Here is a 72,089-nt window from a genome sequence, read left to right on the forward strand (position 1 = left end):
GGCTGACATTAAATCTATATCTGGGATGATATGGTAACACACACATACACAGATGGATAGAAAGACAGAGGAAGGGTGGACATATAGCATAAACTCAAAGGCTACCAGCAATATAAACGTGTGCTATGACATGTGGGACATGTACACGAGCATGCACATTCACACACACGGGCAAACATACACCCACATGAAATGCACACGCTTCTATCATCACATAGACGTCTCTCATGGATATGACAACAGATCAGGTTGTCTGCATCCTCTTGACATTTACCGACAGAGATGAGGACTGATGTGTCTATCCTTTATTCTGCTGGCCTGCTTTATTGAATAACACCGTCTATTCAGGCAGCATAACTCCAGCTACCCACACTCCCCAACCTCATCTCTATTTCTTATCAACTCTCTGGAGTATATAAGGTCAGTTTTGTGGTTTCACTCAGCTTGTGTTTACCACCCAAAATTACCCCCGATGTGTATTTTTGTTTGTTTTGAAGGACAAAGGCACCTGTGATGGATAAGTCAGGAGATATATGTATATGTATTTTAAAAAGCAATAAACCAGGCTTGTATAATTTTCCTTCAAAAACATTTATTTCTTCTGGCACGGTCAGTTTTTATCATTACCCTAGAGTAAATTGCACATCCGCTCATCAACATTTAAGGTACAGCGATAATGTTTCTTTGTTTCGCCATCCATCCATGAGACTACACTGCTACTGATGCTGCTGTATATAAATAAAATAACTAGAGTTTGGGTAGTTAGACTAGAAACCCTATATGGCCCTTGATGGCTTCAGGCATCAGTCTGAAATTAAGACAGTTTCATCTGAAAAGGACGTGAACGGGGACGTGGAGAAACTAAGCAGCAGTGGTTTGCTCGAACAGTAAAATTTCCAAGTAAAGTAAATAAATATTATTTCCAAAAGACTTTGATTTTCTGACATTTTTTCCCTCAGCATTATAGAACAATGTCGCGTTGTAGAAGAGGAGGCCTGTGGATACTGTTTTGTTTTTCCCTATTGGATTAGTGCAAAGATTCAGACACTGAACGGAGGCTGAGGGCACTACAGCCAAGTAGCCTTACTTAGTCAGAGCACAATATCATTCAAGTTTATCTCTACAGTTACATTTTTAAAAGGATTGTGTCATGTGAATGAATGAAATGTGGATAGCTACAGCATAACACAGGAGAGGTCTTAAGTACAAAGCAGCAGTTTCTTTTTTCCCATTTTCTAAGCCAAATAGGAATTACACAAAGGGCTCCCAAATTTCCCCAAAGAAGTATCTGTTGTTGTTTAACAGCACCATTGTGTACAATATGTGGTGTACAATTTGAAAAACTGTCATTGGACTTAATGGATAACCCTCCATGTTTTGAGAGAAAAGTTGGGTTGTGAGAAGAAATGTGTAAATGGCAATCTGTTAGTGCACAGCAGCTCTGATGTAGCCAAGCACACACACAATGCCAGTGTGTCTATAATCATTAAAACACTCAGAGCTTGCATGAAGCGGGCTATGACTCATACCGATTGAGCCATAAAATGGGACATTGCACTCATACACACATCATTCGGGCAGTTTTCTCCACCATATTCCATCTGGATTTCAACATTTTCCAAAAATCTATTGAATGAGGAAATGGGAGACAAAGTTCAAGAGCGGTCTGGACTTCGGAGCAAACAAGCCTCTTGGTTTTTTTTTTGGCATGATTTACCAAGAAACCAATGCATGTATATGTGAAATGGGTATTTACTAAGAAAATAGTGTGCTTTGGCTTTGCATTATTTATTTTTTACAAGCTAAATTGACGATGGCATATTTGTTTTAAAAGGGATCCTCAAAATTGTTTTTTTTTTTTCCTCTCATTGGTTGGGTACAAATATTGTCTTATTATTCCCAAAATAAGAATCTCAGATTTGGTGAAAAGGTTTTTGGGGCTCCAATCTTCAAACCAGATGTTTAAAAAACTAGTTAAGACCTTACAGACTACGTAGGCAGCTTAAGCTCTTTCTGTGTAGACTAAGATGCTGAGTATCACTGAGGGACTCGTTGAGCGGTCCAGCTTTTATGGAAGTCAGTGGTAAATATTGCACTGTTGTTGATGCAGTTTGATGTCATAAGGTGAAGGGACTCAAGCACTTTATTTTGGACAGCCTTAACGAGGGGCAAAAACTTCAATGTATTACTTTACTGATGCTAATTTGGATCGTCTACAATTCCAGGTAACAATATTTGATCTTGAATGATCCAGCCCAGATTTTCCCCCCATGCTAGATGTTAAGTGTTCAGGGGTAAAGCTGTGTGACGACAAGGCGAACCTTTGATGCAATTGTCCTTGTGCAGGCGTCCAAGCCTCGATCGTGCCTCAGAAAACTCCGGCCTCTGTAAGTAGTGTACCAGCCTCGAGCATCAGACACTTGACATAGACGCGCACGGTGTAGAACATTGTGAGGAAGTCCTGGGTGCTGAACAAGGTGTCAGCCAGAGCAAATCCCAGCGTGGAGGGGATGAAACCTCTGCCGTACTCCACCATCCACGTCCCGGTGCTCCACTGGACGGACGTGGCCTCGCCTACACCGTGTACGATGGTGTCACCTGTGGAGAAAGATTTGGAGGTATGGGAAGAGAAACAAACAAAGACAACACTATTTGCCATTCAGACATAGTATGTTTACACCATACATTTGGGATAGACAGAAAATCAATCATACAAAAACATGAAGTTGTACATTAGAATGTGTTATGGTATTACCAGGGTAGTATATTTCACTCTTTGTTGTCCCCTCCTTCCACTGTCTGAAGGTGCCGGATATGATGGTGTCAGAAATCTCAGCCCAGTAACGACCTGACCGATAAGAGAGCAGACATGGAGTCAAACTTCTGAAATCATTTTATTTTGTATTTCAGAAACCCTTTAATTCAGTACGACCATGACAAAGTTCAACAACTCGATTAGTATCCCTGTTGAAACAGATGTTTCCCCATGGCATGGCAAACAGACAGACTTTCAGTCCCCTTCTTTCCTCACCCGAGTGTCCTCCTGTGTCCACTGCAGTGCCAAACAGCAGCAGGTACTCTGTGAGCGAGGCGTGGACTAGACACATCGAGCCCATCCAACCACCGGCGTTCACAAACACCCACTGCAGGTCCTCATCTGGAAGGATGTGGCCAGGATACCTAGTTTGATTAGACTTTATTATCGGTTTGTTTTTTCATCTAGTGAATTCAATAACATGTATGCACACCAGGAAGGTTACTGGAAAAAACAGCCTAAGGAAGAGTGACGGCTGATTATTAAGCACATCATTCTAACAGATGCAGTCCTCCATGGAGGGCAGACTCAGCTCTGCAACACATCATGTAACACAGTATAGTATTCATTGACTGAATATGGGTCAATTGCGGTTTTGACAACTGCTTCAACACTTGAAATTTGCATTAGACAGCAGCTATTAGTGCTTACATGCCAGAAATGTTTACCTCTTCCTAAGCTCCACCACCACTTTGGAGAAGGCCTGTTCATGGTCCTGTCCTGAATAACGACATGTACAGTATGGAAGGCAGTGAGGACAACTTAGGGTACTTACAGTCCTGTAGTTGTACTTTAAACTGCATTTCAGTGACGTGAAGGTCGGTATTGATTTGATTTAGGTATACAGCTCCTCATTACTTAACTGGCTCACCTGCGTACTGTTTGGCCAATTTGGCGACGTCTTCTTTATTGAAAACGTACTGCTTGGTGGCCATCCAGTGTCGCAGCAGCAGCACGGCCGGGACGGTGACTGCGGTGAACAGGAACAGTTTTAAAAGCGTTCTGACTACAGACATGGTTGAAACGGACCGGACAGAGAGACAGCAGCGGGTTTGCCTACACGTGTACACAGAGGCGGACAGGTTGCTCCAGACACGCCATCAGGGGGAAAAAGGAGCGAAGTGGAGTCCAAACTCCTTCTTCCTGGTCATGTGGGAGCGGGAGGTGCTGCTCAGCCAATCAGAGGACGAGTTAGTCGCGTGGCCGACGGCAAATTCTGGGTTGCCAGCATTGTTGTAAAACCCTCTTAAGGAAGTTTTTATTTATTTTGCATTCTTAGTAAAAAAAAAGGCATCAACAAATGTACATGTTATGACTTTGTATTGAATGCAAACGTTTGATTGCCATTTTGTTATTAGTTGATCATTTTCGCCTTTCATTTTTGGACTTTTAGAGATTTGTCTTATCATATTGATTTGTCCCAAACAGCATGTTTGTTTCGCGTGTCAAAAAAACAGGAAGTAGGCCGAGGAGTTTCGTGGACAGGAGACAGTTTGGTGGCTATAACCTAACTGTTAATTAAAGTTCAGTGATTTAACGCCGGAGAGGTGACAGTTATCAAACAGCACCAACCAATATGAGCGGCACAACAGAAGTCAGTTTCGATCCAAAAGGTACGGAGCTTTGTTAAATTACGAGAGTAAAGATGATTCAATTCATTCAGGACATCCTGCAGATTGTTTACGTCTGTGCAGAGAATTTATTCAAAGCTCTATTAAAAAAATGGTTGTTTCACGTTACTTTTGCTCACTAAACGTCAACTCCACTCTTAACAGACGCTTAAATAAATAGGATATACTATCGAACTTTGCATGTATTTAATACACTAAATATATATATTCTACCCGGAAGCTGTTTTTCCGATACTAGAGGAAGCATCACAATAACACACACTTTTCATTGTTCGATCATATTGAATTTCCGTGTGAAATAGAATATATAGGTTCTCAGAAATCAATATATGTTGATGCCAAACCACTCAATTGGTTAGGCCTGTCTTCCTGCATTGACTGAGTGCTTATTGCGTCACAGTACACACAGCCAGCTGTGTAGTCTCGTGACTTGAGTTCCTGCTGCTTTTACTGCTGCAAACAGTCATCCATATAATCCGCACAGCTATAGGAACACACATTTTTTTCGACAGAATACATTATTTATCATTTCAATAAACGAGCAATTCATTGATAATGAAAATAAATATTCTTGTCAGCATTCAACAAGACACAAACAATTCCCTCTACTACACACAGGTTAAAGAGGATGTAATGAGCTTGGAGTGACTAATTGATCAGGTTGATTTCACATGCACATGATTATATTCCACTGTTGGTCATTGTTGCGGCACTCAAAATAACCTGCTCTCTGTGTTATTTCTTTGCCTTTCCTCGTCTCATGTCTGCCCCAGATCACCAACACCTGCGTTACAACCCTCTGCGTGACACCTGGGTCCTTGTGTCGGCCCACCGCATGAAGAGACCCTGGGCAGGTCAGGTAGAGAAACCTCCCGAGGAACACATACCCAGACATGACCCCCGCAACCCACTCTGTCCCGGGAACACACGTGCAAATGGAGAGGTAAGAACAGGTTAATACGTTTCACGAAAGGCGTCATTTATCAACAATATTAAATTATTGAGACATATCTGGACTCCTTCAGCTACCAAGCATAAATAGCATTTGCTTTGGACAACAAAATAGGTGTTTTTTTTCCTGTCTATTTCTCTACAGGTAAATCCAGACTATGACAGCACTTTTCTTTTTGAAAATGACTTCCCCGCTCTTCAGCCTGACGCACCAGATCCTGGTGAGGAGTATTTCTGATGCTGTAAAAACACTACAACAAATAATTGCATTGCATAAACTATTTAAGCCACCGGTTGAAATATCAGCGCTGTCACATTACATACATCTTTAAGCACAAAACAATTGATTTTTGAGATGCCTAACGGGTGCATGTGAATCAATGTACTTCAAATTGTAAAGCAAATTAATTGTTAAAATGTTAATACAACATTACATGTTGAAACAACTTACATTTGCTGTGTTCTTCAGGTTCAAATCAACATCCATTGTTCCAGTCTAAAGCTGCCAGGGGCGTCTGGTAAGAACAAAGCGTCCTGTCACACGTTGCACGAATGATCACCGTGTCAATGCTGTCTTACCGTGTGAAGGTTTTTGAATTGTGTGCAAAGGACGTGTAAATTATGCAATGTAATGTTAAACTAAAACTGTTTCTGAAAACGGCAACATGTATGTTTCATGTCGTGCCTGGTCCTTCACCAATAAACTACAGTGTTACCATGAGAGGAATATCAAACACATACATAATCTAAATTAGCGTGCGGTTAGAATTTAGTCAAGGATGCATTTTAATCAATGTTCCTTTTGTAAAAATGGTGATACATTCAAATTTATGACTACTTAAATCTGAACTGATGAGTGCAATCAGAGCAGTCATGCTGAGGCAACGTTCATACGTTGTTGTGATTATCATCAGCATAATCAGCTATTAGCAGAAGGCAATTTTGTTAATCAACGCACCGCATGTCACTTGGTTTCGGGACATCTTGAACTATGCAAAAATAAATTACAAATCCTCACTCTCAACACATAAATTAAGATGTGTGCAATCCTCCGTGGCACCACCTGATGGGGATGTTTTCTCACTCCATTTTTGACGACCTGGATGCTTGAATGTTCTGATGACATGGATTCCCGTCCAGTGATATTTACCTCAGACCCTTTTGGAACGCAGGGAAAAAAGAAGTCTTATTGGAGTCTGAAACCATCTCGTTCCTGGGAATATGTTGTATTCCTTCATGAAATAGCTTGAACCAGCTTTCTGATCTATCAGCATTGACTGTTGGATTTATTCCCTGTCAAAGTCGATATGTGGTCTGGGAACCCTAACAGGGGGCTTTGTCAGTGACCCCTTGCATACACAACACACAGTAGTGTATAAATAGATCCACCGATAGATAAGTCGCACAAAACCTTTGCTAATATAGATTTCTCTCTTGGAACTTGACCTCACATAGCTCGTACTGTGCCATAGATCAGGAAGTGAAGCTTCAAACACATACACAACCCTTTCACATTTTGATATCATAGCAAAGACATGTGGTCGTCAGTCTGTAGACTGTAGTTATTGTATCTTCAATTCGCATTTCGGGAATACTTTTGTTGATTCTGCCTGACAGCAGAGTTAGACAACAGCTGAATAATAGATTCAATCAAAACAACGTACTGCCTGCGCTGGTTGAAAACCAAACTTCCCATGTGTTGGCAGGTGTGGAGGCTGTCGGTTATTTCTTGCCACATGCACTCACAGAGTAACAAGCAGAGACACAGCACTGATTGTCGTGTTGCTCTTGTCTTGTTATTGATTGATTGTTACATTTCAGGGGATTTTTTTCAACCTCACAGATTCAGTCCGTGTGGGTTCGTGTGTGTGTGTGTTTTTTTAATCTGTTCCTGATGCAGGGGTTGTATACGTGTTTGTTTGGTACCGTTGTTCTTGTTTGTGGAACGCTCAGTCCACACAGACTTGTAACGATGTCAAAGTAAGAGGGAGCTTGGAAGCTGGACTAGTGCGTTCTGCCCTGCAGCAACATTCGAGCCAATTAGAGGGAAAACAAAATGGGAAATGGGATTTGGGTCATGGGAGACAAAAGCGAGATGGTGCGAGGGAAGAGAACCTTCCAATGACTTACTGCATCACCCCTTCTCAGTCATACATTCTCTCTCAGCAGAATGATCCTAAATCCCGTGGCAAATGATTTGGTAATACTACTTCATTGATATTTAATTTGACAGGCCTAATAGTGTCCTTTTCATTTCCTAGTAAGGAACTGTAATGTAACTTAATTTCTTAGGAAGTTCCCTTTAATTACAATTGTTTATAGCATATAATTGTATTAGCCTTTGAGACATTATTCAACCCACACTGATAAAACAACGGCTCACAAAGAGAGAAAAAGGGCATTCTAACTTCACCGGTAACCATGAAACAATATATATATATATATTAATAAATATATATATATACACACAGAAGTGCAGTACGCAGTATATGGAGTGCTTTCAGTTTCTGTGATACAATTCATAAATACGACCATTCAGTTTTGCTCAGAGCATAAACACCAAAGTCATGTTCAATTATTGATCATGTTCTAGCTGCTCGGGCCCTTAGAGGAGCCTGTCTGTTGATAGAAATTGCATTTTTCTGACTCTGACAGTGGAGCTGGTTTCCACTGGGCAACATAGTTAAGGCTGAAAGCAAATATGAATATGTGGATTAAAATATAAACTGGATGCTTTGGCTTTAATCTGACCCTGGACACGTGTCGCATGTTCTCAAATCAACAAGTCAAACCCAGTCATGCCTGTCTCTTATCATATTTACAATCTATCTAAAAAAAACTCTGTGTTGACACTGAAGTTTGGTCATTATTGGTTGTGATTATATTTCAGAGCAAACAAAAATGAAATTGGTCAGACTTGCCATTTTCCAAGTGCAACCATGTGTCATTTGATCCGAAGAGCACCACTAACAAGAGCTTCAAATAAATATCCAAAGTAAAAAAAATGTCAAAGAATATTTGTAGCTGTTTTTGACAAGTGGTCTCTGGGAAGTACAGAGCAGTAATTTCACAGTACTAGTTAACAAGGCCAGTCTTAAACACAGTAGATCAAGACTCTTTAAGAAAAATATATATTTCATTGAAAATCCAGGCAAGACAGCAGCAGCACATGTATCACTTATTAACAACAACCAGAACAAGAACATCATAATAGATCATAAACACACAGAAGAAATAGCGAGCCAGACAGTTATTGGTGCAGTAAGAGGTAATTAAGATGCTACTGTCAAGGTGCCCATGAGCAAAGCGCTGAACCCCCAACTTCCTTTTTTTGAAGTGGAGGGTTATCACCTTCCCACTATCTAACATCTCTCTCGCCATCCTCTCTGTCTATTCTTTCAGTAAGGTCATGTGTTTCCATCCCTGGTCAGACGTCACCCTCCCTCTCATGAAGAAACAAGAGGTTGTCAAAGTGATTGACAAGTGGGCGGAGCTTGTTGAAGAACTAGGAAACACGTACCCCTGGGTTCAGGTATGAGATGCACACACACACACACACACACACACACACACTCCTATTAACATTCACAAATTATTGATGTAGTTTCTCCCAGGGCTGGACACCTTTAAAATGTAAAAGCAGGTAAACCTTTCGTCACTGATCCTTCTGGATCATTGGATAAAACTTTAATGATGCCTCCGGGCAACTTGCAAATTCAAACAGCAGCAGCAGAGAGAGAAGCATGTCGATAACAGAAAATGACAAAGTTTATACAACTAGCAATTCATTTTTTTCCGATATAAAATGCTGAACATTTTTACAGCGAATAAAGATGCTGTGGAGGTCAGAAGCTGATGCACAACTTTACTGGTTATGACACATTATATAAAGATTGATATTCAGGAACTGAATTCGGAAATATCACAGCTTTTTTAGGTTTCGTGTGTTCATTGTGTTAAATGGCCACAAATACTGCAGTACGCATGACTCCCATAAGCCATCACTGTGGAAAATACATAAGCTAGATCGTAAGTAAAGCACGGTGGTTGCTCAAGTGATCTAAAAACCCAAATTTAATTGATTCATATTACTGTAAATAGCTTCTGGTTAAGCTCCATAGGTCAGCTTTTAACTTCTGTAGCGCAGAAAGAGATTGGTGATTCCCAACCAATGCTCTTTAGGACTTATTTTTTCCAAAGTCTTCATTTTTGATTAAATGTACATTTTTTTTGTTATATAGCTATTATTTCAACACGCTCAAAGGGCCAGTCATGTATCATTAGCTTCCTCAGGAACACTGACCTCCCAAGTTATTCCATGTCTCTAGTCTGCACAGAGATATGACTAGTGTGCGCATTTACATCCATATCGACATACCCAATATTACCAATAATACCCAGAATATAGCGCATTTCTGAACCAGTCCCATTCGGTTTACTTGGATGGCGATATTGTAGATGTTGGTAGCTCATGATATCGTCAAATCAAAATTCCTTCCGGAGATCCCAAAATACATGTGAGTGCAGACATCTTTTGAAGTATTCAAGAGCAAGGCACCGGATTTTGAGATCCCTAAATATTCTCACTAAACAGACAAATGCATACATAGCCGCAGGCCATTTGAAACAGTATTTACTACCAAATATCAGCACCAAGGACAGCACCTTTTTCCCAATCCCTCCAGTTTTAATTCATCTTCATCAGCAAGGATTTGCTCTGATCAAGAGTCCCAGAGAGACTTGTACAGTCTGACTTTTGACTCAGGGAAGAAAGGTAAACTAAACTCTGGATTACGTTTTCCTCTTATTTTCTGTTTTTAGATCTTTGAGAACAAAGGCGCTATGATGGGCTGTTCAAATCCTCATCCTCACTGTCAGGTAGGAAATGCACAGATGCAAAAAACACACAAGGTAATCATTGTACTCGCCTGTATGCGCACATGAGCCTACATGACTACATGAATGACTTACTTGTCCTTGAAGTGAGAATACAAAGTTCAGGAATACATGCACGCATTCACACATACACCAGACTCTTCTTTCAAGTACTTTCAACGTGCAGCTTTTATCACATGAGCACAATACGAGTGTGTGTCACCGGTCCAATTTGCACATCTATGATGCCGTCGTATCAGATTCACGATGACAAATGAAGTTTGCATGTGCTAAAAGGGACTCACTGGTTTTGTGCCAGACAAGTCTCAACATAGAAGCTGCTAATTCACTCTTCACCAACGAATGTGTGCCTGTCAAACTGCACTTCACAGTGAGATGTTGAGAACGAGCACAATCGGGAGGGAGAAAGACAAAAACAGAACAATGGTTGTTGTAGACAGGGTGATATGTTGAATTCTAAACAGCAGTGCTTTTGTCAAAATTATCAATATAATATGTCAGCTTTCCAAATGGTACGATGGGCTCGTCAGAGACAGAAATCCCGGTTATCAGCCTGAGAATAATACACAAGTTGCTGGATGTCCATGTATTTTGCTATAACACTGAGAAAGTCTGCTTCATTCACTCCCAGTGAGGAACTGTGTCTTCACCATGCCCTATATATATATATATATATATATATATATATATATATATATATATATATATATATATATATATATATATATATATATATATATATATATATATATATATATATATATATATGAGATTGCCTTCTCATTCGGTCAGGGAAGCTGCTGTCTGAGTGAACCACTATGTCAAGCAATCAGAAAACACATTTAAATGTAGATAAAACACAACAGATCAAACACATCAGGTTTCAGATGTAGTGAGCCGGTGTCATTTATTCTAAAGGCAGCACACTGACAAATCCTGATAGGTTGACAGTTTAAAAAAAAAAAAAAAAAAAAAAAAAAAAGCTGTTGCGTAAAAGAGACTGAGCTATTGTAAGACACAAAACGGGGAAAAAAAACAGTTCTCTGAGGTGAGGAGCTCTTAAAAGTGTCATTGTAACTTAACATTGTAACTTAACAGTCCTGCAGATGTTGTGGTTGATCAATGACATTTCAAATCATCAGGCGTTTGGAGTAAAATGAATGTTTGACTCCATACAGAAACAAAGGCCCGCTGTACTTGAATCTGTGCTGTAATATACAAGTTAACAGCAGAGGGCAGTATGTGACCTCAGAATAACATGGTTGTAACACACTGTATCATTAGGTACTTCAGAAAGTTGCTGTAAAAAAAGTAGAGGACGATACCGTACCAAAGGGAGGACGTTTGTGATTAAGATGGTTTTGAAACCCTTATAATATATGTATTCAGGTGGCGTCAAAGTCTTGTTTGTACTTTTATTACAATAATATTAAAAACATTTTTTTTATTGTGGTCCACTGTGAAATAGTTTCAGAGACAAAATCAAGCCTAGAACTAGTTTTTGATGAAGCTTTTTAAAAGTTTTATCAGTTTTGTTACTTTTTTTCCTGCAGTCCAGATCCCCCTTTCGTAAGACATCAACGTCTCGGAAAAGAGAGTAAATGTGTGCGTGCACAGCCAGGCAACCCCTCCAGGCCACAACGCATAGACTAGATCTAAAACTTTGAAGAGTAACGAACAGAAAATGTTAATCATGCTCTGCATGCATCGTTGCTTCTGATAACTTTGGTCTCAGAGACACAGAGCTGCCCCTGGAATGTTAATTGTCTTTTTCACGTGAGCAATCCAAACTGTGTTCATTCTGTCAGGTGATCATAGCGTGATTGAAAACGTTTGCCTCTCAGAAGCAGACAGTTATTGAGTAAGTATTTACTCCCGAAGTGTCATCAGTTCCTTCTTGTGGGAATAGAGTATATGCTTTGCTTTTCTCTTGTGTTATTATCTTTACTTTTTTTCTAGCTTTTCTCTGAGAATCAACAGTCTGCTGCTGGATAGATGAGAGACTTGTGTGTACAAACAGAGCCACATGTGCACAGATGTTGGCAGGCGTGCAAATATATCCCCACACACACTATTACACCTGCCTCAAGGCATGCAGATGTACAGTATTTACACGTATAGTTCACACACTAACTATGTCGTCTCTCTCTGGCATTCTAGGACCATGAGCATAAACATGGTGCAGCCTTGAGCCAATATTCAAAACTCATTAATATAAACATCATGCTAGGCTGGTTTTGCTCCCATTGCAGTAATTGTGGTCTTACCAAGGGCAAAAAATGCCAACAAACATGAAGAATTCTCAGGTTTTTTTGCGGATTATTTTTATTGCATTTGCTTTGCCAAGTATTAGTCATGAATCTAAACCCAGGATAATACAGACATGTAGAGGCAAGGCCAGCAGGACGCGCATAAATTACCTCAAAATTAAAAAGAAATGATGAAGCCCCTTGATTATCAAGAGGACCCTTTATTACTGTCCCCCCCCCCCCCCCCCCCCCCGATAAAGTTGATACTTTATTGATACTGATTCCTCTTTTGTATTAGAGGACCATGACTGCATTCTGGTTCAAAACTTTCAAAAGTGTAATCAGAAAACAATTAGCCGTGCAGCCTGAAGCAGTGCTCCTATAAGCAGCACAGAATGCCTCTGATCATTACTCTGTTCATGCGATGGAATATTATAATTGGAAAACCTACTCCTGGTGACACAAATATGTTACTTTCAGTACAAATCTGCTTTAATTGGCCTAAATACCACCTGTAAAACAGTTGACAATAATGCCTATTCCGTACAATATGTACAAATAATGAAAAGAAACCAAACTAGAGGCCAAAAGAAACACCACTGTCCATTAGAAACACACACAAACTGCTTTGCAGTACAGCAATAACTAATCAATATTCTGGTGAAGGTCTCACTCATCAGAGCAGGAATATGTATATTTAGATTTGCATTTCTGCAAATACTTGTGTCCGTTAGTTTGGATGCTGATTACAACAAACCCATACGTAAGATGCCTCCTTTTTTAAAACCCCAGCGACTGTTATCTCAGGTGCTGATTCATCATGCAGCAGTGAGTCAGTTAGATACACGTTAGAGTCATTTGGCACTCCTTACCTGCTTTTACAGCCATTAAAATAACATTAAGTGCAAACATAAATAATCCGAATGTCTGACGTGATGTTCACGGTTATCCATGAAGAGCTTTCTGAAATGCAGTTGAAGTACATTATGGAGCTAATTTCCGCAGCCTAGAAGCGTTTTCTCCGAAGCGTGATTGAAAAGGGAACTACAGTGCTGTAAAGCAAATGAATGTTTTCCTCGAATGAAATGACCTGCAGCATCTCATCTGTTTTACAGCGTCAAACTGTCTGTTTCCTCCAGGGATGTTTACTGTTTCAATCAAAGTGAATACCAGCATCTCATTGAGAGTGGATACCGACTGACACACAGAATGCCAGTTGGTGGCTGATGAGAGGGAAGTCTCAACATTAAAACAGCTGCTTTGAACTTGTAATCCCTTTTTAAAATTTTTTTAGAGGTTTATCAAAATCAGGAGGCTAATTTCATCAGTGAGTGTGTTTCTGTCTCTATGGGCACAGGGAAGAGGGCTCCAACATGTTTAGTTGTGGTTAGCTATAATGTTTGACACAGCTACAATTTAGTGTGGCCGTAACATTATGCATAGCAGTATTTACTGTATATTTGTAGTGTAATGTAGTTGTTTCTCTATTGTAAGTAAAGAAAATACTTTAAATGCACAGTAAATCCCCCATAATCTACCTATACATGTATCTAAAGGGCAATAAAAGATCATGCCAGTGTTTTTGCATATTTTAGCCCATTCACAAAAAAATGACATATTCTTGAAATTTTGACACATTTTGATTCAAATTTTGCCATTACATGATTAACGCAAAGAAATGCCTGACATCACCTTTTTCCAACTGAGCCCTCAGACCAGTGACACAAACACGGACCAAAAAAACAAGATACAGATAATGTGTCCTAAAATAACCACAGCTGCTCCAATGTTTTGGCAGAACATTGTGTGATTGTGTGTTCATGTGCTTTACGACCCTAACGCACTCGGTAAGAAGCTGATTGAGAAAATATGTTTTCAGAGCCTGTGCATGGAACCTCGCTGCTCACTGATAAAGGACCTATCTCAGTTACGTTTTAGTGTCTGCAAGTTTGATTTTCACAAAGTATTGAAATAAATCAAAGCCAGTGACTGCAGGGTAGAAGAGATTTATCAATCTAAAAAGCCTGAATGGACAAAATGAAAGTAATTTGGAATTGGAGCAGGCGGGGGCAGATTGTTTATTACCCCTTTTATTTTCTAATCAGAGGTGCACATACATAGAAAACTCTTTTGATTTCTGATATGTCTCATCATTATCTTCCTCCATCTTCTTTCTGGCTCCTGTTGTATCACAGGTGTGGGCCAGCAACTTCCTTCCTAATGAGCCGGCTCTGTCAGACCGCTGTCAGAGAGCCTACCACCAGAAACATGGAGAACCGCTGCTGCTGCAATACGCCAAGCAAGAGGCTGAGAAAAAGGTACACCCATACACGTACTGTAGAAACACAAATGCAAATAATGTCTAAAAAAGAACATTGAAAGCTGCATTTTGCCCTCAGAGGCTTGTAATGTACTGTCCCTTGGTTTCACCTAGTTTTACTTTAATTTGGGCTGTTGTACATTTTCCAGAATGCCTTTCAACAGTCATACAGGGAAGGGAGTTTTTAGGTTTTTTTTCATTCACGTTGAAATTTTACGAACAGAAAACACACAATGAGAGGCGTGAGCTCTGCAGTTTATTATTAGTTTCAGGGATTTTAGGTGAGTTAAATGAAACTTTAACTGCATTTTTTTAAAATAAACAATGTGTAGCTTACATTATAAGTTAGGGTAAAAATGTATACAAAGCAGCGTTAAACATTTAGTCTTTCCTGGACTATTCAATATTAATTCTAACGTCTGTATAATGGGAAGACGTGCATCAGATCTGGCGTTCCAGCCTACAGAGGTCAGTCACATTGAATCAAACAATAATGGCTTAAAAGGCATGTTTGATTAAATTAAGTGCTTATTTTGAATTGATTACCTCACAAAAATTTGGATTTGATGACCATGACAAATATTGTGAATGGTGATGGGGAAGTCATTTTAGCTGACTGTGTGATAATGGTAAATAATAAACATCAGAGCAATGCTTAAAAAAAATAAAAAGTCTCTAAATACGAGGTTTATGCAAATAGGTGACATCATAATTTGCTCACCATGACTACCCTCATTGCCTCTCCCTTAATCCATCTACTTCCACCTTTTCCTGTCATGCTTCTCTCTCTTTCTCTTTCTCTTTTTTCCCCCCATTCGGCATACCCTGTCTTTCAGTCAGTGAAGCGTGTCATTGGACAGCAGAGATGCTCATTAGCATAATGCAGCGTCATCCATCTTTAACCTGTGCGAAGATTAAGGGGGAAAAAAACGACTGTGTTTGTGTATTTGAGTGATTTTCCAGTCATGTGTTTTGAGCATCAGCAGCAGTAACCGTCGATGATTTGGTGGAATCCGTGAAGGAACTCTCTACAGTAGAACTAAACTTGACAGAGCCGGGACTTCTTCTCTTCGCTACCTGGAGCTGTAGAAAGAGATATCTTGCTTACGCTACTTTGTTATTTACTACACTTAATCTCAGGTTATATTCAAAGCTGAAACCCTTCTTAAAACTGGGTTCCCTTGTGTTTATCCAGTGATAAGCCAATCAAATGTGCTGTCGGTTTACACTTTATCACTTTACCCTTTTATTTTAAGTAGTAATGAACAGATTGCACGTTTTTTAGGTTTAGGAGGATTATTTGATGTCAATTTATCACCTCTCTCCCCATGTTGATTGTGCTGTGTGTTCAGTGTTATCCAAGGGTGTGTGTGTGTGTGTGTGTGTGTGTGTGTGTGTGTGTGTGTGTGTGCGTGTGCGTGTGTGCGTGCGCGTGCGCGTGCGCGTGTGTGTCGTACATCTGTTTTCAGACTGAATGGAAAGCCTTAATGACATTACTTTTTAGCATTTCACTGGAATTGTGTGTAAGAGAACTGGTAAAAATATTTTCTCTGTGTTTATTTCATTCAGATTATTTAGTGTTTGTTCATACTGCCAACTAGGAATTATGAAGTTGTCTCAACAAAATATATTTAGAAATCATATTACTTTTCAAAGCCTTTGAATAAGCACTTTAAAAAAAAAAAGTTTTATGTTTACTTATTTATTCTTAAAACCACCCTTTCCTCTCCAAGCCTGTCGGAGAACTACGATGACCTTCTGGTAACATAAAAAGCTAGAGCCAGTGTTTGGTTTGTCTGTTCTGGGCTACTGTAGAAACATGGCAGACTCCGTGAAGAAGACCCGCTCCCCTTTTCAGATACAAATGGCTCATTCGAAGCTCACGAAAACACAACTAGTTTCAGGTGATTACAGTATATACTAATGAAAACATAGTTAATAATATGATGCTCAGTTTCTGTGAATAAATTCCCCTAAATCCTTCACACTGTGGCTTTAAAACTGCAGAGGCTGCAATCGGGTACAATGATATGAAGTCATTAGGAACACATTGATTGACAAAGTCATGAAAAATTGGAATGATAGAATAAAGCACCTATTAGATGTAAACAGTATATAAAAACAATTGGTAGGATGACAGTTAAAGGAATAGTTCGATGTTTTGGGGAAATGTGGTTATTAGCCTTCTTACTGAGAGTTAGGCTAGAGAATCAATACCACTCTCGTGTCTGTACCATGAACACCGACCTGGAGCCAGCAGCCGCTACTTCAACTTGGCTTGTGTGCTGGACTATTTATTGGCCAGACTCCAGGCAGTTACTGGTCAGATATTGGCTAAGCTAATCAATATATGAAACATCATTTCAACTTGGCTTCACACTGCACATGCAACGACGGAGTTTAGTGTTCATGCTAGACAATACAACCAAGACAGAATGATTATCTTAACGCCAAAGAAAAGCTTGGACAAAGTAAAATCTGCAACTTCTTTCCCGTTTTTCTTTTCCTGAATTGTTCACTTTACTGCAACAAATCACAGCCATTTTTTTTTTTTTTACTGATTAGCCACTCTCTATCTCAAGAGGAGGGTCTTTCTGTTCCTGTTCTTCACTGGAATTAAAGCTGTGTCTTTTGAGTGACTAAAAAGTGTTACATTCCCCTTCAAGAGTAGCTGGAGAGGGAGAATGGGCTTGATGATGAGGAGACAAGTGAGGACAGAAACCGAGACACAAAGTCACACAGAGAGATACGGCGGGAAGAAGTAGAAGAGAAATCAGACAGCCACTGATTCATTCAGTGAATAAGCTGATACCTGCATGTTCTACTGGGATCGCGTGCGTGTGTGTGTGTGTGTGTGAGAGAAAGAGTGAGAGAGAGAGAGGGGGGATAGCATTAAGGTTTCGAGAAGAGCAGAGTAGACACTTGAATCTCCTAGACAGCTGCTCATGGGGATTGACCTTTATAAAATCAGAGTGGAAGCATTTGTGTGTGTGTGTGTGTGTGTGTGTGTGTGTGTGTGTGTGTGTGTGTGTCTGTGTCTCTCTCTCTCTCTCCTTTAGCTCCTGTCTCTCTGACCCGAGGTTAGGACCATAAATTGGCACACTGCAGTGTTTGGAGGAGTTTGAATTGGGGTTCGGCTCCCTGGTGACACTCTTGACTTTGAAACCAAAACTTTGTAAACTAATTGAATGAAACTCTTTGGGATTTGCGGTCTGTGAGGTGCCTGTTTTAGGACATCCTCCACTCCCTCCCTCTCTCTCTCTCTCTCTCTCTCTTCACTCCACCCCTCCTCCTTCTCCTTAATCTTCCCTCTCCATCCTCGTTCTCTCTTATTTTTCTGTCTCCACTCTGCTCCTTTATAATCCTGTCAAAGGCAGCAGAGGACGGACATGTTTGAGATTGAAGTGGAGAAAGCTGTATACAATTGTTAGAAGGAAGTATATGTAAAGTCAATATGTTGAATAACAACATAAAATGCTGTTCATAATGGTGTCGCTAAGCACTTTAGAGATACACACACACACCGCTAATACAATTTCCCGCTTTTTATCCCCTCCTCATTTTCTTACTTTCAAAATATTTGTTGAAAAGGAAGCTATAATCAAAGTGTTATTGCACCAGGCACCAAGTAGAATCCTATACGGCAAGTAAGATCATTAGGATTCAGTTAGATTGCTCTTAGTCTTAAACACCACAGCATTCCCAGTAGATGCCTTCATTATGCACTAATGCCTGGACAAGTTTGTTCAAACCTCCAGGAGATTCATGGCCTAGGATGCCCAAACACTCTCTCTTTGCTTTGGTGTCTGGTTACTGATAACAATGTTTTTTTTACATTTTAATTTGTTTTCATACTATTCACACAGAACAGCATTAATAGTTTTGACTGAAATACTGTATAAAGGCAGTATGAGGGAAAGCTGTGAGAAAATCAACAAAAGTATATATAAAATATTTCTGAAACAATGAGATTGTGAAAAGAGAAAGCCCATTATTTAATATAATAATATACATATAAACTCTGTGCAGGTTTCCATCTAACGATACGACTCTTCTTAGCTGCAGTGAAGCCAGAGAAAAGGACCGTTTTTTGTTATCTTGACGTATTGAGAAATGACACATCATTCTAAAACACAATGCTTGGTAGACATGGTACGTGAACCCAAATAACATCTAATATTGTATTGGTCACTTGACACCAAAACTACAACACATAGACTCAAAAAGCATGTGGAAATATGTGCCAGAGGATTTTTAGAACAACTCCATTTCTGAGACTAGAGACATGGTGAAGGGCAGAAGGAGTCCCAATAGATACTTCTATTATTTTTGCACAGATTTGAGGATGAGGATTTTTTTTTTTACATTAACCTTATTCCTGGAAGACTGGAATGCCCGAGGGGAAACCCAAAGTACACATGCAATATTCACACAGAGCCCTCTGTGTGCCACAAGGTTGAGTTGCGATTCCCAGGACTCAACTACTGTGAGACGAAAATGGTAAATACTGAGTCACCATTCTGTCCAAAACATATTCAGCCTATAAACCTCTGGCCCTACGCTTATTCCGGCTGATTATGCCTCTGCTCAGGTTGAGTCGGGCAGAGTTATGCAGCAATTATGTGAGGCTACTGGACTCCATGTACCAGGCAGTAGCACCATACAGGTGTGACTTGTCTTGATATAAACTGTTAAAATGATACAGTGTGGAACATTTTTACCTAAATCTATGGACATGTCGGTCATACAGTTGGCTCAGACCCAGCACACTATAAAAGACCCACAAGTTATTTAGCACTACGGCTAACTAGCTAGCTAACTTGATTGATTGATGAGTGCTCTACAACCTTGGCAATTAATAAGACTCATTTAGCTCGTTGCTTTGGTTTCATGGCACATTTACTGTACAGTTCAGTCTCACCACTCTTGTTATCAGTAGCAGCAGGCAGCTCTTTTCAGCAAATGAGTAAAGCAAACGCACAAAGTTGTCAACTAGCCGGTGAACATAGCTGAGCATGTAGCAGCTAAAGAACCACTTTATTCTCTCAGGAGTTGGTGAAACCCAAAAGGAAAGTGAAAATTTCACTCGCAATTATCAGGCGGTCAAAAGCACATGAATGCCGAGGTTGCTTTCCGTCGGCTGTCTGTGTAGACAGGCTGTTGTTTGCATAAACAACTTTATAAGGTGATTATCTGTCAGGACGTGGTGTTTTTCAGTTTGTTGTGGGGTTCTTCTGCCCCCAAGTGGCCAAAAAGTAACTAAAATCAATACAGATTTAGGAACTCTCGACGGTCGATCAACCCTGCTGTAGATTGTTATGCTCCGAGGCCTCTACACAGCAGCCTTTCCATCTCAGTTCGTAATCAGACCGAGGCATACAGGGAGTTGTGTTAGGAAATACATGCAAAGTAAAGCAACAGAGAGAGAGAGAGAGAAAGATTTGCGTGGTGATTTTGGGATTAGTATGAAGCTGACTTTCACAAGATTCTTACTGCTGCTGTTTAGCCCTCACACACACACACACACACACACAGAGACACAGACTCTGAGCTAATCTATTTCTGATGAATTGTAATACCAAGGTCGGGTCGTGTTTGTGCCCACTCATCAGCTTGTTAAATCTCAGCTTCTGACACATTCTGCATTTAAACAGTTTATGGTAATAAGGCGTCATGCTGCGAACAGCCACTGACCTGTTTTATAACCATTTTGAACTCAGTTTGTCGTAAAGTAAGAGCGTGCTCAGTCAACCTTTACACAGTTGTTTTTAATACTTAGTATTCCTTGTTTTTATTCATGTCATTCTGGTCTGAATACATGTTGTGAGGTGACTTAATAAGCCAAAGCGGTCTGAACAAGTTTGTGTGTTTACTGCCTCTGTATATGTACGTGTGTGTTCATTATAGCTAATGGGAGTAAATGTTAGTGCAGTATGGTCGTTTCATCGACATTCAGCTTTGAAATCGTTTACAGTAATTACCTGAAAGACTGTCAGAAAAAGAGCAGACATGAAAAGAGAGGGATTCAAAAAAAACAAACAGGAGAAGTAATATCATGAAAGGAGAAAAGCTGAGACAGCAAGTCAAGTAGTAGCAGATGGTTCTGAGACCGGCAGTCCTCTCTAATGTGGAGTACTAGGTTTGATAAATTGACTGCTAAAATGGCTCTAACTGTTTCTTAAGAACTTCAATTCACTGAAGAGGAGGGTTCAAGGTGCTTAACCAGCTGAATGATGTTCATTAAAGATGCTCAGATTGTACACACTGATTTTCCAGGTCAGGTTCACCGGCTCCAATAGCTTTTCAAAATTGAGTTTAGAAACAGCAGTTAACTCAACAATACTTACTCGCTCGTTGAAATATACTCAAAAACACCTTTGATTGTGTCTCTTCTCCAGGAGCGTGTGGTGGTGGAGACTTCTGATTGGCTGGCGGTGGTTCCATATTGGGCAACGTGGCCCTACCAAACGCTGTTGTTACCACGACGACATGTCCTCAGGATCAACGATCTGACCGCAGAGGAGAGGGAGGGTGAGTGTGAGGACGCTGACAGTGAGTGACTGAGAGAGCGCTGAGGTAATCAAGATTAGTTTAACGGGGAACCTGCAGGTTTGGTTCCTGACCAAGGGGCCTCCTGTGTGTGTGTGTGTGTGTGTGTGTGTGTGTGTGTGTGTGTGTGTGTGTGTGTGTGTGTGTGTGTGTGTGTGTGTGTGTGTGTGTGTGTGTGTGTGTGTGTGTGTGTGTGTGTCATGATCTTCCATGTTCATTCACAGCACATTCAAACAACTTTCAGATCATGGAGTTCAAATCAGCTCAATAAAATATGAAACTTACAATCAATTGCACCCAAACCTTCTTACAGTATGGGCCAATGTTTGAATTATTGGACGCTAGTTATGAATGGATGATGTCTAAATTTCAAGCATGCCTCCATAGCTAACATTATAGTAGTAGATTACGGTGGTTGCATGTATTTGTTGCCTGTCAACCCTCCCTCTATATAGTTTATAAAGCAACGCAATGCTTTGCTAATCATTAAGTAAATTAGTTGTTTATCGTCGTTCACTTCCCTCTCTCCCTGTCATGATGGTGTTTAGATGATTCAAGCAGATGTTGTTGTTGTTGTTGTTGTTGTTGTTGTTGTTGTTGTTGCATGATAACTAATTCTCTTAAGGTTGTTGAGATCTTGTGAGATTACGTACCGTTCCCTCTCAAGGACAAACACCACTGCATCTGTGAATCAGCAGCTGGCTCATTTGGAAGACTTCTGTTGACGGCTGAGAGTCTGTTTAGCTGATTGAGCTTCTATGTAGTGGAGGTGTGAAGCCGGAGCTAGATGAGATGGATCGGTGGGATAGGTGTCTTCTGAGACACGGTGCATTACCAATGTTTCACACTGAACACGGGGAGGAATCAGCACAGACTAACAGTCAGTAGTGCCTGCAGCCATTTTAAACAACAAGTGACTGATGTAGGGATGTTAATGATTATTTAATCAATCAATCACCAATAACAATTCAATGAAGAGTGTATCGACCGAATATGTTCAAAGTGGTCTGAACAGTGTGGGACATAAGTTCGCGGAGTATTTTCACCTGTTTTTTATGTGACACTGTATAGCACTGTGAAAGGTGTCTTGTTGGACGTTTAAATACAGCTTTACATCAAACCCCATTACTGCTTTCGACAATTTGTACATAAATGTTCTTATTGTCTTAAATATAGTCTATATATAAGTATATATAAGTATAAGTGTTCTGCTTGTTATGTGCTGCAATAAACCCTGGAAATTGCGCAGAATCATTATGTTTAATCTTGTGTATTCAGAATTTAGTTTGGCCATTTGTTGAAAAATGAGAATGTTGATAGATTGTTTTGAACAGTGTGTTTATTTAACTGATAATTCAAATACTCAATGTATTGTGAATGTGCCTGATTCAGAAATACCAAATTGATTTGGGTTGAGCCGTAAACGGCACGTGTCCGTTGTTCATTTCGTGGAGTACAAATTTGTTGTTAAGATGTATAAACTTAGATGAATCAATTCATCAATTATGAGTTGATGCAGGTGATCAATTAAGGAACTTGCTTCAGATTGAAATCCCTAATTTGATCACTCCCTTGCTCACTAACACATATCCTCTTTCCCTTCCCACTGTCCTCCTGTTTTCTGTCTGTCTATCAGGTCTGGCTGACATTATGAAGCGACTGCTGACCAAGTATGACAATCTGTTTGAAATCTCGTTCCCCTACTCCATGGGCTGGCACGGTAAGGCAACAGAGTTTAAAAAGAGAAAGTTTCAATAACAATAAGAATCATTTTTTAAAGTTTCTTTTGTAGAGTGACAGAAGGAGAGAGGGACAGATGGCGGGGGAAGATTAAAGAGAATTTTAATTTAAATCTTAAAAATCTGTGGATGGATTGATGGATTGGCACACAAATACTGCTACAAACTGGAGGCTGTTTACATATCAGGCCAGCCGTTAACAACTTCACTTAGTCAGTTTGATATATGAACGAGCTCCATTCACATTATCTGCACAAGTCGTGAAATATGTGAGGTAGAGTCACAGTCAGTTTTCTTTCCTCTCACGTACAACTTTACATTAGATCACATCATCCACCAACGTGGCATTAATATCACATGAATATTGATTAGCTTGTCCAATGTCACTGGAAAGATGTATGTAAATTAGGATGCAGCGTGTGTTCCCTACAGATTAGATAACTCTTGTTGCGTTTCAATCATCTCTGCTGACAAAGGAGAAATCCTCAGCTTTGATGCTTTTAACACTTCAATGCACACTCAGACACATCACCTTATTTAATGTTTTCTACATACATAACCACGAAGAAAATGGCTTATTTAACATTAGCATTAATTTGGTGTGTCTTTCCAGCTGATGAATATTAAATCAATAGTCACTCTCCTTTTAGCTCCTTTTTGGTCTCCTCATGAGGGAAATATCGGGCTCTCCAGCAGATGAATGCTGTTCAATAGCTAGTTGCTAACTTTTTTTTCGATGTACCATCTGATGCTGGGAAAGAATTGTACACTGGGTTTTTAGAGCTTTGCTTTTTTGCTCCCTGTTGCTGCGGGAATACATGCGGAGAGTGTTGAGATCCCCAAAAAGTGAAGTGGTGGGCCATAAAACCAAAAACCATGAGCTGAAAGAGGCTAAAACGCTACATTGGGCTTAGATGAACTACAGAATATGGGGATAATTTGTCACCATGAGTGAGTCATTTGATCCGTTGCTGATATACAAATATTGATTAGAGCATCGATAATGTTTATTTACCCAAGCCAGTGTTATTTAATCTCTATATTCGCTGGATATTTTGGACTCAAAGGAAAAGTTTCCCACTTGTATGTGAGGTAATGTGAGTTAGATTAATTTGTTGTTCCCTGCTGGCCTTCCAGGGGTTGTTTGTATTTTCCCTTCAGGAGATATCATCATTTTTCCCAAGAGGAAAATTGAATAATAATTTTAAACCAAATACGAGAATGTTTTGCTTTTGTCTGCTGAACTTTGCTCCGCCTGTGGTGCAGAAAGTAGTTGTTACCCTGTTATAACTAATAATAATAATGTAATAACCGATGCGTCAGATATGTGTATTTTCTATATCTCTGGCTTTCTATTAATCTCACATTTAAATTGGGATTTGTTACAATGTTTATTTTTTACAACTTTAGATTATAGTGCACACAGTCAGAGGAAATGAAAGAACCAGTAACAAGACAGAGAGCAAGTGAATAAGCAAGCAAATTACCTTTTCATTTTGACAGAACATGCAGAGTGGCAAAAACACATTTGCAAAATACCTCACACCACAACAGTCAAGATGCGAGTATTAATCTTCTTTAACTATGGCCGGGCAAGTGTTTAATTGGCCTGCTGTGAAGAAGCAGCTTGCACAAACACACAAAGTCTGTACGCTTTATACCGTAGAAAGGTGTTTGCCATCGAGACAGCTGTTCCTCTCGTGAATCTCAAGCTCAGCGTAGGCATTGGCTGATATTTACCTGGACTGAGACAGTGAGGGAAATGAGAGAGACCTATTGTGAGCATTGTCAAGACAAACTCCTTGCAGCGGGTTCAAACTGGAGCAAAGGTTAGCAGAGTGCAGCGATGCGATGAGTGATGTGTGACAGAAAGGAGAGCCGTGTCATCACGGCCGAGCGGTCAGAGCGATCCTCGTAGAAGCAAAAGGTTGCAGGTTCAACCTCCACAGCAGGAAACCTCACTGCTCCCTGACGAAGGCATTCTCATTCAGAATGATGTCCAATCTGGGAAGACAAACACTGCAGCATGGATCTAGGTGCACTACCAAGACAACTTGTACACATACTGTATAGGGAGGGTGTGTACATGTTTCTCACCTAGCGCTGATCAATTTAAGATCTTTGTGGTGAAAATGTTTTCTTTCCGTTCCGTCTCTATTTTACTGTTCCAATCCCAAATGATGGGCTTTTCATCTTTCATGAACAGCCTCAAGCCAGTGAGGTGTGCACACATAATGACTAATTAGGACTAACAACAAGGTTGAAATTAATCTTGTTTAATTTAGACTACAACTCCGTAGTCGGTGAGAGACTAATCCACATTTAAGTTGGTTCAAGAGTGACAATTTGTATTAATTGTCTTGTCTCAGATCCAGAATGTAGCGCTGGGTCACCTGGGTCAATGACCAGGCAGCCCACATTAAATATTTGAAAAAGAGAGATGATGCACTCAAAGTGTAGTGTGGAGAAAATAAACAGAGGGCATGAGAGGACACAGTCTTTCACTGACTTTCTTCTTTTTATTTTATCAGACATCAAATCTCTGAAGTAAAATCTCGGTCTGAAGTTGCCTGTGCTGAAGGCTCCTACGGATCTTGTCTTAAGTTGTGGCTTTAATCTCGTGTGTGTTTATATTTCTTAGATACAAAGTCAAAAGGCCGTGTTACAGCAATGTGTTGGAGGTTATACACGCAGGTAGTTGGTAGGTTCACCTTATTTTCTGTGGCAAAGATTTTGATCTTTTACAAGGCTGGGGGAGAAATGGGGGAAAACATCTGCCAAAGATGTACTTACAAGTGGTAAACACACTTTTTTTTCTTCAAATTAGCCAATGTATACAATTATTATTAAAGCAGAGTGTGGCAAAGATGTTCCACAGCCCTTGGTAAAATGTAAATTGTGTTGCTTGTTGATGCCGTGTCCCTGCTGTTTGTCCTCATTGTTATCCTGTCTGTGCTGTAGCCAAAGACAGCTTCCCACAGCGGGGCCAAAAAAGTTAACGAACTAACATACTGCAGATGTGTCTTTGCTGAAATTCAGGATGGCACCCAGCAGCCTGGGGCAAAGCCAGGAACATTGTTGATATCAAATCACTTCAACACATATGAGTTTAACTTAGCTCCAGTAGCGTTACCTTGTCAGAAGATACATTTAGCTCTGTCTGACCTACTGAATCCCCTCTATGTCAAATACCCACGGCTACTAATCTGTCCCTCTAAAATCTCTCTCATCAGCGGCATGTAGAGGCACGTTAACTCTAGTTGCACACATTTCACATATAGTATCCTGTCGTGTATGGATCTTTTAGTTTAATATGCCAACTGTAATGTAAGAGCTTAAAGATTTACTTAATTAATTTATTACCTACACCTGTTGCAACAAATATCCCTAAATATTCACTGCCGAAAGCGGTTTCATAATCCTCTGACAGTGTGAAATGTAACATATTATCTTTCCTAATGAACTGCTACTACTTCCTGGTGTTTTCTATTCTATTACATTCTTGCAGTTGATGGAATATGGTCAGTTTTTTTTTTTTTTTTAAATTGGCAAAAGAACCTTAAACTCCCCAAACAATAGTGTTATTTTAACCTTATCAAGGGGGATTAAGGGAAAAGAGACTGCTGGGATGATAATTGATGTGCTTTGGCTCGCTTACACTCTGTGAGTCTGTCACACATGCACACATAGAAATGCCGCAAACACTGACCATCTAATTTGGAAACGCATACCTGGCTTACATAATGAGTTGCCTTATCTCCCCATCTGTGTGTGTGCTTTATTCGAGCTCATCTCGGAGCAGCCAGCTTTTCTTTTGGGCTGGGTTTATTGTGCGGCAGGTTGGGGATAGAAGTGGTTGGATGGTGTTTGAGTCACCTGGGAAATCATGGATTAGACAAAGCTACCTGCTTACTCCATCAGGAGGAAAACCATACTACAGTACTGGCTAGATGAAAGGACTGGGACACAGAGACAGACAGACATATAGGGACACAGATGTGCATACATTGCAACAATCTGGATATAAGTAGAAGAAAATGTACAGTGTTGTGATTTGTCGCTCAATGTGACGCTAGCAACTGTTGAAGGTTGTGGTCCTTTATCCAGCAATATTTGTAAGTTTGAATTCATTCTAAAATATGCACTCTTATGTGCTTGCACGCATGCAGCAGAACAAACACATCCAAACATATTTAAAAGTGGGTAATTGTCTAGTAATAGAAGCATCTGTCTCTCTTTATTCCTTATCTCGCCTCGTCTCTATCAGTGTCTGATTAGCCCCCATTGTAAGGAAACGGTCTCTCTTATTGGGAATACAATGCCTCTGTGATTCTATTTTTGAATGGCTTTTTTGTCTTTTTTAAAAGAGAGATAATTCTACTTCCACTTCTAATCCCCTCCCACTCAGATCAGAAAGCATCACAGGGAACAAAGAAGGTATTTAAATGTTAAATTCAGTCGCAAATCACTGAAAATGTGTCTTTGGTAATGCCCCTCTTAAAGAGTATTTATCGAGTTGTGTGATTATTGCAATTTGTCATCCACTAATCTGCAAGTTTTGTCAAGTTAGACAGAGAAACGGTAACAAAATTCGAGGAAAAATGCTTCCACAGCAGAAAGGCCTTTTACGTGGGAAAAAGAGGGAACATTTCTCACTCGGCTATTTATCTAATTTCGTATTGGTCACACAAACTAAACACCACGAACTCGAAGCCCTTTTAACCAAACCAATGAAGCCTAAACTGGTGCTGCCATTACCTAGAGTTTAATACTGATGCATTCATTTAGAATACAAACACCTGTGTCAGTGGTGCCTGGTAATACTGTCCAATTACCAGAATTTAGTAGACCCATGCCAGCTAATCAGAGCGGAGAATTCTCAGCGGTCGTTATAGAAAACAATCTCTGATAGAATGGATCACCGGTTCCTCCTCACAGAAAGTACTTTAAAATCTTTATTTATTTTTTTATTGCACTTGTAAGATTATTGCTCTCTTGCCCACAGAGTCAACACTGGCTGCTTCTTTCATTTATCCTGTTGGCTACCTGATAGGGGGGGGCTGTCTGGTCTGCAGCTTAAAGGCGTTAATGAGCAGAGGGGCTTGTTCATGTGGTGTGTGTGTGTGTGTGTGTGGCAGCGAGATAAACGAGCTTGTCGTTTCCTGGCTATGCATATCCTTAATTAGCCTTTAGTGTTCGATTGTGCCGTCATTCTGTTTGTGTCTGTGTGTTTACCTGTCCTCCAGTTTTTTTGCAGAAACATTGAGAACATTTAAATATGTTGTCGCTACTCACACTTTCATGAAAAGTTTCAACGATTGACGGGAAAAATATGCACGGTGTCCTTTCCTGTCTCCCCAATTTCACTAGACAATCACAAATATGGAACATTTAAGACTGTTAAACCCTCAACCCATCTGCTGGATAATGTTTGCAGACCAGCCCTCAGTGTGTACACACGATACCACAGCTCGGAAAGCTAAACCTGAATCATGATAGAGTTTAAATCATGCTGGGAAAAGCTTATTTTATCTCTGCTGGTGCTGTGGAGTGGAAACTGCCTCTTGCAATTAAGGAGGTGCAGAACCCACACGCCTTTTAAGAAAAGGGTAAATTAGAAGGCTGCTAGATAACATCTCCAAATAAGTACATGGGCATGTTTATAAATTGAAACCAAAGGTATGTGGTTATGTGTCTCCCGCTTTGGATGATTATACGGCTGTCTCCATCTTGGATAAACCGATAGAATAACACAGACCACGATGGAAATAAGTCCTGGACTTTGTCTAAGACACTGAACTAGAAACAGCCTCTGATTGAGTGATTAAAGCTGTCTCTGTGTCTCAAGTCTAATGTCTCCCTCTCTTCATTCAGGAGCCCCGACTGGCCCCCATTTAACGGAAGACAACTCTCATTGGCAGCTTCATGCTCACTACTACCCGCCTCTGCTGCGTTCAGCTGCAGTTAAGAAGTTCATGGTGGGGTATGAGATGCTCGCCCAGGAGCAAAGGGACCTCACGCCTGAACAGGTGGATATTATTCAATGCACATGTGCAAACCCAGCTTGTTGATTCTCCTGATATAAAAGATGTAAAGATTAAAGTAGTACGATTTGAGGTGTGATGCTAGGGGCTTTGTTTTCACCCCAGGCCATCAAAGGCTGACCCCTCACAGCATACCAATTATATCGCAAAACCAGGATTGCACTAGATTCGCTCTCTGTCCCTATATTTATCTTTAAAACTGTATAAAAACACTGCTGTGTTCTTGTATCTGTAGGCTGCTGAGAAGCTAAGGAACCTTCCAGAAGAGCATTACAAAACCAGAGAGAACCTGGAAAAAGGAGGAGAAGAGAAATAAGATGGAGGAATGTATATATTTCTATTACATGTCTGTGTTGGGCCGAGACTGTGGCTAAGTGGATAGCAGGGCCGTCTTTCAATCAGAGGGTCGGCGGTTCGATCCCCGGCTCCGGCTCTGCTAGTCGCATGTCGATGTGTCCTTGAGCAAGACACTTAACCCCAGAAATTGCTCCCGTAGCTGTGCCTACGGTGTAGAAATGTGATAGAATCTGATCTGAATTGGATAAAAGCGTCTGCTAAATGACTGTAATGTTGTTGTCGAACTCCTTATCCATGTTTTAGATAATGGGAGAACATTATTTTCCCCCCTGCTGTCCCTTCTGTCGAAATTAAACAAACTTTGTTTGTTGTTTTATTACAATTGGAGCCTTTCGACCACACAGCTTGTCCTTTCCAACAACACAATGAGTTATTGTGAATCAAATGAATGCCTTTGCTTCTTGTTTTCACATGGAAAATAAATAATTCTTAAAGTAGTTAACTGTTGACAGTGGAATGCTTTATTTTATATAGAAAAATGATTTAACTGATACAATGTCTTTTGTTTGCGGTAACAGAATGATCCTGACTTGTTATTAAACAGCTCCAACCGTGGTATTGAATATGAAAACACCATAATTAGAGTTTGAAATTCTTAAAACATATTGATATTGCAGATGGAACATATGTAGAATTAAATGCATAATGTGCGGTATACTTTGTTGGTATGCACACTATACTACTGCACTGACAAATGTGATGAATACACTTATTTGACACTACACCTGCCAATGAGTGACGCAAAATAACCCTGAATCATCACTATTCCAAATAAGGGGGGGGCAACAGAATGGTAAGGCATAGCTAATCAATGAAGTAGGGAGTGATTTGAGGCAGATTATGAGTTTTATTTCAGCACCATGGAGAGACGCTGCCTTTGTTACTGTGTTTCAGAACCATGGACAGAGACAGTGACTGTATGGCGACTTTGACAAAGGATCTCTTCACATTTATTTCAAGGGTCAGGGTTAAAAAAACGTGTCATATTGTTTAAAGACGGCCTTTAAAAAAATGTGAGCTTATCCTTCAACTTTGACGACTGCATATCACACTAGCGACGAGTATTGTTCAAACAAAAGGAAGTGTGGACAGGCAACAGCCCAAGGTTGTAAAGCAGCTGCAAGAGTAATGAGAGAATCTGGTCGAGACATACCGTCTCAGAATGGATCCGTCTAACACCCCGTCAATTACTTCAGTGTGACACAGCAGACCATGCTGTGGAGCATAAAACAAAGCAATAGAGCCTTCACATGTCGTACATGGACTGTTCATTCTAATTACTTTATTATAATTAACTGCTTCTAAAATTAGATTCTGAATATCAGCTCTTTCTAGAAAGATGTATGCAGGGAAATCAAATACTCCTTCACTAATAACAGACCTAAAAGGGATTACTGAGAGCCCTGGAGAGGGAGAGCGGGCAAAGACCCAGTGAGCTATAGGATTTGTGTGGATTAAGATACTTGCATCATTCAATCATTTTGCATTAAGCTCTAAAAGTAGATGGGTAAAAACAAGTTGACTTGTGTCTGGCAGGTAATTGTAAACCATGCAAATACAAATGTTAATTCTTGACGTGTTAAATGAGGGGTGCTATCTCCATGAAAACAGCAGATGGCGGTGGCGCTTAAAAAGTGAGGCCGATGAGCCGGCTGCGGTCGAAAAAGTCAAACAAATGACCTAACGTCTATACCTAACCACTTTTCCTTGAACTGTTGCTTTTCTACAGTTTAGTAATCTATCATAGTCCGAGCTTGTTTTGTTTTTTATGTATGGTTCTTGTTATTGAGAACGGTAATTTGCTCATTGACAGTTTGCTATATTGACAATATATGGCAATAGTCAACATCAATAGTCAACATCAAGCAATTGAGTAATCACCATCATCTGTCGCAGGACATTAAGTATGTCATTAAGGCGAATGTGGCAGGTGATGGGACTTTTGCTCAGTAGCAAATACTAAGTAGCAAACAATCAAACAGTCAATCAAATAGTAAAGGAAGCAGCGATGGACCCTCGGAATGTAATGTCAACTTTTGACTTAAAGCTGAAACTGCCACTTAAGGTTTTGAATGTATTCGTTCATGCTATCATTGTGAAGTCACCAGAAGATACTGAGATGTTTTATCTTATTGATTCCTTTCAAATTATGATTTAATGTCATCATTTATCCTCTATACATGACTTCAAATGTATTGTGTAGGTCCTTCATCCAATGCAGAAGCAGGTGCTTTCCATTGAATCCCTTGGATGAAACCTCAGACCACATAAACAAAATGCAAGGACATGACAATGCAATACATCAATCATAAATGTTCTTGGTTACAACTAGAAACAATATTTGGCTAGCTTTCATGAGACACAAAAACATCCACATCTCACAGTGGACTTACAATAAGCCATCCGTGTGTGTCAGCAAGTCTCAATGTCCAGTTGGACATTTTTCTACAAGGTATCAGTGAATCTGCCCCTTTGTCAATAACAGCTATTGAATGTTCCTGATTGTACTGGGGCTTCTGCAGTTTGCAGAGCTTCTCCTGACTGGTCGGGTGCTAAATGTCAGTGCTGGTGAGGCTGATATTACTCAGTTGAGGAGGGAAATAGCTTTCACACTGATAACTGATTCAGTTTTTTCTTCCTGTCGGTGTATCATCATATGCATTAAGGTGTCATTGAGAAATTAGAAAACCAGGAAGAAATAGATACTGTCATAATGAATGGGTGAGAATAAACCGACAGTTATACGCGTACACATGTAATGTATTACTGATCCAATGCCATGGTTCTATTAGATCAAGTATACAACATGCAGTCTATGGTTCCACTGGATTTGGATTTGGGAGACCCCCGTTGGAGCAAGACTTCCATTGTCCAGCATGCACACTGTAACAGAACCTGAAGCTGTCTGACAACAGAGGAGGATGGTAAGGGTGTATATACCTGAAGCTCTCCACCCCTAGCTGCTACCTCCATCTCTGTGTGCTGGAGATATTGCTAGTGCGCCTATTGCACACCATCCATCCACAAAGGCTGGATCCTCTATTTTGTGGAGCCTTTTCTAAGATTTCTACCACTTTCTACTTAGTTTTTAGGTTTTAGGGAGTTTTTCCTTGCCCTTGCAGAGGTTAAAGGTGTAATATGTTACATTTGCCTGCTGCCATTCAAAATTGGCCGCTCCTCCTCGGCTCAACGAGAGAGAGCAGCGATGTCGGCTCTGTGTGCAGCTCAGCGCTGCGCTTGGTCATACAGACACACCGATGGCAGCCCTCTGCACACAGCAGAGGAGAGAGAGAGAGGAGCAGGGGAAACACTGGAGCACATAAAGACACATTGGACAGCCTGCACACCCAGCACGGTGTTAATGTGTGGGGGGTCCAAATGCTATTTGCTGACACCCAGAAATGTCCCGAAAACAGCAAATTAAGAGAAAAAGAGACCTGCACCTTTAAGACTAGGGGTTGCTGCTCTGTGGCTGCCCTGACAAGTAATCATGTGTAAGGCAATAAAGACCTACAAATTAACTTTGTTTTATAAAATAATGCAACTCCTCTGGTTGCAAAAAGAAGTCTGATTGTGTGGATGAATATGAGAGAAAGGCCCTTCTTCTCACTTGATTTGTTATCTCAGTAAACATTGTAAACACAAGTTTATGGTCTCAATCGCTAGTTTCAAGCCTTCTTCAAAACAGCATGATGTTCATTTAGTAAATGATGTTCACATTTAGAGTAGTATAGACCAAAAAACAGTATGCTTTTGGGTGTGATTGTGACTACCTTGTGATTTGATAGGTCCCTACCAGAGCTGTATTTGGCTTCTCTACCACGGCGTCACTCCTCTGCAATCCAAATTTGGTCACTTACATTGATAGGGAAAGCCGATATCCAAGAAGGCAATGGCCAAAATATGGAACTCGAGGTTTCAAAACCGCAGTCCAAAAACCAATGGGTGACGTCAGGATGAATACGTCCACTTCTACATCCACCAGCGTACGGGAACCAGTTAGTCTTTTTTTAACCACTTTTCCTTGACCTCGATGGAAAACATCATGTTGTTTATGATATTTATGGCCGAAAGGTGTATCTCTTTAAATGTTGCTGCCACATGAATTGTGGAACGTCACGGCAATATGTAATTTCCTGGTATAAAGGATGGTCTAGTGTAAAGGAGATGCGAAAGGAGGCCTGGGATCACCTTTCCTTAGCATTTTTAAGATTTTGAACAGCTTTTTTTAATGCGACCATTAAGATACTTCTGGGTCATCAGTTAAAATCCATCCGAAGCAAAAAAGACTATGGCAGCCCTATCCTGCCCTCCCTGCCTCCATTTCAATTCAATTTAGGGTTTGTACAGGAAAAACTCCCCCCAAAAAACTTTAACAGGGAAAAATAAGGAAGAAACCTTAGAGGGAGCAACAGAGGAGGGCTCCCTCTCCCAGGATGCCCAGAAGGGCAATATATATCATATGTACAGAATGAACATAATAGAATTAAAACACATCAATGCATATGATATAAATCGTTCATATAGAGCCGTAAGCAGAATAATGATGGAAAAATTACGACTACTAATAACAGCATGCAGTGGATATAATAGAATATTAGTGATAATTAAAGCATTAATGGTAGCAGTAATAGTAATACAAATGTGACTAATAATAATAATATTGTATATTATATATATTTAACTTTTTTTCCAGGCACATGGGTCCATATTAGTAGCAGTGGGTGTCAGGCAGGGCTACGGCAGGAGGCACGACCACGGTCCAGGTATAACCCCCGGATCCATAGAAACCTGCGAGGCGAGAAAGCACAAAGACTCCGGGAAAGAAGCTGAGTTTGTAACGTGCATTAATGGGACATTAATACAGACGGAGAGAGGAACTCATTGTATCCTAGGAAGTCCCCCGGCAGTCTAGGCCTATAGCAGCATGTCTAGGGGCTGGACCGAGGCAAACCTGAGTCAGCCCTAACTATAAGCGTTATCAAAAAGGAAAGTCTTAAGCCTACTCTTATGTGGTGAGTGTGTGTGGAAACTGGAAGCTGCAGGTTCCGCAGGAGAACAGCTTGATAGCTGAAGGCTCTGGCTCCCATCCGGATTTGTGAGAACCCTGCATTCTGGGAGCACAGCTCTCTAGCGGGCTAATAGGGTACTATAAGCTCCTTAAGATATGATGGTACCTGGCTAATTAGGGCTTTGTAGGTGAGGAGACGGATTTTACTGGGAGCCAGTGCAGAGAAGCTAATATGGGAGTAATGTCATTTTTTAACTTAGTTTTTGTCTGTACATGTGCTGCAGCATTCTGGATCAACTGGAAAGTCTTTGGCAACGTATTAGAGCAGCCTGCAAAAATAAGGAATTGCAGTAATCTAGTCTGGAAGTAACAAATGCATGAACACGTTTTGTCTGCATCGTTTTCAGACAGGATGTGCCTGATTTTTGCAATGTTACGAAAGTTTAAAAAAAAGGCAGCCTACAAGCTTGTTTTATGTGGGAGTTAAAGGACATATCCTGATAACTCCGAGATTCATTAGGGTGGTGCTGGATGCCAGGGCAATGCCATTTAGAGTAACTATATCATTAGTCAGCACATATTTAATAAAGGTCAGGTCTGACTTTTCGGCTGACTTTAAATCCTCGTTGAAGGCCCCCATCCCACAAACACATAGGACTAAACAGTGCTTGACCTAACGCAGACTTTGATTCACAGTTGTAGCCTGCGTGCTATATTTGCCAGTAATTACGCTACTATTTATTGCCGTCAATCAAATGTGAGCAAATGTTATGTAGTATCTAGAAACATCTACTCTTACTCAAATATTCTGAAAAGGGTATAACATAATTACATAATGACAAGAGCACCATTACCATCTTTTTTTTTGTTTTAAATGTCAATTATTTTCATGAGACACACCATGTGTTTTTGTCAGCCGCCCTTTCGCTACTTGGCTTTCCAGTGGATTTCAGACTTACTGTAGGAGGCAGTTCTGCCAAAATCATTGTTTATTTGAAATAATGGAATTCCATTAGCCTTTATCGCATCGTTTTATTGATACACCAGCTATTCCCCTTCAGCCAAGCAAAAATTAATAATAATTAAGTATTACAGCTTTATTTTCAAAATTTTAATTTCTTTGCACAAAAAAAAAAGATGGATCGAGGTTGGCACACGGGCAAGGACACATATCACGCACTCACCACTTTCATTATTCATACTTCCAGTGAAGCAATCTCTTCAGTTTCTCCATAAATATTAATATTGATTCCAGGTTTCGTTAAAATATGCGGTTGAACAGCGAAGATGTGCAGGTATAGTTTACAGGCCGAGAGGTTCTTCGAGGGGATGGATGTTGGTGAGTCAGTGTGTGCGTGAGCGTATATCCCTTTTCATGTACTGTGACAGACCTCATTCATTCAGGTCAATATTTATCCAGTCCTCCAGGCTCCCTGTGGATCCTCTTCTCATCTATTTCATCACTCCTTTGAGACTCTCTGTGTAAGCGTGTGTGTTGTGTGTGTTTGTGTCTGTGCATGTGTGTAGCCCCTGTGTATCTCCTTGCTGGCAGAGAAAGGAGGGTAGTTTGGCACCTTTGCCAAATTCTTGTTGCTCATCTTTTCCAGCACCGTTCTGGTAGAGAATTGTTCTCCCAACGCTGCTAATGATGCCAAATGTGCTTTGTAACATCTGATGAGTAAAATTTGTTGCAGCAATATGTTGTGTTGTGAATTTAAAAAAAGTTACTGAAGGCAAGTTATTTCAACATTCAACCAATTATCAGAATAGGAATATATTTCAAAAAACAAAACACCATGGAGCTTATTGGGTTCCATTCTTTGTTGAGTGTATCAGCAGTGCCATCTTTTCAATGGTCACTTTTGAAACAGTAGTTTGTGGTAATGCTGCATTGGATTGTGCATATTATTTGGTGTTCATGGTGCTATGATCTGATAAACGACGCAATAAACTTGTGAAATATGAAGCTTAGTGGAAGTTCAGTCAGGAAGGCTCTCTTTACACTCCTTTTCATTCATAATCTCTCAGTCTCTCTCCCCCTGTGTATACTTTATGAGCTGATCGTGTTAAGTTAAGTTAACCAACCAGATTCTTCACGGCTTCTTAAGCCAATCACATCGTTGCTGTCAAACTTTAAAAATGTTCTCCTCTCTGTTGCTGTCAGTTGTCATTTCAGCCCAATCAGATACGACCCTCCTCCACTCCAGTCACCTCCATTCAGCCTCACAGTCATGCTCCTCATTCATCATCGTATTGCAGCAAGTCCCTTCATCCCCACCGTGTTGGTGTCTGGACACCAGGAGGATTAGGCCTCATCTGACTTCAGGATCACTACCCCTCTATTATTTTACTTCACAAAGGAGTCCAATCGCCATAGACCTTTCACTATTCATTTCTTATGCATAAGTAATACACTATTGTTCATTCTAATGAAGTCCCTCCGGATTTAAATTTTATTGTGGTAATTATGTTTTGAATGAAAGACAAAGACATGAGATAAATATGGGTTGGGTTTTGTTATAATTTAAATAAGTTTTATGGAAATTAAGTTAGTGATTGTTTTCTTTTTTTAGATCTTTGAAAAAAGAGCTGTGTTGCGTTGTTGAAAGTGTTCAAAAGATACAAATTATCCCCCGCACACACTAAATCTAACAAATTTCATGTTAATCTAAAACATTCACTAAAACCACAAACGTCAACTTGCTGGTGACGCTAGAGAAGTAAGGGCTGCATGAAGAGAGAAACACACACAACAGGCAACATCACTTAACCTCTGTTATCCATGCACCTTTCAAGCTGCTGAAATACCAGTTTATCACACAGGTAATACTGTCAAATGTGGTGACATTTGCACCTCTGATATGCTGACCTTTTGGGTTCACTGAGGTTGTGACCGTCAAGCTGATATTATTTAGAAAGGATTTCTTAAAGAATTTGAAGCAAAACTTGAACTCTCTCCTCTCCTGAGAGTGAGATAGATGCAGACAAGGCTAACAGCTCAGTAGACTCCAATTAGAGGGAGGCGTGAGCGAGCCTCTCACCTACTAATCTGTCAGCTCACTGGGTGCTATAGATTCTTGGACGATAAAGGGCGTGAGAGGCAAGACAGCCAGCAGGAGATACGGGGAGAAATGGAAGACGGCGGATGGCTGTTAGGACAACAAAGAGCCCCTTCATTTAAGAGAAAATTATTTGAGACATCAACCGCCCAGAAGCTACAGCCTAAAAAATGACCATAGTCGTTTTATAGCCTCTATCGTATGATCTGAGCAACAATTTAGGCTTCACCCACACTACTACGTTTCAGTTTTGAAACAAATATCTTTTGATACGTTTAGGCCTAGCTTCCACACTACTTAGAACACCTAAAATGAAGGAGTTTAAAAAAGCTGCTGTTGCCATTTAAGTTTGAAATCTCCCAGGTTGACTCGCCGTGTGGACAGAAGGAACCAGACTCATTTGAAAACGATGACGTAGGCGCCCCCGTTCGCTACTTGATTGAGTCTTTGTAGTCATGACGCGTCTTTCCCTGATTCGTCACGCAGCCGGGAACACAACAAACAACAGCCTTGGTTATCGACTACCAGTGGTTAATTCAACATGGATAACAGTTACAGGCGTTGCTGACATTCTTGTCTACTAGCAGTTGAACAGTGGTGAAGTGATCACGGGAGCGGGAATGTGTAATCAGAAGAGCAGCAGAGTTTTGGATGTGGAGTTTAATTAAGATGAAGAATGCTGATGCAGTAGTCAATTCTGGATGTGATGTAGGCATGGATCAGAGTTGCGGCGGCAGAGAAGGAGAATGATTGGCAGGGACAAGCTATGTTCTTTAGGTGGAAAATGACAGTCCTCTTGATTCAATTGACTGGTGTTCGAAGGAGAGGTTGCTGTCGAAAATGACTCAGAGGCTACAGGTGTGTGAGGAGGAAAAAAGAGTGGAATTGTCAATGGTGAGGCAACATTTGTGAGTGGCTTTGGTTAGGGATTTGGGACGAATGATGATCATGCCGGATTTATCACAGTTTAGTTTGAGGAAGTTGGTTTGCATCCATGTTATCATTTCAGTGAGGCAGATAGTCATAGCGGGGTGAGTTGCATTAGTGATGGATTTTGTGGAAATGGAGAGCTGGATGTCATCGGCGTGGCAGTGGAAGTGGAGGCCAATGCGACATATGACGATACCAAGGGGGAGCAGGTAGAGGAATGTTGGCTGAGAATCCTTCCCATAGTGAAAACATGGGGATTCAGAGATTTTGTTTGGACCGATGTTTGGAATATGTCCAATAGTGGGTTTAACTGGACATATGTAAAGGGACCTGAAATAATGTAGCAATGGTGTAGCTATACTCTGCTTCCACTAATAGGCCTGCGACATGTGTAAGACTTTGCAGTCAAGTCTTTAAGAAGAATAAGACCAAGTACGGTTTAGCTCGGCAGCTAGCGGGCATTTGCACCATATATCCATCTGGATCAACTCAGTGCACTCCCGAGAAAAAAGCTTGGATTCATCTGAGGAGTCAACTTAACAGCTGTGAACTTGAAATCAAACTTTCCCTTGTGTACACCACTTGTGCATCTCAGTTAATTCTCAGACCAACCACGAGTTATTTCTGCCTTGGAGCACCATTTCGAATCAGATCAGCAGCAGAGTTCAAATGAACTGAAAACTTTCCCAGTTGGCCCCTGCAACCATGCAGTGCTAGTATAATGAAGGTAAACAGAGAATTGTTTTCTCTTACCATGGAGGAGGCTCTCTACTGAGCAACAAATGATCAAAATGCAACCAAAATATGATTAAAACACCACCACAGCACTGCTGCCATCACGTTAACTTTCTAAAAAAGTCATGGAAAACCCAGCCAGTGCACTATCTATTAATCTAAATTAACTTTGTAAAATCAAACTTTCTCGCATATTTTAATCTATTCTTTCAAAGTTTTTCAAGCCAACCATGACTTCATTCTGCCTCACAGCTCCATTTTAAACACAGTTGGGTTCCAGAGTTGTGCACGGCTCGTGTTAAGACAAAGAAAAAGAACAAAGAACAATGGTTTTAATGGCATCGGGGGGGACGTACCCTTAAGGCAGTGTTGTTGCTTAAACTGTGAAGAAGCCATGCATGGCGTGGGCCTACTTCATGCTATACTGATGTCTAAATGAACAACAGAGGGCAGTAAGAGACTTTTAAATAGCAACCCTGTTGCACAAGTCAGATTACAGGTAACTCTAATAACAAAGAATTCCTTTTTTAACTGAATTCCTCCATTAAAAAATGTGATTGTGTAATTGTGAACGCAGGACTGTATGAACCTTCTCTGGCTAAATAGAACTGGGTCTCACGTCTTCAATGGCTGCTGCCAAGTAGCCCTCACAGACTGCCAGATGTCTGGGAGAGGGTGCGAGACGAAAGACACCTGAGCTGGGCAAGCTGGTCTTTAAAAACCATGGCGGAGACTGCTCACCGGCTTAGGTGGACGTGGGTGATGCAGCTGTAGCCCATCACGTCGTGCCGCGGTGGTCATCGCTAGCGGGAAGTCCCTGATGTTGACGGTGGACTCCTGCGTGATGCTGATTAACTGGTTGTTTCACCAATTAGATATTGTCATGGTCATCATCTGCAGACGGAGCCAGTGTCTCAACAGGATACCGAAGTCAGCGGTAGAGCGTTGGCGGCTTGGGCGCGGACCTCGACAGCTTCGATCTCAAGCCCCAGCTTGCTCTTATCTTCTTTGCACCTCTTCTCCCTCCATCTTCATTCGGCGCTTCTGTCTCCATCTTCATCCCTCTATTTATCATCCTTTTTAACACTTTCTCTTATCGCCATTCCTTTATCGTCATCTTTCGTCAACACCCCCCCCCCCCCCCCCCCCAGTTTATTTCCATCCATCTCCCACTTTTATCTCCTCTCTCCTATCCTCTCCTCATCCTCCACCCCAGGATAATTTATCAGTATAAGAGCTTACTAAGCAGCTGTTGGTGTTATCGTGTTTTTTTAATACATTGACAAGAGGAACAGATACAATCAATAGTCCCACAGGGCCACGTAGGAGTTTCATAGCTACCAAGAGAATCTGCAAGCAGATGGATTTCAGAGGCTGAGTATTAGCTGCTGTAGCTCAGCACAGACCTAGCGTCCCTTTACTCCAATTCATAAAACCGTAGAGTGTCTGCAAGATAAACAGGATAAACATGCAACTATATCCCAAAAATCTCCACATGCTCACCGGAGAGGGAGAGAAATGTTTAGATCTGAAAAAAGGAGGCAATATATAATAGTCTTCCACCATCAGATATTTGAAGAAAAAAAAAATGACACAAATGCTACTTTGATAGATGATTGAAACACACACACACTGAGAGGCTGTTAGTGATAACCTCAGTGCTGGTCAAATCAAGATAAGGAAGATTGAGCGCCTTAGGACTTCTGGAATCAGCCTTCAGGTCTCAAAGCTAGAAGAAAAAAGCGACAATAAACAGTCTTTTATCCTGTTTCCCATAGTGTCGTTAAACAAACACTTGTTAACCTGCTGTCCACTGTTGTTATGCGGATGTTATCTCTCTGGTCCACTCAATGTTGTTTATCGTGCCATTTATGGTCTCGTATTTGTTTTATCATAGCTGCTCTCTATGATACGAGCAGATGAAACCCAATTTTACCCCATGGGGATAATCTGATTACATTTTAATTCCCAAAATTGAAATCTCCCTCACTATCTGGTTTGGAAAGTTTGAGAAAGGCTTTCAGCTTTTTGTTTCATATAAATGATTTATTATCCACTCGCTGTGAGCTACTCCCGCATTTATTTATCACCGCTGACGCATGTGTTTCAACCCACCATGTGGTTTTCATCGTGTGTGATAAATAAAATTACACCCAGGATACATTTAGCAAACATTCTCCTCATCTGATAACTGTTTTTGTCTGTTTTGTGTTTAACCCTATCTTTTGTTTTCTTACACCATGCAGGGACGCGAAAAACAAACAAAAAACAACGGGTAAACATTTGGGATTATTCCCTTCATCTAAATGGCAAATCGTTTTCATTTGACTTATTATGCAGTCAGAGAAACTGCAACTGATCATGCTAATGCAGCTAAGCTGTAACGTGAATTAAAAGGTTGCAATGAGAGTCATAAATCTGTTAAAACAAAAATGCATGTAAAATGATCCTGATGGTTCTACTGTCATTAACAAAGTGATAAACGTGCAGAGGTCAAACAGGATTCAAACTGATAGTCAATGTTAAAGCTTGGACAGACAGAAAATGTGTGGCATCATTGGGCAAACATTCCATGATAACTTATCAGCATTTGAAAGTCAAGTGGTCTGAGAGAAACTTCCTCTTTGCTCTGTTTACAGGCTTTAGGGAATCTAGCCCTTGACATGAGACTTCAATCACATGTAATTTCACAGAGAGGGTGTTCCTATTGATGCCCATGCACGTGCCTTCAGTTTAGGCCTGATTCAACGGCAGAGTATCCTGCAGGAAAAGGTGCTATTTCAGGACTGGCGACAACTATCTGTACCGCAAAGCAACCCCCAAAAGGAAGACAGACTTATCGAAAAGGGAGTCTGACAATATCGGCGAGGCGTTTCAGAGATTGAGAGAAAATGTTGCAAATAGTCGAGCTTTCTGCTCACAGCTGCAGCTAGCGCCATGAGCTCATGGCTACGAAGCTACGGCAGTAGCTCGGGTTAAGCATCATTTTCTCTCCATCCCTCTAATAGTTTAGCCCTCTGCGTGAGAACACCGCTGCAGTGCAGTAGTGACGGCTATGGTTAGTAGAAGGCTAAACTATTTGAAACATGTTCAACAGTATATCATTTAAAAGGGCTTTATAAGCCCACAAGTTTGCAAAGAAAACAGGACGGTAATTAGAACTGCCGCTATATAATAAGGGCATCCCGATCACAATCACGATCGGGTGACTAGTACTCTTACAGGTTATGTTATGAAGTGCATATGTCCCTGATTGTCTGGTTGGGGCTGAGGACAGACGGGTGAGAAGAGGCCTGAACACCTGAAAACATTTTAACACAGTTGTTTATTGGTGGTATTTTTGTATCCTTGCAGATGAAAAGCAAATGCAGACTGTATGACATTATGCTGCGATTGATTTTGATAGCTGTATATATTCCTGCTCCCCACTACAGCGGCTGTAAATGTCAGGTTCAGGTGTCAGTCCGTCACAATTAAATTATAGCTGCCTCTTTCTAGACGGTCCATTTTGCACCAACATTCAACAACAATACAGGGATAAACTTCTCATAGACGAGACATAGATACTCTAATCTCAAAGATTATTTCATGACATTTTACTTGTTTTTATATACATGACAGTAGCAACAGGAAATACGGAGTGATGAGAGGCGATAAAGCTCGAGCCCAGAACAAAAACTTTCTGCATTGTTTTACAAAGACCTGAGACACTCCTCATTCCATCTGACATCTTAATTATAGTGTGAGTGAGTAATTAGACTCTATGGTAGATCAACTTTAAATAGATACTTTTGTCATTGCATCTTTTCAACAAGTGTGCAGACATGGCAACCAGCAACACACAAAGTCAAAACAAAAGCAAACACGGAAGCACAAAACACACACACAAAAAGAGCTTTATCTATTATATATGCTTCAGAGAGTGGAGAGGAAAACAGACAGAGGAATAAAGGGATGAAAACAACAACAACAAAACTAAAGACAGGGCGAGAACAGAAGGGAAGTCTGCCAAGAAGAGACTGGCTGGATGAATCCAGAAAACACAATAGAGACAGACAAGAGTGTCAAACTGAGAGGCAGAAGAGGGAGAGAAAGGGAACTGTAGTGTAACACAGTGAACAAAAACAGGGACTGGACATGAGTGATTAGTACAGGGCAGAGAGCTGCAGGCTCAGGAGACTCAGTGTGTGTACGCTGGTGTGTAAGTTTGCGCACAGCTGCTGAATGAGATCCTTCATTCATTCCAGTGTTACCTTCTGAACACAACTGCAGTATTAGGAACATACATTCAACTAGCCCCAAATAGTTGCAGCAACTTTAACTGCAATTTGTTCACATTGGCCCCATTCTGTCTACCTTCATCCAGCTTCCAATTCAAAATAGCTCAAACTTCAAAAGTACCTCTCCTAACATAGTGCTCCCTGCAATCTAATAGACAACCTCACACCATCATATTTTTATTTTTTTTTGAACTCGTCTTCTGTTGTGAGCCCCATCATGGACAACGCTTGTTGTGTCACCATCCCCAGAATTACTTTTTGTTTTCTTAAACAACTCCTTATAATTGTGAGTGCCTCATGAAGACATATTCAAACTAGGCCTTAAAGACAGCATTGATGCAGGAGCACAGCTGCCTATGCCGCCAAACCCATACAAATCAACATTGTTTCATCAACAATAAAATCACTCCAAATCGAAACATCAATTAAAAATGAATATATATATATAAATGACATGCAAATGAACTCAAATAATGAGTTTACATTTTCCCATAAGCATCAAATTAATCTAAATTTTAAATTATAATTGGTTTTATTGTATTTTGTTTTTTTTGTAAATATGCATTGGTAACTTATACCAATTTCTTGCAGCACAGAATCTAAAAGAACAAATACCCACGTTGGTATTGAACCTCAGCAAACAGGACTCAGCAACACTAGGCCTGCAAAAAGGGCTCCTTAAAATATTCAGACACTCTGATAGCTATAATGAACCACACCGAGTTGTAATCATGTGGTTCTATCCTTCAAAGGCAGCCCTCTGAGCTGTTAGAATGACTGTTTGCCAACGTGTGTTCTTAGGTTCAACCCCAGCACAACCCTGCTAGCTTATTCTCAGTGTGTTCAGACCTTCAGACCACAAACAGATGAGTCGATCAGATGAGTTATCATAATAGCTCAAAAGTCTCATTCCATTAATTAGCTTCAGTCTTTATTGTCACACTACTGTCTAACAAACGTCTTAGGTAACTGACAGAGGGCTGGTATGGAAAATCTGACCATCTAGGACTGGTAACTGGTCACACGGAGCTTGGCCTAGATTATGGTGCAAATTAAATAAATTCAGCTTTATTCTGTGACAATTTATAATCTACTAGCCATTTTTTGATTTACTTTACTTATTCTTGAATCCGGATTTACCTTAACATGTTCTCATCTCACCGTTTTGATGACTACGAAATTTTGGCAAATAAATCACAATTGCAAATGTACTACATAAAATACTGCTGATACTGTATAAGATGAATACCAGTGTTCACTGGTTCTTTTGTCGGTGATAGAAAAGACAGTCAGCTTTGGGTTTTCAAACAGGCACAATGAGAACTCTGAATCTAAATAATTCACTGGATAAACTGCTGTTGGGAACCCAGATGTTGCTTGCCTTGCATGCTTCATATTACTGCTAGCTGTCTCGACGAGTGATGAGTGAGTTGAGCGTGCTGTTTATCCGTCGTCACACAGTGATTTCACCTGGCAGAAAGCGAGGTTAGTAGCCTGGCAGACTGCGGCTCTTCCAGTGATTCAGCCGAGCGCAGCTCTAGCGGCTGTGGATGCTGGCACCGGTTTAGCTGGCTCAAGTCCCATCTCTCTGCCTTATCACATTTCTCTATCTTGTTTTGTTTTCCTCATTGTCAATGCCCATGTCCTTGTTGTGCATTGAACTGCAAAGCTGTACCAGTGATCCCTCTCAACGCGACACATTCTCTCACCAGTGAGTCAAATAACACAGTTTGGTCAGTGGCACTAAACTATGATGCTCTCTACATCCTCCTCTGGTGTCGGTTTTTTTGCAGGTGTCAGTGACGGCATGCCAATACATGCTTGTTACATGTCTTTTCAAAATAAACTTCCGTCTCTACAGGGAGTTTAGGTTTAGGCATCAGAATCCCTTAGTTAGGAGAAAAAGCTCGGAGAAGAACGTGGTTGGCGTTAACTTTACTGACAAACGACTCTCGTGACTACCGAATGACTATTGACTGACTAGCGAGTGACAAACGACTCATGAGACTACCAACTGACGTGCCAAAATGTCAAAATAGTTTTGCACGGGACACAAACAGAGGTCTCCTGGACCAAAGTCCAGTGTCCGCATACACACACTAAATGAGCTTCAGAGTCAGACGCCGAGGGTGCCGACCATGCTACGGTAATTGACGCATTGGGATTGAGAACGGGTTGCTATTAACAGCCTATTTGCCGTTATTTTCCGTCTTGAGGCATACTCGTCTGCATGACTTTGTTTTGTGATTGACTTTTGGATTAGCTACGAAAGTATAGGCTCGTCTAACCTGCCAATACTGGTTGCATGCATCTGTTTTAACACGGAATACTTCCTCACAAGTCTAATAATGTTTACACACAAACACATAGTTAGTACTTAATCAGTGATAGTCTTTGCATCATGTTATTATAATAAAGCAAAGATTTAAAAGGCTGTCCTACACCAGTGCATAAACTGCATAAACTGCTTTCTGTGATTCCCTTGTGCGAGGGTACTCAAGTTAAATCTTACAAGGAAGGGAGACACATATAGTAACAATGAAAACCACCACACATTGAGGCAATTACAGAGTGTAAATACATTGAATGAAAACTACAGAACTACATCGCTATGCAGCTACAATTGCTAATAAAAGGGGCTGTTTTCTGTTTTTACTGTCACGCAGACTTGGAAAATGTCTGGTTGCCTCTCAGTATCACAACCTCTAATTTCATTTCACCCAGCCATTCCGTCCCTCAAGGTGAGAACAAGCCAATTAGTGAACCAGCAGCCAGTCTTCATCCCACAGCCTGGCAGCCGCAGGTAACCGGCCACACAGCCAGCAGCTGTTGACTATTGAGACCGCTCGCCAACCGCCAGTTAGCAGCCAGGCACCATCAGGCATCTACCAATATGTCAGCCAGGAAGCCAACAGGGAGCCAGCAATAGCACAGAGGGTTCACAAGGACAACCTCACGAAGACTGGGCGAGGAAAAGTGAGTCACGACAGCAAGTTAAAAGTGCTTAGAGTCACAGCAGGTTTGTCCAGGATTCATCTTTCTTTAAGTACATGTATGGTCCCTCTTATAGAATGAGTAGGTTAACGGGCACAAATAAAGAAATATGTTGCTGGTTAAAGAGATACAGTCTTAATTAGTTTTAATTAATGTTTAGAAACAGAACAAATAATCACTATGATATTCTGGGTATTTGTTTTCAGCCATGCCAACACTAGGCTCTGAGAATGGCAATGTCTGTCATTCATTTGGTCCACGCTGTTGCAACCTGTCAAATACAAGGTAGCCATGCCCTAAAGCATACCCCTGCTTTAACAATAGACTATTTCTTATATCTTTCTGGCTCATTTTTCACATCTTTGCTCACCCGACAATAGACATCGATATCAAAATGTTATGAGGGACTTTACATGAGCTCATGTTTACTATGTGATAAACCCAGGTATAGGCTGCCAACCTTTCTGCTACCACTCTCCAACTCATTATTACAATTTAACTACACAATAACCATGACAGTCTCACAGAGCTTCTAGCATGGCAGAAGACTCTTGTTTTGTCTGGAAAGACTCTGGCACATAATATGAATTTTCACCTCATTTTTCTCTTTACTTTAGACAATGTTTCATTTCGGTTGTAGTGATCGGTCTCCTCTAGCACCAGAACACACATTCCATTTGGCTGTGTGGGGGAGAAAAGCCATTTGAAATTTGTTTTAGTTGATCTGCTTAATTTTCAGAAAATTCAGGTATTTTTCACTAAAAACCGAAAAATAAATAAAACGGCATTACTTACAGGTTGTTGAGAATTGTGCGAGACAAATCTAGATTCACACTGCATCATTGTAAACAGTATAAAACACAGCCAGCCAGCATTCTTTGATTGTGTCGAACAGATGAGTAACAATGTTGGCCACTAAGTCTTTTCCCCACGGTAGCAGACAGTGCTGTACCCTCCAATTCCCATATGCTGAAGTTTTATTGGGCAGGTACGATAACAAGACGGCTCCACAGTGGAAGATGTCCACAGATCAGAGACAACCACTCCAATCTTGTTGGAAATAATCTCTCACAGTGTACTGGTACATGACAAGCGAGAGCAGAGTCAGATGGGAAAATAAAGCCTGTCCACAGCACTGAAGTAGCTCTAAATCTTTCTTCATGTACTGCATCCAAGGGTCTGACTATTCTCTTTGACAATAACATCCAATCACCCACCAGCCATCTGTCGACATCTCTGAGAAAGTGGGCACTTAACGAAGTTTAAATTTCATTTCACCTCAGCAGTAAGACTGAACATCTCAGCAATAATAACAGTAGAGGTTAACTTGGCTGTCTGGTTAAAAGGAAACAGGCGCCATCAAGGGGAACTAGAAGAAATCCCCTCTGTGAGGTATTTGAGAAGTAACTCTACTATATATAGTTTTATTATTTCTGCGTGTTTAAGGTGGAAGTTTCATATCAATTTGCCTTCATCTGGTGTAAAACGTGTTACAAGTGTGGAACCTTTGATTTGCATTTTACTGTGGCACCAGCGTTTTAGACTTATAGCATCCCAGCAAGTGTCAAGTGATGACTGTTAAGCATGACTGCAAACCAATTTCTCGAATTACAAGGACACCACAAGAGAAATGCAGTTTTTCAGCAGTTTTTTTGGGGGTTTTCATCTGTTAATTAATTTGCAAGCCTCCTAAATCTCCACAGCAGCTGTTTGTGCTGCTCAGAGATGAAATGCTGCCGCCCTGCTGTCCAGGTTAATCAACCAATAACTGCTGTTAACCACAACCTCTGCCAGAATGCTGAAAGGGGGATGATTGAGTACAGCTAATCAAAGACACACAGAGAGAAAGCTACAAATGTAGACAGTCAATTTACTGTTGCCCATGTATGTCCTCTCAGAGTGCGAGTATTGTCATTAACAACTGTCTGAAATTGCGAATTCACTAAATCATTCAGGCAACAGGCAGGTGTTCAGCGGAAGTTCAGTCAGGAAGACTCTTATTGCTCTCATTCATTCACTCTCTTTCTCTCTCTCACATTATTACTTTCTACTCCATCAGCTTACGATAAGCATCCGCTCAGTTTAACCAATCATATTTTGCCACAATCTCCCTGAGCCAATCTTATCATTGCTGTCAAACTTTAAAACTGTTCCTTTCTCTGCTTGCTGTCAGTTGTCATTTCAGTGCAAAATCAATGTGAGTCTCCTCCACCCCATTCACGTCCAGTTCTCATCACATTCAGTGCCCAGGGTTCCTTCCACTGAGCTCATCTTTCTCCGGCTGTCAGTTTATTTTTCTTAAGTGTAAAGCTCTGAAACACAAAGATTTAAAAATCTTAGGGACTGTATGAAAATGACCCTAGCTTAGAGAAGAACTGCAACACCCTCTTGCTAATACTCAAAATGCTTGATTGGAACAACTCGTTCGGCCTTAAGCAAGGGAAAAAAGCATTAACAATTCAAGACAGTGTAGTCTAATATTTTTTCAATATTTTTGTTTGAATAATATGTTGCCTCAATTAGAAGTGATGGGAGGCAAACTATATATGACACATTTCAGTTGTTAAAAAACTTTTTGATAATGATGCAAAAAAAAAGGAAGGAAAGAAAGGAAATTAGTTTTGGTCAGTGGAAAACTGACAGAGAGCAGAAGAGTGCTGAGAAAAGAATTATAACTGCTGTATGTAATTACTGCAAGAACAAGCTATCCACTCTGTGTGACCAATTGTTATTGGCCGATTTGACAAGGGGAAGGGCGGTAATTGCTGTCCTAAGAACAATGGAGATTAAAAAATTGATGAGCCCATCAACTTAGATGACTGCAAAAGTGCATGTGTTTAGTGTGTGTATGCGAGACAAAAACGAGTGTCGCTGAGCGTCAGCAGAAAGGGTGCGTTAGTGTGTTCATACCACGTTGTATGGGTTGTGTATCGGAAAGTTAAATGTTAAACACACACACACACACAGTACAAACAGTCAGTGTGTCAGTTTCTGTTACAAAGTTGTAATGACTTCTACTCCAGTCTTTGTCAGGCATCCTTCCAAAGTTGTTTTATTGTGACTGATCTGCAGAGGTTGAAACCTTGTTTTGGTGTGTGTGCGAGAGTGAATGTCTGCCTTCTTATTGTATTTCTATCTTTGTGAGGACCAGTGTTATTTGGAAGTGAGGACATGTTGGTCGGTTCTCCAAAGGCTGTTTTACGTTGAATACTTTATTTAGAAGGGAATAATTTAGGTTATGATTGGGGTTAGCCATATAGGTGCAATGATAAGGGGCTAGGGAACTCATTATGTCCAAAATAAAGGTCCACATTTGGAGGTGCAAATGTGTGGGTGTGTTTGTATGTGTGTATCCAAAATGCAGTTTCAAAGGACCCTAAATTTAAACATTTTTAACACAAATATAGTTTGATATACAAGCTGTAATATCAAAAGACATTGTAGCATACTCCTTATAGTTAATATAAATATGTATAGAGATGTACATATTGTATGTGTGGGCATGTTAGGTGTGTGTGTGCAAAAGATGTTGGGTAAATTCAATTTTTGAATAAACAGACCATGAAATCGTTTTTCAAAATCGGATGACTCTCCAGCTGTCTCGAATGTTACGTATGGATGGATTTCAAGCTTTTAGGAACGTGTAAGTGTATTTGTATGTGTATGTGTGAACTACTTTGTGTGTGTTGGGCTGCATTCGATTGCTACTTTGGAACTCGTTCCTGTCACATTGAACTGAGTGATTTCACATTTCTGTCTGCAACTGCAACAGCAGTTAGTCTTTGCTTTTAAATATTTGCATTGACAACATGTATTTGAGAGTGTTTGTGCATGTGGGCGTTGAACAGTATTTTATTTGCTGGCTCATTTACCACAGGTGTGGTCAGGTGGCCTGTAAATGTAGCAGCATGTGTGTATGTGTGTGTGTGTGTGTGTGTGTGTGCGTGTGTGTGCGTGTTGGCTTATTGTGTGCAGTTCCTCCCCCCCCCATGTGCATTAACGGAAGGTTGTTAGATTCAAAGACAAATTAAAGTTTAACTTTCCAAGACAAGACAATAGCTGAAACAGCTGAACACTGTGCTGGACAGTGTAGAATAGGTGTTTTCGATCCTTTAATTCTGGGACACAGAGTTAATAAATTTAGGTTTACCAAGAAAACCCATGTTAGTTTACCTGTGTCATGTCGAGACCAAACAGCAGCTGCTCAACATCAACCAAAAGTCAAGAAATGTGGCTGTACAAGAAAGTTTATTCGAACCTCAGCTTGAATTCAAATATAAACGGTCCAAACATATTTATTGACATCAAAGTGTTATATATTCAGTTCCACTGCTCTTCTCCTTCTTGTTATTATTAGTATTATAATTTGGCACTTTCAAATAATTTATGCATTTATTTGCATTGTGTCAATCTGTGAATCTGTGTAAAAGGTGCTTCATGAATATATAACTGATGGATTGTTTGATAGCAGGTTTCAGAGGTTACTAGAGGATGTTGGCAACCATACGCCAGTGGGCCTCCATCATGACACAAACAGTTTACAATAGTTTTATCAGTTTGAGCTTTATGAATATAGGCTACAATATATTGTTTTATATTCCAGCTGTCCCAAACCATCTATGAAGACCATTAGCTTTCCAAAATGGGTTTTCGGGTTGTTGGGATCTGGCCCTAGTCTAGAAGCACCCATGCTCCGTCCTGTCATACAACGTCTGATGGAAACTCCAAGATGAATGACTACACCTCCCAGCACAGCCAAAACTTGATCCTGGCCCCTCATTGGCCAAGAAATGGCCCCCCACTGTTCGAGACCTGGTTTATAAGCGCGCAGGAAACGCCATTCGCTCTCTTCCGTCCAGACACCGCTGGTGTAAGGAGATCCACAAGGCTCTCTTCACCCCGGACACACGCTGGTGTCAGGAGGTCCACAAGGCCTCTTCACTCCGGACTCGTCCAGGGGACAAGAAGATCCACGAGGAACCGCGGCCTCATCAAATCCTATCAGGTCACATGTAACATTCGCTGGTCGAACAGACTGTGTTTTATTTTGAGTTTTGGATCCTGTAGTGCGAGAACGGATAACTCCTATGCCCCGTTCTCCCACCCTTTTTGTGTACACACCGCCGGCAGAAGGTAACAATCTTTCCTCGCCGAAGATTTCCGGGAAGGACGACCCAAACCTCGTCCCTCAGCCGAAGTTAAAAAGCCCCTCTCTGCAGCGAGGAGGCCGAGTCTGCGCCAGCCAGCCCCGAGGCCGCGCCACCGAGAGCCAGCGGCTACTTGAGGACCGAGTGATCCCCACCACGGGAAACGTACCCTACCGAACGAAGCTTCTACAAGTAAGAGTTACTGGTATCTGGGCCTAGCTTAGCTTAGCATTAGCTTAATTTAGCCTATTCGTTATGTCGTTGTTATTCCTGTGTCTTGTTACGTTAAGTTACTGTCGTGTTATAACGTGTTATTGCGCAAGCATCGCGGACCACGGAGTCCCGTTATATTGTGTATTTCCTGCTGTAACTGTTTGCATTAGATCCGTCGCTGCTAGTGGATGTGGAGGTTGTGATTTTATCACTTCAAAGACCAAAACCACGGTGGCGGAACCTCGTCTCGCCGACCGAGTTTCGGGGTGATAAGAGAGCAATACTCGCATCTCACCGCAGTGATAAAGATGTGTTTTGTTTTGGGGATTATTTTATTTTGTTTGGTTTTATTCTCTCTTTAAATCGGCTCTGTGAGTGAGATCTGGAACCGCAACTATCACCGTACAAGCGTGACCGGTCGGTTCAGAATCCGACCGCAGAGTTTACGAGTGATCAGCTGTTCCTCACATTCTCACTGCAGCGCTGAGCACCGCACTCAGAGCTCCTCTCTCTCTCTCTCTCTCTCCCTCTCTCCCTCTCTTCCTACTAACCCACACACACATAGTTAGATTCACTGATTTTGGGTGAACCTCTCAGACACGTGGTCGCGTAATCTATTGTCCCAACCCACATTGTGCGCCGTCCCACGTGGTTACACGTAGCCACCTCTCAGCTATCTTGTCGCGGGTCAATAGACTCCGCCATCTTTGCTTGTAGGCTCACACGCCCCTTTTTAGGTTACGTACCATCACGGTTTGAGTAGCTTCCCCCCCCTTTCGTTTCCACACACTCACACACACACACACACACACATGTACATATATCTATATACATATCCTTACCCCACTTTATTCATTTGACTTTAGGTATTAGATATATAATTGTATGATAGTGTTTGTTGATTTTGATAGTACTTGATTTGATCATTTATTATTTTGATTTAATAAACTCTGTTATATTTTAAAGAGCAGTCGTCTGTGATTACTTGTGCATATGTGTGTAATAATAACTGGATGTGGTGGCCTGTGCTCGAACTTAAACCTTCACTTTCACTCTGAATGTGTAATAGTACTCAGACTATTGACATTATGAGTGAACGCTAATTATGAGACTTAGTTTTATTGTTTGGTTATTGGTCCCTGTTCGCAGGGTGGTGCCCCGTTATTATTAATAATCATTAATAATTGTTACTGACATTAATAATTCTATTGATGTCAAGAATTTAGTTTCTTAGATGCTGATAACCCAAACACGCTCCTCTAGGTTCCCAACAGGGTGATATTAAAGACCTTCAACACTAAAAAAAGACAAACTAGCTTGCAGGGGAGATATTAAACATACATCAGAAGAGTTTCTACAAACACTCAGAACTTTCTGAAGAACTGTACAGAACAGAATCACAGGATCACCTGAATAATACATTATAATACGATAAGTTCTGAACCACAATCAATTTCAAAGCTAAAGTTATAGAGACTTAAAAAAGACACAGCTTAGAATGAATTGTATCTCCAGGCTTAGTTTTTCACAGACCCAACGTTATGCTTAAATCAATAAACCCCATGAGGAAAAAGCACAAGACATCTAGTTCAAAATGCTGAATTGCTTCTTAGATGTTTAAAAAAGTGTGGCACACTTTAATGTTATTATGTATGTGATTTGAAATATTAGGGACGTCCAAAATAACCAAAGGGTAGTTTAGTCAATACACCCTTTGAGTTGGTAAATTACATAGTTACCCATCATATAGTGTTTATTGCAAAGGAAGTTTTTTTCCCTTTTCCAGAGTCACAAGAGATGAAACATGAGCTGTTACCGGCTGGTACAAACGAGCGCTATGCTCTTATGCTGAAAAACAAAGAGTCTGTATAGACTAAAAAACAATGTATAACTAAAATAAATAATTCTTCTTAATCATCACTTTTGACCCACTGATGTGGAGGTATCCGTATCTGCATGTATTTTCACTTTTCTTCTTACTGTTATTTCATGTTAGGGACCTAACCGCGGGGTGTGTGTAGCCCCCCAGCCAACAAGAGTGTGCAGGTGAGGTTGGAAAAAGGTAGTGACCGGGTTCCATCGCTGTCTCCATCTCTCTCCTCTCCTCTCAGTCTGTGTCATACAGAGCTGCAGGTCTGTGTGTGCGTTTGACTGAGGGCAGGGGTGAGCCACACACACATACAGAGCAGACGAGACACAACGGACAACAGTAAGCGAGAATTACTGCATAGTACCCATTAATTCAAACACAAATTGAATAACTTGATTTACTTGACCTAGTGAGATTGAAGTTTTTCGCCGCAATGGCGTACTGTAAAAGTGGACTCATGTCAGTGCTAAATGACATCACTGTTGATTGTGGTCTGAATTTCGACAGAATAAATGCCTTTTTCTTCATCTCTAATGTGACCTCTCACTTTATCATAATACCTGCACCCCAAAAACTTCACCTTGACTTGATCTTTTTCTCTGGCTTGACTCTCTGCCTGTCTGCCCTCTAACTCTCTTCCTCTTGGCAGCGTGCCTCTCTGGCTCTCCTCCGACAACTTTCTGTCCTGGATTTGACAGATTGTCCCGTGGCAGATGATATCGCTCAACTAGACCCTGTCATAGAGGGATATGAGCGTGTGTGTGAGTGAGCGTGTGTGTGTGTGTGCAAAAGTGAAACAAGAATCAACAACATTTCACTTTACAAGAGGGAAAGACAGGGACAGAAGAAAACAAAGCTGTTAAACATTTTTTTTTTTGTGAGGCAGCACACATAAATAAATTGTGAAACATGACTGTCAACTCTTAATTACTTCAAGGTCATTTTCCTGCAGAAAATACATCCCAGAGATAATCCAGCTCCACTTCTCCCTGGCTAATAGCTCATGCGTGCATACTTTTGTGGTGGTGCTATCCATGGGACTGAACTCCAGGCTGCTCTGGAAGCGGGTATCCAGATAGTGTTACGGTTTTGTCCCAGTGTAGCATTCAAATCACCATTGTCAACAAAAATGAAATAGCATTATTGCAAGATTGTATTGGATTACATAAAATAGTTTAACTAGTAAATAAGTAGATATTAAATAACTAGAGAGACAAAAACAAGATGGGAATTGAGATAATGTGCGTATACTTAAACCTTTTCTTATGGTTAGACCTCCGAACCATACATGGGGAAAGAGCTCGATCCATTCAGCTGAATTATTCTAAGTGTTCAATAAATACTTAAAGACAGAAAAAGAGTTTTCTCATCACGTTTATTTGTCACAAGGAGGTTAAAAAGATTAATTTCCACCACATCCAGCACACACAAACACACATTTATCCACTTTTATTCTTCTCCGCTGCCAATTTTTCTTCAAGCATTGGTTCAGCACTGATATTAAGTGAGGATAGATGTAAGACCACCTCCTCCACAGCACAGCAAGGGATTAATGGCTCACAACCAAATGACATCATTGGTCATCAAGTAGTTTTTTTTTTTTCATAGTTCTGAAATATAGAAGCAATTTTGTCACAAGATCTAAGCATTTTTCAACCCCAGTAGATAAAGTTTGTATTACAGATCAGCTATTTAGCAAGTAAGTATATGATGAATGAATATGCTACAGCTTGTGTATAAACAATCTGAGAAAATTAACTGTACTATGCTGCAACCAAAGAGTCAGGCTATCCAAGCAACACACTGTCTTGTCAGGATCCTACGAATACACCAAAATAAAATAAAAAACTTGTATATGTATTTGATTAAAACAATATCATACCAGGCACAGTTCTGATAAAGTGATATCCAGTTAATTGATTTGTTCTTGGCAACAACAACAAGGGTATCAGAGGTGAATGCTAACAGCTTAACTCACATAAGACCTTCACTGGACGAGGGCCAAGAGCCAAAATACTCCATGCATGCAAATGCAAAACTATTTTTTCTTTCCCAAATGGTGTAAACAAGTTCATCCCATGAATGTTGATATACAGGGGGTGGACAAAATAACAGAAAAACATTGCCATACAATGCAAGGTAATGTAGTGTCCACCCCCTTTTTATCCCATATGCATGAGAAAGAATATCAGTAACAACTCCCAAAGGTAATGTTTGGTTCTATGCCGCCATACAACGACCTACACATAGGACATGTCCAAATATCCACCAAAAAACAAAACAAACAACGATTCAACCAAACATTAAACATGCACAAATAAAAAATGAAAAAAATAAAAAAGATAAAGAGCATATTAAACAGAGTGTTATGCATAAAATTAAAGCATGACACAAGATAAACCGCTTAAGGTTGGAATAACTTATTTATTTGGTCTATAACCACATCAATGACTGCTCTTCCTATACTTTGTACTGTAATTCCGATGATCTCACTTCATTTGGTAATGTATTACAAATCTGACCCTTGACACTGAAAGGATTAAGGGGCAGAAAGCGTCGCTATTTGACAACCTGGGAATGAAACCGGCCTGGTTATACCTGTGTTGGTCTCTAGAATGCTAAAACACCTGTAAATAGTCTGCTGCCTGGACATTTATAGGTCTGCCTGACCTACTGTTACCTACTGACACCTGTTAGCCTGTTAAAACATTTTAGTGATTTACTGATTACTATGTGCTTTGTTTGTTATAATGAAAAATATAAAGCATCATCTAATTTAGTTGTTTTGCTGTTGTTGCTTAGAAAGACAACACTTATAGAAAATACATGCATCAACAAATCTGTATACGCAGAGTTATTTGGGACAGACGAGGCATTATGTGTTTGTTTAAACAGTGACATTCTGTTATGGCTTAACCAGCCTCCTATTGCCTTGGACAGCAGCTGGATTCTTGCTATTTCCTGTGAGAATCGCTGGATCACAAGTTCACGTACTGGCAGCTATCCGGGCATAGTTCAGGGGTGTCTGACGAGACACGGGGAGGCGACCAAAGCAATGGTGGCTTAGTTTGTATGCTGCAATAGCGTCAGTCATATCAGAAGGGTAGAGTATTTCTTCTTTGAAAGAGGAGCAAAGAATGGCACTGAAGGCTTTCTTGACGGAAAAGATGTTTTCGATCCTCTTCCGACTGGCGTGTCCGATTAAATCTATTATACATATCAGACATGATATAGTTAAACCAACTAATTCTCCACCACATAGCTACGGTACACAAGTACAAACTATTTCACACTAAACACGCAAATGTAAAGACGTTGCATAAATGCATTCGTAAAAACTGCTTCTCTTCTTTTATTCCATTCATATACCAACCACTGTTACATTTTCATCGGCACACAATAACCTCCAATCCCATCAGCCTTTTCAAAGGTTTACACAGGGACACACAAGTTATTGTTCCTGTTACTCCAACGACAATTCCAATGCAAAATAACAAAACAGTAATCTAAGAAACAATTTTTGGGAGCCACCTGTCAAGCAGCAGCTGCGGGAATGCTTCGTCACCGTCTGCTTCATTTCAGCCACCCAACGTGTCGCATATATTGAAAATCAATTACTAAGCAGCAACCCTGAGGAATCAGCACACAGAGACAAACACAGACAAGCACGCATGCCGTGCATTGTCCCGCTGACAGAGACAGAGAGGAGGCCGCTGGGAGAAGACAAGTCTCCATCGACCAGCAGTCAAACTTTTAATAAACACATTAAATCCTTATGGATCCTCCCGCTGAGCTGCCACTAAATGGCACTCATGAGGAATTAGCACAAGGCAAGATTAATTGGCTGCCTAGAGAGAAGAACAGAGGATGTGCTGGATGAGAGGAGGAATAAGGGAAATGACAAAGAAAAGGAAACTGGAGGCCAAGAGGAAAATGACAAAACAAAAGTGAAGAAAGAGTGCGAGGATAAAAGAGAGAAGAAAAACAGTCATTGATTGAGACGTGATTAAGGAAGGATGGAAGATGAGAGCAGAGGAAGGTGGGGAGTAAGAATAAGAGCAGAAGAGTAGAACGAGTGGATAAAAGTTGTGGGAGCAAACGCATGACGAGAATTTAGATTCAGGGTCACCCCAAGGAAAATGAATAACAAAATATCCAAATCATCATTAAAGATGGATTAGAACATCTTTATTCATAGCTTACTATTGTTTCTTTCTGCTACAAGTAGCAGGACCTAAAATTAGGAATTATAAGTAATTAAAAAGTTTCTTTAGAGACCTGTCTTGTCAGACGAGACTATATAAATTGGTCCAAAAAGAAAGAGGTTAAAGGTCTTTTATTTATTGCAACTACATTCCATCAAATTATATGGTAGTCCCACGTGTATCAACTTGAATTTCCATCAAGGTAGAGCACTTTTTCTTCAACAAGAGTGCTCGCAATTTCTTGGTACTTGTGTTAATGGGTGCTGTGGTGGCTGGGTTCTGATGAAAGTGGCATGTGGATGGCAATTTCCATTAAAATAACTTTAGTATTGCAGAGCATCTGTGCCTCATTGAGTGGCTAGTTTGTTGCTAAGTGGGGTGCAATTGTAACTTCTGAAGTGCTGCTGAATTTTTCGGAAAGAAAAATGAACTGAGCCTCACATATCCACTTGTCTTCACAGGTTTTGGCCGCACAGATTCAAAGTGCTTAAAGCATAGTGAAAGTGGATTATTGTGCGGTTCCAACACTCACGTCTAAAATTGAAATGGACATTTGGAAATCAGAGCTTAACACAACGTACAGCCGCGGGTGGGAATGTCATCATTTATGCAGGTACTTGGTCCAAAGTGCATTGCGTCTATTTCATTACAATATCTACATCAAATCTACATTTGACCTGGATTATTGCATTGTTGATTTTCAAATTAGATTTATATTTTGTAATTGCTTTTAATTGTTTTTAAACCTTTTTTTTGGAATGGTAAATACGTTATATATTTAATACTTTTAAAAGTGTGGATAGTATTTTAATTGCATTGCATGGATTACTGATAGTTCCTGCTCAGATGAAAAGTGAGTCATTGGTCTGCAGCAGCAGCCTGGAAGTTTTAGAGGCACCCTTGTGGATTTTCTGGTTACACCTCTTCATCAATAGACTAAGTGGTTGAAAATGACCTCTAACTTCCCTAGTTAAAGCTGCTTAGTGTGCTTGTCCTGGGCAGCTCACAAGCCTCACTTTGAATACTGACTATAAAAGTGAAACATTTTTATAAGAGAGTATGCATGCTGTATTGACCTCCGGTTACAAAATGATCACTTGATGGACACACTTAAGAAATCACGACTCAAATTTTGAACTTAGTGTGGGTTCAAATGTGACTCTTAATGCTTATTTGCACCATGAGATCAGTATGAAATCACACTTAAACTCTTTATATGTAATAATGTATCAGAGAATTTTTTTTTACATTTACTATTGAAAGCGTTAAATGCAGCTCACAATGCTAATTGTTCCTCTTACGCTCCCCACCAGACCCCATATTTGTTTATAATGACCTTTACTAAAGTCCTATTAAGAAACATAGCAACACGAGATGGCGCAGACGGGAGCAATTCAATGACGTTTTCTGTTGTCAGTGTTGAATACTGTAGTCAGATGGCTTGGTCACAGGTGAGTGAACTGCTCTGTTGATTCAAGATCATCTTTGTTAAAACACGTGGTGCCCTAAAAGTGGTAGAACAGATGGCACTACTTGACACACACACACACACACACACACACACACACACACACACACACACACACACACACACACACACACACACACACACTAACACATGCTCATGACTTGCTGGGTCAACAATGAAACACATGGTGAAGCCTCATTTTGAGGTGTAAATGTACACACACACACACGCACACACACACACTTTCAGTATGAAATAATCCTTGTGTTCCAGTGACAGCTGCAAGTGTGTATCCTCTGATCTTTGTCAGTGTGTGTGTACGGATTACACCAGTCAGCATGTCTGAGGAGCTCCACTTCATCAACATATGGCTAATTGCGTTATCAATTAACCGCGGAAAAGTTAATGGAGTCTCATTAGCAATAATTATTAATAATTTGATATATAACTTAATAATCAAACTGAGAGTGAATTACCACTGAGAAGAGGTCAAGTCTAGTTTGATATCTTAAGTGTATAAGCAGTGTTAACTGATAATCTTAATGTGTAGTTTTATAAACTGCAATCTCACCTTGTGTAAATTACTATTGTTTGATTTGCTGGTGTTTATTTAGACATCTATTCTCTATAAATTGCATTCATTGTTACATCCACCTTTAGTTCAGTCACACATTGTTTTTATTCTTTACTTCAAACTCCTTGAATGAGATTAAAAAGACCCTAAAATGCTTTGCTGCTGTATTTTAAATATCTATTTACAAATGGCATTGTTTGTTTTTTACTCTAATTGTGTCTAATTGTCAAGTCAAACACTGTTTCATAACCTTTTAACAACGTTTTGACGACTTAATTGCTATAAATGAATGTGTATACTGTCATGGCCACACTACTGTAGTATTATTTTGTATTCATTTATTATTTCTTAAGATAAGGCATAACACAATGGGTGTGGTTGTCTCTTCAAACTTAGGCAGCACTGCAGAAGACCGAGTTGAGCTGCTGGGGACTTTGCCTCTTGCTCAAGGACACTCAAGCAGAGCAGAGGCTTTCAAAAAGAGGCTTCAGTTATTAGCAGTCTTGTTTGCTTTTGAAGCTAGAAGCTGTGAAATGGAGCAAACTAATTTGAGTCATCCTCCATGTAAGACATTCAAAAGAAGAGAAGAGACTGATTTGAATCTCAAATAAGACATTGTGTTGCTGGGGAAAATCTTGGCGTTTGTTCAGCAAAGGAAAAATAAACAGTCTATTTGCTCACATTTGAGATGGCGGTGAGGGAACAAATTGTTTTCAAGCATGATCCCTCCAAAATATGAGGGATTTATAAGATCGACTGCTTCAAAGGTCCACTCCATAATTACCATAGGGAGCCCATTACTGGCTTTGCTTACACTGTGATTCATCACCATCTCCCCGAAATGATGGCGAACATGTAAATGAGGGCGATGTCCCACACTATCACAAGGCCTAGCATTTACATACCTTTATCTGTGTGTCCTTGGGATAACAGTAAAATAATGAATTGAAAGGGCGCAGCAGGTATTTAGCAACTGGTTTTAATCCTCATCAAAACCAAAGCATAGGGCGGAAAAATAAACAAGTCAAAAACAAATTAGCGGTCTACTGAAGATAAAATGTCAACAGTCAGGCATGTGTATTTAGTTGGAATGGTTCTTCATTATTGCATTATTAGGTTTTGATTAGTTAACACAGAGCGCTGGAGGCATTCACTGAGAATAATCAAAAACGTGAGCCTTTTTAATATTGTCTTGTTCACAACATTAAGTCCGACTGGTAGACCAACAAAGCATGATGACTCGGGAGTTTGATTCACTATCGGTTGCAGAGCGCTGAGCAATTGATGATTTTCCAAAGATCAGACAATTTTCCCTAACTGCTAACTCCTTAAAGGATAAATGTGCCACCTTATATGTGGTTGTCCAATCAGTGCTGAGAGTGAATGTTGTAAAGACTTATATGAAATAAATCTTCTTACATCCAAACCGAAAAATACATCCCGACACCTTCTGACTTCAAGTGCTATGGCTTAATTGACATGTTAACTCATCATTAAACACACGTCATTCAAACTGAACAGAAACAAAATAAAACTGACAATACCCGTCTTGGTTCGCCTACTGGCCTTTTATTTTCCAGTTTATCTTCGGAATCCGGAAAAAGGTCACCAGCACACCTCTGTCCTATAGTGAGGAGGAAAACTTTCATGCATAGTAACACACACATGGCCTCGCTTTCTCTGGGTAGTCGTCGGCGACATTTATCCAACCAAAACTGCCCAAGCTGACATTTATTACATCACAATGATTGAAGATCGACGTTTGCTCTCGGCAGCTCAAATTCTGGAGGGTCCCCGTCGGCCATATCCTCCCCGCAGCAGCTGCTGCCTCGAGTGGCCTCTCTCGGGCTGAATACGGCTGAATATCCAGGTCAGCCAAAACACTGTGAAATCTACGCTGTAAAGAATCCTCATCCATAAAATCCTTTGCACTCATATTTTTTATGCCATTTTTGCTGTTGAAAACCTAACAAAGGCGACAAGAACAAGAATGTTTTTGAGCCGCATTGTGCCCCACAGCTACGAAAGCTGAGAGCAACACCCTGTGGTTCTTCCAGTGGTGGGCCGTCAGGGCCAGCAAAGCCTTCTCTGCTGGCCTAGACAGAATCACAAAGTTATAGCTATTTTATAATTTAATTATCTTTCATAAATACACTACATGTATTGTAAATATTTTTTCCCATTAGCTTATTATCTCATTGCACAGCTACTGTCTTCCTCAGTTGCTCTGCTTCCAGTGCAGCTTGTTTTAAGTAGAGCTTTTATCCAATCAGATTTGGCCCCTATGCTGTCTCTAGGTAAAAAAAAAAATCTACCCGGAGGCCTGCAGAATTACAAATAAAGCCCTTGGCAGTTTAGGTAAATGGGGACAATATTGTTGATGTCATAGTCTTCAACAAATCAGATCTTTAGTTTGACATGTTGGGCGTATTCTTTGACATGTCAGAGCCTGCTAGCTGGCCTACAAGTACGTGATTGGTCAGTGGGCTAGCGTGATATGTTGGGCGGTGACAATCCCAACATCTGCTGCCTCTGTCGAGCGGATATTTTAAGCCCTCAAACGCATTAAAACTTATTCAAGAAATACAACTGGGGAGACTCGACTGTCATCACTGGCATCCATGAATCGAGAAGGACTTCTTACTGGAACTAAAACGCACGGATGTACTGAACAACCGTGAGATTAAACTCTTTATTAACAAAGAAAGAAGGATGGACTTTGTCTTTAAATAGTGAACAGCAGCTTTCCTATGTTGTGCTGGGACACATTTAGCAACAAGAAGACACGGGAAGCGGCAGAAGTCTATACACTACTACTGTGTTAATTTGTCTATCGTGACGTGTTCATGATATGGTTAATATTGTTCCCTCTGATGTGAATAATATTTGAATGGCCCGTGCTCTTAAAATGTGTGGTGGAATACGCGTTTTCGCGCCGCAGTTTTGCCGATTTGATTTTGATCTGTATTGTCCGTTAATGACAAAACATGCGCGTATTCATGTATCTGCACTCTGCAGTTAATGTATTTGTAGGTGTTGAGCTTCATTTTACACAAAACGAATAACCCCTAGCTGTGGCGTCATAATGAGGTTATTAGGAGGTAATATAACTCTCGTAGGACAGCACTGAAGGCCCAGATATAAAATACACGGCCCGCCACTGAGTTCTTCCTTGTCCCAAGTACGTCACTGGGATGAGGAAGAACAACAGATTTCGCAGCTGCGCCCCAGAGGCACAGATAGCACAAGTATCCACGGAAGCCATTTTTCACACTATATACCTAAATCAGATAGGTAAAGATAAGGTTGAAAATCTGCGAGTTTTCCTTTTAAGGAAATAAATGGACTTCTGGTGACTTATTGATCATGTTGCTTGTAGTGGATCATGTCCTAAGGGAGAAAGGAGGGAGAGCGAAGAGAATAGCTGGAGGGGAACAAGCCTAAATGATTATGTACGCAAGTGTGTATATAATCATTTCGAGATAATAGATTGCATATACCTGTTTGCATATTGTGTGTACAAAATACACTGTATTTGTTGCCTAACAGTGATGAAAGTGTTAGTCTTTCCAGCCAGCAAGGACTCCAAGGACTTCATCCTCCAATTACAGCCAGCCGGCTAAAGGTCTCTATCCCAAAGGTTCTGCAGCTGCCAGCACGAAAAGCGATCGCACTACCAGTGGGGCTAATTTAAAAAGAGCCTCTTTGTGTAGCCAAAGGCTTGTGTTTCTACCACAAAGTTCAGCCAATTTCTTCAACTCCGTTCCACTGAAGTACAGTTTGTGTTATTATCTATCACAGGAATAAAAAGTCCTGTGTATAACCCTATCCTTATGTCTCGGGGTTTGATGATTGGCCACTTGTAGAGAGTGTGTTTCAATTTTAAACTCATTTTAACTTGGTAATAATGAGTGCAAACTGTACAAGGATTTAAAAAAAAAGTTAACTGTGTCTTTTTCCCATATAGTGTCATGGTCCTAGGGTTTATTTGTAGTTTGTTAGAGGGGTCCCGTCTCCTTTGCTGACCTCTAGAGGTTTTCCGCCCATTTGATCGTCTTTCTGCCTGTCTTCCATAGCTGCCCCCAGCATCCTGGTCCCAGACCTGCTCTGCCCATCGGCCCTGCCTCCGGACCGCCCTCTAGAGAGGTTCTGCCCCTCTGCACGGCCCCCAGTCCGTCAGCCTGAGGCTCCTTCTGCATAGTGATCCTCGCATGTATATATGTACACTGCGGCTGTATTGTGTATTGTACTTTAACATGATATAATTGCCCTGAAGGACCATATGGTTAAAACAAATGGTCAAATTGTAAGGAATTTTGCAAAGTTAAATTAGAGGTGGGGGTGATGCACAATGAAAGTCCCATCCATTCGGAGTTTCCGGTGCTCCAGATGGCCAATCCGACTGTACTGAACCCGACTCTGAACCCTCTTAATCAAGTGTTTCCCACAGGATTTTATGAGACTGTGGCAGGTGGAAGTCAAATTTTTGCTCCAGTAAAAAATTCAATCATAAACACGTTAGTTATATGGGTTTGAATGGTAATGACACAGCAAAAAAAGTCACACCCACGAAGCATGATAAACCAGACAAGATCCGTGTTCAAGACTACCTGTCCATGTGGGCTGTCGACCGCTAACAGCAGGGGGTCCTTCCCTCCCTGCAGGACCACTCCTCAGTAAATGTGTTTTATATATTTATGAATATGTCTAGCTGTTGCACAAACCCAACATTGTGGCAAGTGGACAATTTGAAATAATTATGATAGGGAAGTAAAGGTTATGCTCGATGTATGCCAGGTAGCAATGCACTCTAGGGGTAAAGGTAAAGTGACTAGACTAGCAATGAGTACTGCCTCTGTGATATATGCATGCACAAGTGTTTGCTATACTACTTGTAAAGATATAAAATGCAGCATTTTTAGAGAAATTACAGGCATAGTGTAGAGTCTCTGTAGATACAGACACCACCACACACTTCTAGTGGGTCATAAGTGATGATTAAGAGGGATTATTTTTGTGTGAGTCTATATTTGTTGGTGGAAAATGAAGCATATACCTTTTAAAGAGGTCTGAATAGTTTCAGTGGATTTTAACTTCTATACTTCGTCGTGTAATGCAGTAGAGGGAGGAGGATTGTGTGCATAGAGCCTATGTTTGTGTGTGGTGGATAATGTAATAAAACATCAGTTTAAAAAAAAAATTTCTAATTGATGATTGCATGCTCCAGTAAATTACTAACAACATTTGGTTTGTATCAATCACAAATTCACACAAAAAGCAGACATCAAAGTTTCAGATAACAAGTGTGTGCCCTGAGGAATACCCACAGTAAATACAAACACCAACCTGTGGGGTATATTATTCACGAGTTTTTTTTATGCTTTTAATGTTGCACAAACACATTCTCTCTCCGTTTGTCTCTCTCACACACAGAGAATGACTGTGCTATCAAACACTACAAAAGGCTAATTAAGAATATGCATAGCCTGGATTTAACAAGCTCATTTGTCTCTCCCCATCCACACAGCGCTAACAAGGCCCTCTGCTCATTAAGGCCTTTATGCTGCAGGCCAGACAGCCCGCTGTCAGTTAGCTAACAAGGTAAATGAAGGAGGCAGCCAGCGTTGACTTTGCTTGGGAGGCTGGAGGTGGGAGATTAGCCTGCTTGACTCTGCACCAAGACAGCAGGGCAAGGTTTGGCTGACCCCGGGAGAAGCGCTGCCCAAAATCAGCACCCAAAAGAGAAGCGCAGCCAAAAATTAGCACCCAAAAGACAGCAATCATGCAGATGGGATGACTCATGCTGGAATGAGTGTGTGTATGTGTGTGAGGTGGTGCTCCTGAGTGTGTGAGAGTGGGAGGTTAATTACCCTCCTTGGCTTATTGCTGTGATGGCAAGGATCAGCCAAAAAGAAACAAGGTCAAACAGTATAATGATAATTACAAAAAGACAGTGATCATACTGGAAAGAAATACGAGCACAGACTTTTTCTTTTTACTGTAGGCCTTTAAAAAATCTTAGGGGCAATGATGTGAAAAAACTAATTAAAATGAAATATGGCTCCTTATATTTAAGTCATACTGCCTTCATAAATTATGACACATTGCTGGTTTGTCTATTGAAGAACCATGGATTGACCTTAAAGTCATAGACGTCTTCTGTAAGATTTAGGGGTGGAAATCGAAAACCGGTTCCACTTGAGAACAATTTGTTCCAATTTGTCTGATCCATCGCACAATTTGTATGCCTCAGGAGTTATCATTTACTTTTTTACTGACAGTTCTCCGTTGCAAAAACTCACGTGTCATGACGTCAAACTCTGCGTCAACGGTGCTGGAAACTTGCAACAAGGAAGAGTCATGGTGTATTGTATCTCATTGCACAGCTACTGTATTGTAATTTATGTCAATATGTTCAAATGTTATTTGGCAGACATTCTAGAGATAAAAGAAAACTGGGTTGATGCTGAAACCTGTATAGGCCTATTTCTTTTTTTCAAACAGAAAATTGACCAGAAATGAATAAAGGATTCGCTAAAGAATTGGACCGATAATCTATAATAGCATCGGCATCAATAAAATGTTATCCATTTTCATCCCTAGTAAGATGACTATTTTCTTTAAAGCCGGGATTTTATACAAATGGGAACATTTTTCGAGTCAACTATATGATTATTTTCAAGGAAATCCTTACTAGGTTGCTAAACTGCTTGCGCCTGTCTTGGAGCTGGACTTTATAAACTTTCCTGATCACTGAACTGCATATTCTGTCTGATTTATTGACATTGCACAAGCATATATAGAGCTCCAATGTATTGTATTATGTGTAAACTAGTTGGTACGCAGGGGAAACTGCTGTTACCTGTCGGATCGCTAACGTTACCGAAGTAGAGTTCACGACAAAAGATACAGACAGACAGGACAGACCTTGAATGATCTCAGGGTAAACCCCTTGGCCTTATCCTCCATTGCTACCAGTGACTATTTAACTAACAAAAACTAAAGTTTCGTAGTATAAACCGTTGTCTGACAGATGGACTGAATTCCCTGTGGCTTCCACAAACCCATACTCCCAGCGATATTAAAGCTCTGTCAGTCAGGGACACAAATGAGAAATACACTCCCCATGAGTCTGAGATTTATTGAAACATATTGCCACTCCTGCCACCAGATCTAAGCCTCACACAGGTTTTTTGGCCATGGGCCTAAAATGATTATGCCCCCCATATGGCAAATGTTCCAGCATGTCTTAACGAGGCTGGGATCCAAGGCAAGATAACGTAAGGCAACATCAGATTAACTTCATGGGATCCATGAGGGCCAGAGGGTAAATTGAGTCATGACAGCAGCAAAGCATGGAGGTGTATGGATGGAGGTCAGAGTAAAGGGGGCAACAAGGTAGTGTATTATGCAAGGAGACTGACCTGCAATCATCATTCCTGAGTTCAAACCCTCTGCAGGTTGAGCTGGCACCAAAGCAATGTCATAATCAAGAATGTCACAAGCATTTGCCAATACAGGAGTTCAACAGGGCTTCCTTCTTCCAAAGGTTGTGATTCGGTGCCGTAACATTGCTGGCCCTAATTCCTTCCAAATGCCCAAACTGAAGATGACTGTTGCATGTCTCTATGGAAAAACATTGTGTCCACTCTCATTACTACGTTAAGTACAAATTGCAACTTGAGTATGTATGGTGTTCACACTGGAAAAGTGTCTAAATTAAAGCCACTATGTGTAGAATTTCTGTCTTCGGCACCGCCAAGTGGCAGTGTGAAGAGACACAGTATAGCAAGGCTTGCCGTTGCCATTCTCGTAAAACTTTTAAAAAGTAAGCAGTAAAAAAGTTAAAACAAATACATTTGCTCACAGCAGATATTTAAGGAGAATCTATTACACTTGTTGACTCTGAATGAAGCTGTGGGGCTGGCGGGGCGCTGTATGTTCGACCTCTACGTCCTTTGAGAAAAGACTGTGCCATTATTTCCATTTGAATTATTATCATATCTTGCCCCTCTCTATGATTTTTTTTATCCCACCTTCAAGTGTGGCCATTCGGAACAGCCATAAACTCTTCTACCTTTGTACAAGGTCGGACGACATGTCGTACAAACTAGGTCATCTCAAGTACACCCGGACTTTGAGAATGAAGCAACACAGACCGCACCAATGATAACCAGGAATGTTTAATTATTCTGCAAAATAAAATGTATCAGAACAATTTGAAAGGTTATAATCCCATGCACTTTCAGCTCAAGTACGCTCAGGATGTCAAATGCATATTGCATATGCTTTTTATCTGCATACAAGAAAATTGCTCTGTGCTCAACCTTTAATCAGATACAAAACATTCCAGTTTAATTGCGGTGGCATTCCAATGTCACATTTTTTAATTGACGCCTGTCTTGCATCATTTCCATAACCTCTTGTATAGCTGTGGAAACAGTTTAGTGCTATGTATGCATTAGGGAATTGGGACACAGTCGAGGGCACTGACGGCTTAAGGGGACATTAATTGCAAAATATGTTCCAGCTCAGGTGAAGTGCAAATGGAAATTTTTAAGTTCATTTTGAGATAAATGAGTTGTTTGAGTATTACTGCACTTCTTGACTGTTATGATATTTTGCTCAAAAACCTTCTCAGTCTGGTCTAGTGTGTGTGTGTGTGTGAGAGAGAGAGAGAGGGAAAATGAGCGAGTGTATTTTCAAAAAGCTAAAGGCTGTCATGGCTGTCTATTTCCGCTTTCATCCTGCCTTGGCAATGAAGTAATGTATTCATAAACCGTTTTGGCACACAGCATTCTGTGATTGAATTAGAGGAAGGCAAATGCATTTCATTACTGCTGAAGAGTATGGCAGGGATTCTTTTGTAAAGGACAGGAAAGTGTGTTTGGATGAGGGAGGGGGGGATGTTAGAAAAAGGAGAAAAGGCAGACACGGAGAGGTAAACAGAGAGAGGCTGACCGAGAGAGCATAGGAGGAAGAGGAAAGTGTGGAGGGAGAGCAGATAAGCAGCACTGTGTGGGGGGCTAGTGGTGGTGGTGTTGATCGCCTCAGGCTGTGGTAAATGAGCTCCGGTCAAAACAGGACAGCTCCTACGATGAAGAGGAGATGTGGGATGCAACCTGTGTTAGTGTGTGTGTGTGTGTGTGTGTGTGTGTGTGACTGTGAGATTGTGTGTGTGTGCACACATGCCCCTCCAGTTTGTTGCTGTGTTTGTGTGCGCATGTCACGGCTCCTTTTCTTCCCAGGGTTCGGTCCTGGGACGCCCCGCGGCTCAGCTGTCTGCGGTGAACGCCGCGTCCTCGCACCGATACGGGCTGAAGACTCAGCTCACTAAACGAATCTTTCCCGTCTCCCCCTCACTCTGCTGCACTCTTTCAAAATGAGCACTGCTACACAGGATGTTCGGTGCCTTCACAAGAACATACAGTGTCCAGTTACACCACATTTCATACGGAGCATTTTACAAATATAAATGGCATTTTTTCATCTTGTAAATGGAGTTGAACCTTCCACTACAAAGTAAGTGTATTGATATTAAAAGTGCAGGTCAGATAAAGACTATTAGAGGAGATGTATAGCAACTGAGGTTCAAGGCTCCTCGAGTTTTCTTGTAAACACATTTAGCTCACATTCATTCACTTTAAATGTCCCACCAGAGTGCATTGTGTGTATCCCTGAGGCCTACAATGGTGAATGCATTTTCTGCCCCAAAACGTTTGCGAGTGTTTTTTTTCGGAGTATTTTTAAACATGCATTGTTTAGATCAGCTGGTAGTTCTTCCCTTTTTTTTGTTCCTTGGTGCAATACCATCATGCTATACCGGTCCTGAAACGGAGGAACAATATAGCTTGCATGCACTATACATTTACAAAAAAAAGAAATTCTATGTTAAAAAGAAATAAATAAATTACAAGCCAACTTAATTAACAGAGGTTCATGGCCACTCAAAGGTCAGATTGTTTCCCCCCATTATTGCATTATTATATAAGGTATAGCAATCACCTGCTGTGCCTCTGCTCTTTTCTAATAAATTGTTCCACTTGAATTTCCCCAGACTCCTGTGTGCTTGGTGAGTCAGATTTCCCGCTATGCAGCATGACCCTGCGGCCTATAATTAACCGTTAGCTCACCTTTACACTTCACAAAAGGGATGGAAATAGCTTGTCAGATTCATGCTATTATTCCATCATGCTTTGATGGTGGAGGAATGTAATTTCCACATTATTATTATTCGTTAAATATAACGTAGTGACGGTGACAAACGAGAGAACTATTTTTTTTAGCAATATATTTGTTTTGCTCAAACCAACCAGGTCGCTGCAAATACTGTATTAACACTCTTGTTCAGTTCATGCGTCCTGCGGTTATTTGCTTCGCATTCATCATCACATTGAGGGGGCACTGTGAATTGCAATCCTATTTAAATGATTAATGTCAGTATGTGGTTATCTGTTATGATAATTGTTTTTAATGAAACTCAAATTATGATTCTTTTTTATGCTGTTTCATCTCAACATCCAAAACTGTATTGGAATACAATGTTTACAGTTCAGTATATCAAATAATTCAGAGTTCCTCTTCTCTGGTTCAAGATGTCTGCACATTGGAGTTTTTCTAAATTTACACATTATTTTGAGCTTTCGGTGTTCCAAGTACATACAAGTAGAAGTGAGAGATTCCAGACAGCCGACCGAGTGCTCTATTAACACACAAGTCTGTAAGAATCTATTGCCATTGCCATGTAAAATCAAATTTAACTGAGAAGAGAGTGACTGAGCTATTGCAGCTTCTAATGAAAAGAAGCAAGTTTTAAATAGACTCAGTCCAATTGCGTAAGTTGAATATTGAAAACAATTATATTTCAGTCTCAGTCCAAATTGGTGACACATTTGTCCTAAAACAAGAGCTTCAATGTCCGTCTCCTCACTCAGATATCAAAATGTAAGAAACTCGACATGAGTCAAGAATGTAATATAAAACTGTTGCTATAGCATTTTCTACCATTACTATAATACAATGGCCATTATCATTATTATGCATATTTGACATTTCAAATATGTTTACCAGACAAACAGGTATCATGTGTTCTGTGGCTCTGGAGGAGGCAGTGATCCCACATGGGTCCATGTGAACTCATTCTAAGGAATGCATTATGTGAAGTGAAGGATCCAGCGTTTTTCAAGCTTGACCTATACTTGGACTAAAGGTGAGGATATCTCGGCCAATTTGGACTTAAATTGGATTTGTATTTTGACATAAACATCTTTAATTAGTCACCTAATCATGTAATATAGCAGTATTACAGTGTCAGGCACTATCAGTAACTACTTGCCTGAAATGGTATCAAGCCGAACAGATGCACAGCTCGCTCCATAATGCTATAGCCTGGAGAGTTTAATATCCCCGACTCTCCATTACTATGAATTAACATATAATCCACAACCTTTGAATTATAGACGCGGTAAGATTTGCTTCTGTTGCTTTTGAATTGCTTCCACTGTCGAGCTTCTTTTCATCTCTGCCAATGTTCTGAATGTTAGAAGAAAGTTGTGTTGCTCAAAACATGGTGCCACCACAAGTACGGCCTTGTTAGCGAGGCATTTGTTAGCTGAGCAGTTAATTAGCGGGCTTGTTATCACTGCAGTCTGTGCTTTCCTTTAACTAAACACATACACACACACACACACACACACACACACACACACACACACACACACACACACACACACACACACACACACACACACACACACACACACACACACACACACACACACACACACACACACACACACACACACACACCAGTAGCTAGGCACACTTGCACATTTACACAGAGAATGGACAAGCTTGTGAATACAATGCAAACACTCACGCAAAACAAATGTGTCAGCAGCAGCCTAATTAAAAGTCGTGAAAGGTAAGCGGGTTAGTGAGAGAGAACAACAGATACAGAGGGAAAAGGGTATTTTTGTATGGATTGTGACTTGCAGCACTTAGAACCCAGGTTTTTTTTTTGGGACTCTCACAGATCCAACGTCTTCCTCTA

General features: G+C 40.6%; 2 protein-coding genes across 2 annotated transcripts; one reads left to right on the plus strand and one right to left on the minus strand.

The window, feature by feature from the left end:
- Positions 1 to 567: 567 nt before the first annotated feature.
- Positions 568 to 3,962, minus strand: sigmar1 (sigma non-opioid intracellular receptor 1). The gene is made up of 5 exons (XM_076079834.1): positions 3,687 to 3,962; positions 3,484 to 3,535; positions 3,032 to 3,180; positions 2,756 to 2,848; positions 568 to 2,598 (listed from the first exon to the last, which is right to left on the minus strand). The coding sequence occupies exons 1-5, from the start codon at positions 3,829 to 3,831 to the stop codon at positions 2,369 to 2,371; spliced, it is 669 nt and encodes a 222-aa protein (XP_075935949.1). The 5' UTR covers positions 3,832 to 3,962; the 3' UTR covers positions 568 to 2,368.
- A 324-nt stretch (positions 3,963 to 4,286) lies between these two features.
- On the plus strand, positions 4,287 to 29,993 carry galt (galactose-1-phosphate uridylyltransferase). The gene is made up of 11 exons (XM_076079863.1): positions 4,287 to 4,428; positions 5,220 to 5,389; positions 5,543 to 5,618; positions 5,867 to 5,915; positions 8,800 to 8,929; positions 10,219 to 10,275; positions 14,738 to 14,860; positions 21,261 to 21,393; positions 23,048 to 23,131; positions 29,025 to 29,179; positions 29,430 to 29,993. Exons 1-11 carry the CDS (start codon positions 4,392 to 4,394, stop codon positions 29,508 to 29,510), a joined length of 1,095 nt encoding a protein of 364 aa, XP_075935978.1. The 5' UTR covers positions 4,287 to 4,391; the 3' UTR covers positions 29,511 to 29,993.
- Positions 29,994 to 72,089: the final 42,096 nt, after the last annotated feature.

The sequence above is a fragment of the Anarhichas minor genome, unplaced genomic scaffold (assembly GCF_050575085.1).
Source record: "Anarhichas minor isolate MPS153535 unplaced genomic scaffold, ASM5057508v1 ptg000073l, whole genome shotgun sequence".
In the NCBI taxonomy this organism is placed as follows: domain Eukaryota; kingdom Metazoa; phylum Chordata; class Actinopteri; order Perciformes; family Anarhichadidae; genus Anarhichas; species Anarhichas minor.

What these genes read in the sequence shown, in the direction of transcription:
- galt (XM_076079863.1), top strand. Translation starts at nt 4,392, where the DNA reads ATGAGCGGCACAACAGAAGTCAGTTTCGATCCAAAAG. An exon ending in ACACACGTGCAAATGGAGAG is followed by an intron (nt 5,390 to 5,542) that starts GTAAGAACAGGT and finishes ATTTCTCTACAG; the next exon opens with GTAAATCCAGACTATGACAG. An exon ending in GGGACCTCACGCCTGAACAG is followed by an intron (nt 29,180 to 29,429) that starts GTGGATATTATT and finishes TTGTATCTGTAG; the next exon opens with GCTGCTGAGAAGCTAAGGAA.
- sigmar1 (XM_076079834.1), bottom strand. Translation starts at nt 3,831, where the DNA reads ATGTCTGTAGTCAGAACGCTTTTAAAACTGTTCCTGTTCACCGCAGTC. An exon ending in ATTGGCCAAACAGTACGCAG is followed by an intron (nt 3,536 to 3,686) that starts GTGAGCCAGTTA and finishes GTCGTTATTCAG; the next exon opens with GACAGGACCATGAACAGGCC. An exon ending in GAGTGAAATATACTACCCTG is followed by an intron (nt 2,599 to 2,755) that starts GTAATACCATAA and finishes CTTTCTCCACAG; the next exon opens with GTGACACCATCGTACACGGT.